General features: G+C 36.4%; 1 protein-coding gene across 17 annotated transcripts; it reads left to right on the top strand.

The window, feature by feature from the left end:
• The first annotated feature begins 21197 nt into the window (after positions 1 to 21197).
• LOC149558490 (LUC7 N terminus domain-containing protein) lies at positions 21198 to 68907 on the top strand. Of its 17 annotated transcripts, none has more exons than XM_089832715.1 (13): positions 21198 to 21469; positions 22969 to 23097; positions 44364 to 44492; positions 44598 to 44637; positions 65960 to 66035; positions 66146 to 66346; positions 66466 to 66678; positions 66812 to 67187; positions 67373 to 67658; positions 67768 to 67846; positions 68087 to 68150; positions 68293 to 68373; positions 68563 to 68907. In XM_089832715.1, exons 2-8 carry the CDS (start codon positions 23052 to 23054, stop codon positions 67184 to 67186), a joined length of 1080 nt encoding a protein of 359 aa, XP_089688841.1. In that variant the 5' UTR covers positions 21198 to 21469; positions 22969 to 23051; the 3' UTR covers position 67187; positions 67373 to 67658; positions 67768 to 67846; positions 68087 to 68150; positions 68293 to 68373; positions 68563 to 68907. The 17 variants fall into 17 exon arrangements, with proteins under 17 accessions (XP_089688841.1, XP_089688840.1, XP_089688834.1 ...); XM_089832714.1 differs by having other exon boundaries at positions 68234 to 68373; XM_089832708.1 differs by having other exon boundaries at positions 68004 to 68150.
• The last annotated feature ends 3182 nt before the right edge of the window (positions 68908 to 72089 follow it).

Here is a 72089-nt window from a genome sequence, read left to right as displayed (position 1 = left end):
GGCCACTTTCTTCAGAAGGGCACAAGTGGATAATCACCACCACTGATTATTTCACTAAGTGGGTCGAGGCAGTTCCCCTTGTTACGGCCACAGGAGTTCAGGTTTCCAAGTTTATATCGTATCATATCATATGTCACTTTGGCATCCCAACTAACATTTTCACAGACCACAGAGGTAATTTTGAAAACCTAAATATGGAAGAATTGTGCACTTCCCTTCACATCCATCACCGCTTTTCTAGCCCGTATTTCCCACAAGGTAACAGTCAGGCAAAGGCAACTAATAAAACCCTGCTCAGAATCCTCAAGAAAGTTGTCAATGACTCCGGCTGTGATTGGCATTTGCAAATTAATCCTGCCCTATGGGCATACTGCACTTCATTTTGTACAGCCACTGGCACAACTCCATACTCCTTGGTCTATGGTGCTGAAGCAGTCCTACCTATTGAGGTTGAACTCCCATCACTTTGCATTTCTCTCTAAGGACAGATATCTGATGAAGAATATAGAGTGGCTCAACTTACTCAACTTGATCTACTTGATGAAAAAAGGCAACAGGCCTACGACCACCTCATGGTCTATCAAAGTCGCCTCAAACGCGATTTCAACAGGAAAGTCCATCCGCGCAGTTTTCAGGAAGGTGACATGGTCCTTAAAGAGAATATGAAGGTTCAAGCTGACAGAAAAAAGAAAGTTCAAGTTCGAGCCCACATGGCTTGATCCTTATGTGGTCACATCATCTTTTGGCTCAAGAGCCTATTAGCTATCTACCCTTGAAGGTGAAGTCCTAAATGATCCTACCAACATTATTCACCTCAAGAAATTCTATGCCTAAGGACAGAATTTGCAAATCAAGGAAAGAAAAAAGGCACAAAAAAATTAAATAAAAATAAAGCGTCCAATGGTGAAAACTTGGCAATTCAAGCACCTTGGATAGGTCCCTGGTGAAAACCTAGCAAATAGGCACCAAGTGTACTACAACTCTTCCATTATCTATCACTGACACACACCCCTTTATCACCCCTCCATAATATATCACTCATCTCCCCCGCTTTTCCAAGGTGTTCCTTATTGTTATTCTCCATGCTTCGCAACATCATCCTCTAGCACTTTGTACTATGCAACACCCCTCCTCACTCCTATATTATAGCATCCCATGTATCATACTCGATGTATCCTACCGTTGTACTCTACTAGATGTACCCTATCAAGTGCTTTTTATCCTTGCACTTTACCATATGTAGCATATACAACCCATATAACATGTGTCTCATACCTTTGCACTAACCCTTGTCTCCCATGTACCATACCTATGTGAATGCAACAATATCCAGACCCCTGTACATAAATCACACTTTATATAATCCCACCTAAACAAGCCCATGTATCATAGCAACGCTATCTCCTCATCCTGAGCTTTCCCCCGTCATGCATATATTGACTACTGTGTTTTGCTATCATGAGTTCCCATGTCTTTAACTAGTCATACTTGTACATACTATCCAAGTCTTGTTACTACCTGTCAGTAGCTCATCAGTTGATCTCTTTGGCAAAAGGTTACTTTTTCACTTTGCAGAATCTTTTGTTGTATATTTTGGTTGATTGTTTCCATGTATCTTTTGTTGATTCCTCCTCAAGATTGCCATGATCATTTTATATCATGGTGTGTTTTGACTGGGGCAACTAAGGCAGTTGGTTTCGATCACAGTCTTTTGCTGCTTGAGAGTCAGTTTGATATTATCCTTGCATATTTCAAGCATGTTTTCATCTTTCGATAAAACATGATGCACTTGGGTAATCTTGTTTTCTTGTGGATCACTTAGCATCATTCCAACACTGATCTCTCTGAGACTCATGTGTGATGCTGGGGCAATCCTTGCATACCTATTTGAGTCGGTCCTATGGAATTTTAGAAAAAGGCCTTGACATTCTTAGTAACCTTGGCAGATCCCTAACAATCCTATATCAAATAAAGTGCTCACACTACATAGTGGTACTTCCTCACAAAGTGCCCCATGCTCAAGCTTCCCCTACGCCTCACTTTTAATTTTTTTAGAACCCCTGGTATCCTCCTCCTTGTCATCACCCCTCTCCCTTGAACTATCACTTTTTCCACCCTCAAAATCATTTGATTCAAAACCTTGAACATCAATTCTTATTCATTCTCATCATGATGTGATCCCTATCATAAGTTACTATCCTAGCTCTAAAATCTTTGCTATCCTCCTGACTGAAACTTTGTTGGTCACTCTTTTTCCAACATTATTCTCCTTAGTGTCAGTATCTCCTATGATCATTTTTCATATCATAAAACACTATCATAAGTTAAGCATTGGTTATCCTATTCCACCATCATTGTTTGTCTTGCATCTCCTAGACTCTAGTATATTGTATTATCATAGCTTGTATCCTTTTATCATATCTCGAAATATCATTGCATTCGATTTTTTATGTTATTCTCACATGCTTATCATAAATCTCAGGTGTATCTTTTAGTTTGTGTTCTTTTTAAACATATCATAAATTTATTGTTCTCTCTTTTAGTTTATTTAATCTTTAGCATTATAGTCATTCATTATTATATTAGGTTTTATTTTAGCATTGTAGTTCATCATTAAGTTGTACTTCATTTTTTGTATTTTCATCTTTTATTTTGTAATTCATTTTTTTAATCTTTCATCCATCTTTAATTTATGTTAACATATCCTAAATGTCATGACATTATATTCATTTTCCATATCATAAATCTATTGTTTATCCTTTAGTTGGTGATTCATTTTACATTTGTCACTTATTTTATAGTTTGTACTTATCATCATACAAATACTCTCCAAAGAAATCAATTCTCCGGGATCACATCACATCCATCATAAGCCACATCACATCATCAGGATCGTATCAAAACATATCACACTACATGACATCTGTCATACAACAAATCTCATCATCATCACATCTACAATATCATAAGGAAAATCATGTCATCAAGGATCACATCACATCTGTGATATCATAGATAAAAATCACATCACATCATTTCTGCACTATTGTAGCCAAATCACATCAAAATCATATTGTATCATATATACAATATCATCAAAAAATACATCCTGCATCGAAAACTATCAGCACAATCATAACATCATAACACATATCACATCTTGCATCACCAATCATTAGCAATATCATCAAAACATCACTGTCTATCCAACGCATATCAACCACTATACATAACATCACTAGTCCATAACACATATCTCACCAGAATCATCAAATCTATATATCAATGAAAGAATGAAAGAATAATAGTCCATCAGTGTACAATGTCCATATCATACAAACGGGTCTGAGCCTGCACAAAATCTCCATGTGTCTCAAAAAAGTCGATATATACAGAACTTAGTATCCCAAAAAGTCACCTACTCATTGATGGTCAACCCAACGTCCTTGCATCACCAGTCTCCTCCTTTGCCCCTCTCCCAGCCCCTAGTGCTGCTGGTGGTGGAGGTGGTGACCTCATCAGTCCTCCCCCTGTCCTAGAGCTCTTTGCCTCCTCTCTCATCCCCCATCGCTGGCTCGACCCTATCCTCTGGCTATGCCTTGTGCGTTGGGACCTGCTTGTACTCTCCCCCCAGTGCTCCATCCACTCTCCCCTCCTCCCTGCATCCCTGTGTGCGTACCTACTGTCCTTGACCAAGTCAACCGCTTGTAGTGCTCAATCTGTGATGCTGGCACTATGGCATGGTACCTCCCCCGGTAGAATCTAGCCCTCTCCCTCAAATCCTCCATCTCTACTCACAGTCTTCGCAGCTCATCCAAACCCCCTCCCACTACCACATGTGCTCGTAAGGTTACCACCTCCACCACCATCCTATCTCGCTCTTGTTGAAGGGTGTCTAGTCTCGCCTGCACCCTCTGCCGCTCCAAAGTCACAACATCCAACCTCCCCTCCACCCGACCCACCTCCATCTATAGCCTCTACACCTGTCTTGTCTGCCTGCCCCTGGGCTGTATCCCGCTCCTATCTAAACTATTCCCACTCTACCCGAAGGTGATCTCTCTCTAGTTGTGTATCACGGAGCAGTTGGCTCATCACTACGTGTGCCTGCTCTAGTGAGGCGTACTAGGCTGCCAATCTGTCATCTCCTCCCCTGGTAGAAAATCCCCTTACATCTCCCCTTGCTGCCCTTTATCGCCCTTGTGCCTCGTCTCCTCCTCTCTCTAGCTGGGCTCTCCTCTCCTCTACTCCTCTCTCTAGCTGGGCTCCCCTCTCCTCTGCTCTCCTTTCTGGCTGAGCTCTCCTCTCCTCCCCCCTCACCCTCCTCCTCTGTCGGACTGGCTCCTCCTCCTGTGCAATTGCTGCTGCCCGCTGCCGTAACCCTCCAGCCACATACCGCCCTTGTTGGGCTGCTCAGGCTAGCTCACCTGCCACCACCGCTGACCTCATACCTTGTGCTCTCCCTACTGGTCTCGATCGCACAAAAGTATCTCGGTACTCCTGTGTGGAGCCTGCATCTGTCGCTCCACCAAACCAATCCCACTGCTATGGCTCTAGCTCTAGCCATGCCCTCAATAAACCATCCCTCCGCAGGGCTGGCCCGTACATTGATATTGGCTCGCGTGTCACCCGCTGATACCAGTTCGGCTCCCCTAGCGCCGTTTGCTGCCATCCAAATTGTCGTAGCACCTTGTCTGGCATGTACTGCTCTACCACATACTCCCACCTCCTGAACACAAAATATGGGGAAATAGTGTATGGGAGTTGCTCTCCCTTCTCTACCCACGGTCACAGGCCCATGTATAGCCTCCATACCACTGTCACTATCTCATCCATGCACACTCTTTAGTAGTCTACTAAATCTGTGTGGTGGTATGTTAATGGCTCGGCCCAGCTGTATGCCACTAGCTCCTCTACCTACCTATCTTTGTGCCCCAGTGGCCTGAGCACTACAATATGCTCCCATGCCCATACCTGTAACAGTGTAGGGAACCCAATACTCCTCCCTTGTCGACCACCACCCTAGTACACTATCTGATGTAGGTTCCAGTATAGCTCGGCTAACATCAGAGAACCCCATGCCGCTAGGCATCCCACATCCACAATCTGCATCACTACTAGAATCAACACCAGTGTAACCCTTGTACCACCTGTATCTTGGGCAATGTACCCCGAAACCAGCCCTAACACATAAAGATAGATCTGCCTCTCCACTATCACGCGATCCAGATGCTCGTTTAGTGCAAACTGTCCCCTCCGGATCCTGTACTCCACTCTAGGCCCCACTAGTCTCTGTACGGTCACCTCTGCTATCATCTCTCTGGTCGCCATGACTGGCATCCCCCGCACTGGTAATCTAAATATGCGATGCACATCCTCCAGCGTTACCGTCATCTCCCTCGTCGGTAAGTGGAATGTCGCTATCTCACTGTGCCATTTCTTGCACAACGTTGTGACCATCGCCATGTAGGTTCAAGTATGGGGCAACCTCGCTAGGTAGCCTAGTCCGATCGCCTCGATCTGTGCCTAGTCGACCGGCATTAGCGTCTCTCTAGCGCGCAACACTGCTGCTCGCCGCTCGCATGATACTAATGCATCCAAGGACCACTACACACCACCACAACAAATCCAAACATCAATTTTCTATCTCCTTGCTTATCCTTCCACCTTCCCTTTCCTCAACCCTAGATTTTTCTACCTTTATTCTACACAACCCTCATTCCCGTAGAATAGCGTTCCCGCGAAGCCTACCCTCTCACGTTCCCACAGACCTATGTTCCAACAGGATCGCGATGTTGACTTTGGTATTATCCTTAACCTTTTACCCCGCTCCCGCTAGCACATTCTCGCGGTTGCTACAACTGTCGATCTGTTGATCCTTGGTCCCACGGGATCGCGTTCCTACACTGTGCCCATTTTCTCACTTTTTCGCTGTATAAAGACCTTAATCCGTAAGTACACATTCCCGCTACCTGAATCGCGTTCCTCTTGGCGGGGATGTGATCCCACCTAATCTACTCTATTCTCGCATAATTTCCCACTCCAAGATTGCTTTCTCGCAATAGACTGTTTGGCTCCCTGCATGCCTCCCACCCGACATTAATTTTGCAGGATCGCGATCCAATTGATCTCGCTCGAGTTCCCATCGGACCCGTGCCTATGGGATCGCGTTTCTACCTTCGCGGGGATGATCTACCAAATGCATACACAAAAATCACAAATAATTTTTAGACCCTACCGATTGATCGGGCGTCCCTCGTACTCATACTCGCCACACTATGTCCGCTCAGTGCTCTAGTCACCCAATATCCGCCATCGTAATCTTCGCTGCAGAGCTCCTAACCAACAATATCTCCTCCTCAATCTGACTACAACTGACCCCTTTTGGCCCCCTCTTAGCCACTTATAGCCCACCCAGGTGCCTTGGCTACCCCTCCCGGCCATCCAGCACTCTAGTTTTCCTAGCCCCTTTACTTTTTTTTCCTTTGCTTTCTCTTCTTTTATTTGTTTTTCCCTCTTTCGCGTCTCGCTTCCTACTATTTTGTCAAGACGTTGTCGTGTCGCTTTTTCTTTCCCCACTGCCTTCTTGAGGGGGCATCATGCAGTCCATTCTCTCCTCTTCTACTCAAAACTAGGGGAACTATGTTGTTTTAAAAAGTCTTCTTCATGTTGTTTATGTTTGAACTTTTTTGAAATAGTGTTGTTTCAACACCATGTCAAAGAGGGGCAAAATGTAGACACCTAAATCTAATTACATCAATAAGTAATCATATTTAATCATCTCTTAGGACATTATTGATTAAATATTTACTATTTAATTAATTAATCGTCATCCCCTAGTTAATTAATTAATTTAATTAACTATAGTCCAATTGATAAAATCAAATAATCACCCAAAATCAATTTATCAATTAAATCCCTCTTCCCCTATTAAATTGAATAAATCATTAAATCTATTCCATTTAATTCCATGCTCCCCATTTTATTGAATAAATCATTTAATAAAATATCTAAAATCCTAAGAGCCTCCCTAAATCCTATCCTAACCCTTAATCCAACCCATTTACACATACTAACCTCACTTAGCCACCTAACTAACCCATCCCATCAAATATAAATCACTCACCCTTAACTCCCCTTCTAAGCTAATCCTAAATCCTCTTCTAATCACATGCACAATCATAAACATGGGTTAAGACTTGCTAACCCAAGCTAAAGTCAACAAATATCTTTCCCTTACCCTCCAACATAAATGACCCTCAAATATCTCTTACACTCCTCTTAATGGCTCTTACATCCTCACTCATGACTCTTACATACTCAACCACCCTCATCAAGCCTTTGACCAACTCTTATCCTATCCTCTCACACTCATCCTCCTTGTGACAAGTGTCACCTCCCCATTGGTGCTAAACTAGCATAATCCTTGTGCTCCCTTTTGAGTGCATCCTGACCCTCCCTCACCATCTCATCATCTTGACATCTTGGCCCTCCATTCCTCCAACCCTTGGCCTATAAATTGAACCTCCTTTTTTCACTGAAATCATCCATCCTCCATGCAAAGTTATAATGCTATTTTGAGAGCTCATAAACTACCAAAATACCATTATAATGTTGGAATCACTCCATGACTCCATTGTTGAAACCTTGTCTCATTCACTCCATCCATCCATCTAAGCTTGAGCATAACTTGTGAGCATACATACCTTAAATCGAGGACAAATCTATTGCATCATTGTGTTATACCATTTGGAGCTTACCATTCTTGGTTTGCCTCCATTTGTGGTGATAACAAATCAGTCCTATCTTAAGTGTTTACTCATTTTAGTTTTGTTAATGCTTTCCTTAATAGCTAGTATTCATGTTACACTACTAAACTAGGTGATACACTTGGTACCCTTGTCACCACCCTTCATCCAATTCATCCCAGCTCTAGTCTTATGCCCTTTAATTTTATATTGCTAATATTTCCTTGACTAACATTTAATCTCAACTACCTTCTCTTCCAACGAAGAGTCAGAGACCTTAAGCTATAGTTCTTTTTCAGTGGAGTTCAACATGCTTTGTAACACTTGTTCCTCTTTGTTTCTATCAATGGCTTGTTTCTTACCAATTATCTAATATATCTTCCTCCAAGAATCCACTAAAACATTCCACCTATCTCTGGGTTGCATGTTTGGATTACAAAGCTTACAAAGACTGGTTACCATTATGATTGCCTCATCATTGTCTTCATTTTTTAGTAAGGAGGTATTGAGTTTAAAACTTGAAATTTTCTTTTTCCTCTTGTCTAAGAAATTGTCCATATGGATACTAGCATTGATTGGGTGGTGATCTAACATAGAAGAGGGAGTGACACACACAGGAGCATGCCCATTTTGCATATCAACATAAAATACTTGATCCTCTATGTACATTCTATCCAATTGATAGTAGACTCTTTGTTGCCTAGCTTGGTTGTTACACCATGTAAACCAAATATCATAAAAATATTTCTTCTTAAGAGCCAGAGGGTCAACAATCCTAAAAAATTCCTTTGAAAGTTAGACCATAAGAATTGTTCATTTCCTTTCCAACAATGATTATTCCCCCCCTCCCCCCCCCATCCTCTTATCTTCCTTGTATTCCACCATATTAAAGTCACCAACAAATATCCAATGTGCTTTGGGTAAATTATTAGATAACCATTCCCATAGAACAACCCACTCCCTATAATCATTACAAGCATATATATTGTAGATTCCAATTGAGATGTCATTGTTAGTTTGTGGTGATTGATCAGAAAAGTAATGTACATACTTCATAAATTCTTTGGGAAAAAAAATTTTGGGCCGTGACCGACGTGTGACTGATGTCGTGGTCAACATATGGCTGACATGTTATAACCCTAAAATGGTATAAAATACTTGTATAAAAGGGCTTAGGGATAGGTAATTTTTTATTATGTTATATTGTGATGCGAAATTGGTTCTTGTGGTGGTATTGAGTTGTAAGGGATTGCGGATTGTAATTAGGTTGTAATCACTGGATCGTAATAAGATCGGACTTGCTGTTTGGTGGACGTAGGCCAGGGATTGGGTGAACCATGTTAAATTTTGGTGCCTTGTGTTCTTTTCTGCGTGATCTATTATTTTCTGTTATTAGTTATATTTGCATGTAATTATTATTTCTGTCTGTGGTTTAATCCTAACAAGTGGTATTAGAGCGAGGTTGTTTTTTCAGTTATCCTCTGTAGCAAAGTCTCACAGTTGAGTGGGAGTCTCATAGTCAAGTGGGAGCAATGGCAGACGAGGGTAAGCTGAGGGTTGATAGATTTAATAGATAGAACTTCTAGTTATGGAAGATGCAAATGGAAGACTATCTTTATCAAAAGGATCTATGGAAGCCGTTAGAAGGCAAAGCCAAGAATCAAGGATCTATGTCAAATGATGAATGAGATCTTTTGGACAGAAAGACACTTGGAAGCATTCGATTATGCTTGGCACCATCGGTGACATTTAATATTACAAAAGTGAAGACGACAGAAGAGTTGATGAAAACCCTAGCAACACTATATGAAAAATCCTCCACTTCAAACAAGGTATTTCTCATGAAGTGTTTATGTAATATGAAAATGACAGAAGGTGGATCTGTTGCAGTTCATTTAAATGAGTTTAATACTATTACTAGTCAGTTATCTTCTGTGGGTATCAATTTTGATGAAGAAATTAGGGCTCTCTTGATTTTGTGTTCTTTGCCTAAAAGCTGAGATGGCTTGGTAATGGCTGTGAGTAATTTTGTTCATAGATCTAGTACCCTCAAATGTGAAGATATGATCGGTGTTGTTTTGAGTGAGGAAACTCGTAGGAAAACCTCAAGTGGATCTACATTAGGAAGTGCTTTGAATGCACAAAGCAGGGGTAGAACGACTGAGAGAGGAAATAACTCTAGCAATCGTGAGAAATCAAGAGGAAAGTCAAAGGGGAAGAGGTCTCAATCGAGAGGACCGAACGACTGTTGGTATTGTGGGAAACTAGGTCATAAAAAGAAAGATTGTTGGAATCAAAAGAAAAATGAAGGAGATAAATCAGATGGAGACAAGGAGGCAAATGTGGTAAGTAACAAATCCGAAAAGGATGCTTTGCTTCTATCTTTAGAAAATGTTGATGATTCATGGGTTTTAGATTCTGGTGCTTCATTTCATGCTACACCTCATACAGGTTATTTCATTGATTATGTCCAAGGGGATTTTGGGCTTGTTTATTTGGGGGATAATGAACCTTGTCAGATTGTTGGAAAGGGTAAAATTAAGATTAAGTTGCAGAATGGGAATCATTAGCTACTACATGAAGTAAGACATGTTCCAAGGTTGAGTAGGAATTTAATTTTAGTAAGGCAACTCAATGATGAGGGTTGTGTAGTTACTTTTAATGATAAAAATTGGAAGGTTTCAAAAGGTTCCCTTGCAGTAGAAAAAGGTGTGAAAGTAGGCACCTTATATCTTTGTACAGGTCATATTGTTCCTTCTAGTTTAATTGTTTCAGAGAAAAATGAATGTTCAAGAACAATTGCTGCAATTGAGCAGGGAGAACAAATAGTTGTTGTAGATTCTAATACAGTGTTGTGGCACAACAGACTTGGACACATGAGTGATAAAGGTATGAAAGTACTTCATTCCAAGAAAGTTTTACCAAGTTTGAAATGTGTTAATATGGATTTCTATGAAAGTTGCGTGTATGGAAAATAAAAGAAAGTGAGTTTTGTAAAGATTGGGAAGGAAAACAAAAAAGGGAAGTTGGTACTTGTGCATACAGATGTATGGGGACCGGCTCAGGTATCTTCCCTTAGAGACTCTCATTATTATGTTACATTTATCGATGACGCAACTAGAAAAGTATGGGTTTATTTCCTTAGACATAAATCTGATGTATTTCAAACTTTTAAGAAATGGAAATGCTTGGTTGAAAATGAGACTGGTAATAAATTAAAATGTCTCAAATCTAATAATGGTGGTGAGTATTGCAGTCATAAATTTGAAGATTATTGCTCCAATAATGGTATTCATGGATGGAAAGTTGTTCCAAGGACTCCACAGGAAAATGGAGTGGCTGAATGCATGAACAAGACTATAATGAGTGTGCAAGGAGAATGAGGTTGCATGTTGGGTTGCCCTTACACATGTGGGCGGAGGCTATCAATACTGCTATATATTTGATTAATAGAGGTTCCTCTACTCCTTTGGGCTGTGGTATTCTAGAGGAAGCATGGATTGGTAAGAAGGTGAGTTATTCTTTTTTCAAAACCTTCGGTTGTGAAGCATTTGCTCACATAGACTCTGAAAATAGAACCAGGCTAGAAGCTAAGTCAAAGAAATGTGTATCTGTTGGATATGGCATTAATGAATTTGGTTATAGGCTTTGGAATTTTGAAAATCAGAAAATTGTAAGAAGCAGGGATGTCATATTCAATGAGAATGTGTTGTACAAAGATCTATTGTAGCAACATGAGAAGAAAGAAGATGATTATGTAGTGTTGGACGATACTCTAAAAACTAATGTTCCAGCCATTCCTCATGATGTACAACAACCGCAACAACAAATACCACACACACTGGTGAACGTTAGATGATCAACAAGGCAAATTAGACCTCCACAAAGATTTTCTCTCTCTTTGTATTATATTTTACTTACTGATGCTGGTGAACCTGAAAGTTATGATGAAGCTATGCAGGTGGATACTAAGATTCAGTGGGAGTCTACAATGAAAGATGAAATGGACTCTTTGTTGAAGAATAAGACATGGGATTTGTGCAAGTTGCCTACAGGTAAAAAGGCTTTATAGAATAAGTGGGTTTACAGGTTAAAAGAAGAGGAAGGAGGTCAAAAAAGATTTAAAGCCAGGTTGGTTGTAAAAGGATTTGCACAGAAAAAGAGAATTGATTTTGATGAGATATTTTCTCCTGTTGTTAAGACGACTTCTATCCGTACTGTTTGAAGTCTTGTGGCTACTGTAGATTTTCATTTAGAGCAGCTGGATGTTAAAATAGCCTTCCTTCATGGTGATTTGGATGAAGAGATATATATGGCTCAGCCATAGAGATTTGCAGTCAAAGGTAAGGAGAACTTAGTGTGCAAATTGAAGAAAAGTTTGTATGGCTTGAAGCAAGCACCTTGGCAATGGTATCTAAAATTTGACAGTTTTATGCATGAGCATGGATATAATAGGTGTCATTCAGATTATTGTGTTTATTTTAAGAGGTTGGATGATGATAGCTACATTATTTTATGTTTATATGTTGATAATATGCTTGTAGCTGGGTCTAACATGGATCATATTAAGGGGCTAAAATGTCAATTAGCACATGCATTTTCTATGAAGGATTTGGGGGTAGCAAAAAAAATCCTTGGTATGAAGATTTGCAGAGATAGGAAAAATAAAACATTGATGCTATCTCAGGCTGATTATGTTGAGAAGGTGTTGCAATGTTTTTCTACAGAGAATGCTAAAGTTGTCAACACACCTTTACCTGGTCATTTGAAGTTGACTAAGGAGATGTGTCCTAAGACATAAGAAGAGGTGGATAAGATGTCCAAGGTACCCTATGCTTTAGCTATAGGAAGCTTGGTGTATGCTATGGTATGTACTAGGCCAGATATTGCACATGCAGTGGGAGTTGTTAGCAGGTATACGAGTCATCCAAGAATTGAGCATTGGAATCCAGTCAAATGGATTCTCAGATATTTGAGAGGCACATCCAATAAGTGTTTACACTTTGGAGGCTTTACTACTGATTTACAAGGCTATGTTGACTCAGATTTGGCAGGGGATATTGATACTAGGCAAAGTACTACAAGTTATGTCTTTACTATTGGTGGGGTAGTTGTGAGCTGGGTTTCTAGGTTACAGAAGATTAATGCTTTATCCATTACAGAGGTAGTGTATGTTGCTACTATAGAGGTAGCCAAGGAGATGACATGACTTCAGTTCTTCTTGGGAGAATTGGGACATCCTCAGAAGGATAATTATTTGTTCACAGATAGTTAGAGTGCCATTCATCTTGCAAAGAATTCAGCTCTACATTCAAAGACCAAACACATATAGTTGTGGTATCATTTCATTCAGTCAGTTTTGGAGGATGGACAATTAAAGCTGGAGAAGATACAAACAAATGAATCCAACAGATATGTTGACAAAGGTAGTAACAAGGGAGAAGCTGGCCTCCTCTTCAACTTCGATTGGTCTTCTAGACTAAACATGAATAAAAGAATAGCAGAGTCCAGGGTGGTTTGATCCAATGGGAGCCCCATGTGGTAGCGGTATTGCTATAGGATCAGTCTCCAAGTGGGAGATTATTGTTTAGCATGGAGCTTGATCAATCCCCAAGTGGGAGATTGTTAGTTTGTGGTGACTGATTAGGAAAGTACTTTACATACTTCATAAATTCTTTGGGGCAACACCCCAAAAAAATTTTGGGTCATGGCCGACGTTATGGCCGACATGTTATAACCCTAAAATGGCATAAAATACTTGTATAAAAGGGCTTAGGGTTAGGTAATTTTTCATTATGTTATGTTGTGATGCGAAATTGGTTCTTGCAGCGGTATTGAGATGTAAGGGATTACAAATTGTAGTTAGGTTGTAATCACTTGATCGTAATAAGATCAGACTTGTTGTTTGGTGGATGTGGCCTAGGGATTGGGCGAACCACGTTAAATCTTGGTGCCTTGTGTTCTTTTCTGTGTGATCTATTATTTTCTGTTATTGGTTATATTTGCATGTAATTGTTATTTATGTATGTGGTTTAATCCTAACAGTCATTATGTAGAAGAATGACCCACAAAGCTCTCTGACAAAGGGATGAGCCATTAGAGGTGATCTTGGCAGCCCACTTGGGTCCTACCATAATAACATTACCCCCTTTTCCTTTAGGGTGGCTAGAATAAAAACCAATAGACTGGTCCCATATAAATTTCAAAATGGTACAAGCCTGAAAACCCACAATCTTAATTTCTTGCAAGAAAATAATATCTTTAGCTTTAAGATTGTTACACCATTTTGTAACTATATATTTCCCATTAAACATCTCTAAACCTCTCACATTCCAATTGTGTATGTGCATCGTTTAGGTTGTTGTGATTTGTTATTATTATATAATTTGTTAAAACAATATGGAATTTCTTTACCCGATTCCCTGCTATCATTAGAAAGAGAGTGTATTTCAATCATTTTCCTTTTCTTCTTATCATTCTTATTGGTAACTTCAATAAATGGTTCCTCATTCAGAGATTCACTCCTATTATAGTTATTCTTATGGTCCACTATAGATTTTAGTGTCTTAGTTATAGTCTTATCTCTATTCAGAGGTTTAGTGGAAGTTTTCCTAATACTCTAAGCTCTTTCATTAGTAGTATTAAGAGAAAGTTGTTGAGCATTCAATTTGGGTGGGAGTAGAGATTTATATTTTTCCTTGGCCTTCCCATTATAATTATTAGGACATGGATGACAATCGGTTAGAGTATTGGGGTACTAGAACTCAAGGCTGGCATCACTTTAAAGTCGGCTTCAAATAGAGGGTGTACAAACTAAAACATTTTTCACTATCAATAATCTCCCCAACAGTATCACTAAGCAGGCCTCCATCATGATTTTCAATAGAATCTTTGTTCATACCTCGAACCTCATTTGAAGATGGGTTATTCACATTAGCATTATTAACCTTAGATTCGTGCATATTATAATCATTCTTGCTAGTCCAACCCAATTTATTACCTTCTTTAGGATTAGCTTTTAGCTTACAATCAAATTTAGGGTTTTGTTGGCTAGTAAGCCAAAAGGGAAACTTCTTAGACAAACCTTTCTTCTTCTAAGTCCATCAAAATGAACTTGAGAAATTCAATATTGGGGGCTAGAGCAAGCACAATCATAGCATTAAGATGCGACAATTTATACCTAGCATCCTCAACTTGTAACACAGAACCAAGAGGTTGAACAATTTGTGTTAGGATTAACCATAGACAAAAATAACAACTACATACAAATATAACCAATATCAGAAAATAATAAATCACACATAAGAGAGTGCAAAACACAAAGATTTAATGCGGTTCACCCAATCCCTAGGCCACTTCCACCAAATAGTGAGTCTAATATTATTATTATCTAGTGATTACAACCTGATTACAATCTGTAATCCCTTGCAGCTCAATATCACTGCAAGAAGCAATTATCACATCACACATTATGCAATCCCTAACCCTAAGCCATTTTATACAAGTATTTTTTGTCACTTTAGGGTAAAATTTAGTTACAACATATCAGCCCAAAAAATGCCAATAAAATAGCCCCCAAAAATTTATGGAGTACGTATAGTACTTCCCTAATCAGTCACCACAAACTAACAATCTCCCACTTGGGGACTGATTAGGCTCCACACCAGACAACAATCTCCCACTTGGAGACTAATCCTATAACAATGTCTCTACTCCATGAGGCTTCCACTGGACAAACCACCCTGGACTCAGATGTACCTTTATTCTATTCAGTTGAGAAGAGTAATCAAAGTTGATGAGGAGTTCAACTTCTCCTATGTCACTACCTTTGTAAACATATGTGTTGGATTGTCATGTGTATGTATCTTCTCCAACTTTAACTATCCATCATCCAAAATCGACCGAATGAAATGGTACCACAACTATATGTGTTTTGTTTTTGAATGCAAAGCATAATTCCTCACAAGATGAATGACACTCTGGCTATTTGTAAACAAATAATTATCCCTCCGTAGGTGTCTCAATCCTTCTAGGAAGAACTGAAGCTATATCATCTCCTTGGCTGCCTTTGTAGCAGCAATATACTTTGCCTCTACAGTGGATAAAGCATTCACCTTCTGTAACTGAGAAACCCAGCTCATTGTTGCCCCACCAATAGTAAATATATAACCTGTAGTACTTCTCCTGGTATCAATATCCCCTGCCAAATATGAGTTAACATAACCCTGTAAGTTAGTAGTAGAGCCCCCCAAAATGTAAAAACTTACTGGATGTTCCTCTCAAAATTATGAGAATCCATTTGACTGCATTCCAATGCTCAAGTCTAGGATGACTCGTATACCTGCTAACGACTCCCATTGCATGTGCAATATCTGGCCTAGTACATAACATGACATACATCAAATTTCCTACAGTTGAAGCATAGGGTACCTTGGACATTTTGTCCTTCTCTTCCTGCGTCTTGGGACACATCTCCTTAGTCAATTTTAAATGACCAGGAAAAGGTGTGCTAACAGCTTTAACATTCTCCATAGAGAAACGTTGCAACACCTTCACAATATAATCAGCTTGAGATAAAGTCAATATATATTTTTTGTTCCTGTCTTTGCAAATCTTCATACCAAGGATTTGTTTTGTTGCTCCCAAATCCTTCATAGAAAATGAATGTGCTAACTGTCATTTCAACCCCTTAATGTGATCCATGTTAGACCCCGCTACAAGCATATCATCGACATATAAACATAAAATAATGTAGTTGGCATAATCTAACCTCATAAAATAAACACAATGGTCAGAATGACACTGAGTATAATCATGCTCATGCATAAAATGTCAAATTTAAGATAATATTGTCGAGGTGCTTGCTTCGAGCCATATAAAATTTTCTTTAATACGTACACAAAGTTCTCCTTAACTTTGACCTCAATTTCCTATGGATGTGCCATATATATATATATCTCTTCATCCAAATCACCATGAAGAAAGACCGTTTTAACATCAAGCTACTCCAATTACAAATCTTTAGTAGCCACAATACTTAAGACAATACGAATAGAAGTCATTTTAACAACAGGAGAAAATATCTCATCAAAATCAATGCCCTATTTCTATGCAAATCCTTTTACAACTAACCCGACTTTAAATAATTTCTTACCTCCATCCTCTTCTTTCAACCTATAAACTCATTTATTCTATAAAGCCCTTTTACCTGCAAACAACTTACATAAATCCCAAGTCTTATTTTTCAGCAAGGAGTCCATTTCTTCTGTCATCACAAATTTCCACTAAATCTTAGTATCCACCTACACAGCTTTATCACAACATTCAGGTTGACCAACACCAATTAGTAAAATAGAGTACAAAGAGGGAGAAAACATTTTTGGAGCTCTACTTAGCCTTGTTGACAGTCTAACATTCACTGGCGTGTGTGGTATTTGTTGTTGCGGTTGTTGTAGAGCATGAGAGACCACTAGAATATCTTCCTTTTGAGTATCATCCAACACTACATGATCATTTATTTCTTCTCATGTTGCTGCAATAGATCTTTGTGCAATGCTTTCTCATTGAATATGACATCCCAACTTCTTACAATTTTGCGATTTTCAAAATCTCAAAGCTTATAAACAAATTCACAATGCCATATCCAACAAATACACATTTCTTTGACATAGCTTTTGGCTTGGCTCTATTTTCATAATCTATATATGCAAATGCTTCACAACCAAAGGTTTTGAGAAAATAATAACTCACCTTCTTACTAGTCCATGCTTCTTTTGGAATTCCATATCCCAAAGGAGTAGAGGGTCCTCTATTAATTAAATATACAACAATATTGATAGCCTCCACCCACATGTTTAAGGGCAAACCAACATGCAACCTTGTACTCCTTGCACGCTCCATTATTGTCATGTTCATGCATTCATCCACTCCATTTTCCTATGGAGTCCTTGAAATAGTTTTCTGTTTGCAAATATCATTAGTGGAGCAATAATCTTCAAATTCATATCTACAATACTCACCATCATTATAAGATCCAAGACATTTTAATTTCGTACCAGTCTCATTTTCAACCAAGCATTTCCATTTCTTAAAAGATTGAAATACATCAATTATTTGTCCAAGGAAATAAACCCATACTTTTCTAGTTGCATCATTAATAAATGTAACATAATAATGAAAGCCACCAAGGGAAGATACATGAGTTGGTCCCCATACATTTGTATGCACAAGCTCTAATTTCTCATTTTTCTTTTTCTTCCCACTCTTCACAAAACTCACTCTCTTTTGTTTTCCATACACACAACTTTCACTGAAATCCATCTTGACACATTTTAGACCTGGTAAAACTTTGTTTGAATGAAGTAATTTTATACCTTTCTCACTCATGTGCCCAAGTTTGTAGTGCCATAATGCAATATCAAATTATACAATAATTGTTTGTTCTCCCTGCTCAACTACAACAACTGTTTTTGAACATTCATTTTTCTCTGAAACAATTAAAGTAGAAGGAACAATATGACCTGTACAAAGATGTAAGGTGCCTACTTTCACACCTTTTTCTATTACAAGGGAACCTTTTAAAACTTCCAAATTTTTTATCATTAAAAGTAACTACGCAACCCTCATCACCGAGTTTTCCCACTAAAATTAAATTTCTACTCAGCCTTGGAATGTGTCTTACCTCATGTAGTAGCCAATGATTCCCATTTTGCAACTTAATCTTAACTTTCCCCTTTCCAACAATATGATAGGGTTCATTATCCTCCAAATAAACAAGCCCAAAATCCACTTGGACATAATCAATAAAATAACCTCTATGAGACGTAGCATGAAATGAAGCCTCAAAATCTAAAACTGAAGAATCATCAACACTTTCTAAAGAAAGAAGCAAAGCATCCCCTTCAGATTTGTTACTTACTACGTCTACCTCCTTGTTCACTTTTGGTTTATCTCCTTCATTGTTCTTTCAAGTCCAACAATCTTTCTTCTTATGCCCTTTTTTCTCACAGTACCAACAATCTCTTGGTCATCTGAATTGAGACCTCTTCCCCTTTGATTTTCTTCTTGATTTCCCATGATTTCCATAATTACTTCGTTTCTTAGTCATTTTGCCTCTACTTTGTGCATTCAAAACACTTCCTAGATGTAGATCCACTTGAGGTTTTCCTACAAGTTTCTCGCTCAAAATAACACGAATCACATCATCAAATTTTAGGGTATTAGATTCAGAAACATAATTACTCACAACCATTACCAAGCCATTCCAACTTTCAGGCAAAGAACACAAAATTAAGAGAGCCCTAATTTCATCGTCAAAATTAATATTTATAGAAGACAATTGAGTGGTAATTGTATTAAACTCATTTAAATGATCCGCAATAGATCCACCATCTGCCATCTTCATATTAAATAAACGCTTCATGAGAAATACCTTGTTTGAAGTGAAGGGCTTTTCATACAATTTTGCTAGGGTTTGCATCAAATCTTCTGTCATCTTCGCTTTTGTAATATTAAATGTCACCAATTGTGTCAGGCATAATCAAATACTTCCAAGTACCTTTTTGTCTAAAATATCCCAGTCCTCATCTGTCAAAGTTCCTTATTTCTTGGCTTTTCCTTCTAATGGCTGCTATAAATCCTTTTGATAAAGATAGTCCTTCATATACATTTTTCATAATTGAAAGTTTTGCCCATTAAACTTCTCAACCTTCAACTTACCCTCATCTGCCATCACTCTCACTGAACCGTGAGATTCTCACTCAACTACGAGACTTTCCTACAAAGGATAACTAAAAAGCAACCTTGTTTTGATACCACTTGTTAGGATTAACCATAGACATAAATAACAATTACATGCAAATATAACCAATATTAGAAAATAATAAATTGCACAGAAGAGAACAAAAGACACAAAGATTTAATGTGGTTCACCCAATTCCTGGGCTACATCCACTAAATAGTGAGTCCAATATTATTATTATTTAGTCATTACAACCTGATTACAATCTGTAATCCCTTACAACTCAATACCACCACAAGAAGCAATTATCGCACCACACATTATGAAATCCCTAACCCTAACCCATTTTATACAAGTATTTTGATCGCTTTAGGGTTAAAATTAGTTACAACATGTCAACCCAAAAAAAGCCTGATAAAATAGCCCCCCCCCAAAAAATGGAGTATGTACAGTACTTCCCTGATTAGTCACCATAAACTAGCAATTTGGGCAATGAAAGGCCAAAACTCTGGTTGGGGATTTTTAATTTCAATCCAATGAGGGGTGGAATGAGCCACAACTTATTCCATTTTTCCTTTAGCCGACCATTGAAAAGCTCTAAACAAAGATCTACCCACATTCTAGTGATTCTTTTTCAAAATCCTTTCCTTCATGCCATGAGTTTTAAAGAAAGCCACAAATAACCCTTTTTGAATCATTCTACAAAAACATATTTGAATTCCTAACTTCCTTCCCCAAATATTAACAATCCAGTCATCAAAGAATTTGCGAGAAGGTAAAGAATCTTTATCAATACAAACAAAGAAAATATCAATATCTTTTAACCTTGACTGCTCTTTTGTAATGGCTAACACCATATCTTCGTTAAGAGAGAGGGAGAGAGTTTTAAAGTCTTGGAGATCAGACTTACCATCTCCATTAGTTCTAGCAGTTGCTCCTTCGGATCTTCCCCTACCCAATCCACTTCCATCGGTTGCAAGTCCTTTTGAAACATTTTTTTTGGGAGAAAATGCCATTGAACGATGCCGATGGTGGACATTCAAGCCTGGATTGTTCAGATAAAATTGCCTTATACGAAGGCCTGACATCCCCACTATCATTAATCAGTATTTTCTTACCACGAATGTCGTAGCAATCATCTCTCAGATCCCCTTCATCAATATCCATCCCTGAGGCAGAATGATCATTATCCTTCAACCCTTTTGAGTTACACACAGGTGAACCAAGCTGGGAGTCGAGAGGACTCGACTCCTTATGCATGTTTTCTAAAAAACCTATCTAGCACTACACAAAAAGACACAAACACAAAAAAAGAGATGAAATAAGGAGAAGTACACACCAAAAAGCACTCCAAAACCAAGATAAAAGGCCAAGTCCATGTAAATGATTGGAGAGAAGCCATAGGGTCCTGCACAGGGTACGACTGCTAGCGATGAACTCATCGAAGCCGTACAATGGTAGAGCCCCTCAATTTTTTTTTCCTTCTATCTTAGATAGAATTTTTAAAATATATCTTTAGTAATTTATAGTTTACAAAAGTACCATAAGAAAAAAGTGTGAAAAACAAAGAGTATGAGACTAACTAGGTAGGTATTTATTAAAAAGGAATGGAAAAACACCAAATAGTTTGACAAAATAACATTGGTCATTTGTGATTTCAGCCGTACCTCTGCTATTTAACGATAAAAGCTAAACTGCTTTCCAAAAACCCTAGGATTAAGTTTGCATTTGGATCCTCCTCTCCTCCGCTAGTTAATTGTCGCAGACGAAACAGGGTGGATAAATCAGCGTTCCAGTTAAACCACGCAAATTTGGGCTCAAATAGATATCGTCTGATATTTGCAGGCTCTGGCCATCGAATCCTATGCAGACCGCTAGTTTTTTATAATTTTGGGGCGACTTAGAAAAAATTGCAAAGATTGTACAGATCCGCAAGGACTGTTTCACAATTTGTGTGTAGCCCGAGAGAGACTATTCGAACGATGTAAGTTTTTACTACCATTTCCATGCATCTACGAATCTTTATCAAATACGCAATATCGTCGATTAGGTCAATTGTTACCTCTCTTTTGCCGCTTTCTAAACAAAAATGTTTATGAAGAAAAAAAAAAAAATGTTCTCGTGCTTAGGGTTTAGTATTCGGTAGTGTTACAGCGGGACGAACTGTTGTCTTTAAGATTCAATCTCACGTTTCATTTTAGGAGTTCATTTTTATTCGAGAGTAGATTTTAACTATCTAGGATTTTGAGACTTAGCTAGATTTTCCGGCACAAAAGTCATCAATTCAAATAAAATTTAGGGTACATATTATATTGCTTCTGCTAAATATTGTAACACTGCAAGCGCCTATGTCATCAACAGGCGTAGAGGGTTTAGAATCTCGTCATGAATTCCGCTACTAATTAGTCATTTAACAAGTTTAGCTGATCATAGCAATGTCCTTCCTTACCACATAGCTTATCGAATCCTAGGATTGTTAGTAAAATCAATGACTAGATTAATTACCTCATTTTTTATTCAATGGATGGCTCGTTAAATAAATCCTTCATCTACGTTACTGAAGTCCCAAAATTATTCACAGAAAACAATGTATCTTTGATATTTACATCTTGTGTGCTTATCAATTTCTGGAAGCGTTTGATTAAGATAGTTAAAAGCTGATAAGATTATCACTCGGCATTAGATAGTTAAAAGCTGATAAGATTATCACTCGGCATTTGGTGGAAGACTAGTTAATATTGAAGAAAACCAATACATGGTTCTTGGGCTAAGCTCAGTTCTTGAGCTCAAAAAATAATGAAAATACTTGCTTAAATAATGAAATGCATAATTTTTTAAAATCAATTCCTAGAAGTGTTCATGAAAACCTGTAGAAAGTAGACATTACTTGTAAGTTTTTTCCTTGCAGTGTACTGTAAGGTTTTCAAGTTTACATTTGCATCAAATTGTACTCTTTATTCTTTAATTTTTCTATCCAATGTACAGTAATCCAGGTTGTGAAGTGTTTTTCCATTCAGTCTACAGTTATTCAGTTTTTTACGTTTACAGTTGTATGCAAATTTCGCTCTTTACCATTCTGAATATTTGGAAGGTAATTGGCATGAAACAGCCTTGTTTTTAGGTGAAGATATAAGGAAGTGTTTAATCTGAAGTCAGAATGAGAACAAAATGTAATTGAGTAAATAATAATTTTATACTCAGTCCTGGGTGTGGTTATAGCTTTCATGTCTGTATTCAACACATAAATATAAAGTCACGATTCTTACCAACTTGCCATTTGATCGTACCACCACAACTGTAATTGTACATGCTATCTTGGATGGGTGAAGTGTGTAAATTTAACTTGGGGTTTTTACTTTCAATATCTTATATTTCTTAAAAAATTGTAGGACCAGAGTATTGATACAGTTTGGCTGAATTTACATGTGAGACCTGGTCAGAAAGGGCTATTCTTTTGGTTACTTGATTCTTCCTTTGTTGCAGTAAGTAGATATTGCTAGGGAGCATAGCAACTCTCTTGGTGGCACTTACAATCAAGTTGAACTTTGCACCCTTGCACTTTCAAAATGGTGGAAGCGCAGAGGGCTCTGCTGGATGAGCTTATGGGTGCAGGTGAGTTGTTCATTTATGAATAGATTTCGATCTTTTTTCTTATTTAGTTATTCCTTTCTAAATGGAATCTTGTTAAATTATCTTAAGTAGAAAATTTCAAAGAGTACTAAGCTTATTCAAATTCAGATCATATGCATTCGCATACCCAGGCATGCAAAAAAATATAAAAAAGAAAAAGCCTTTTCAATTGCATATTAACCCTAGTTGCACGGACATGGATACAGATGCAAACATGGACATGATATCGGATATGAAATATGGCCATTTTAAAATACCCCCTATATGAATATGGCTGGATACAACATTTAAAAAATAAAATAAAAAAATAACATATATATTCAACACATTTTTCTAAGTTATTAGAGGATATTTTTGTTACTTTAAAAGCAATATAATTTCTAACTTAGTAGAGGAGATTTTCATTACCTTAAATGCAATATAAACACATAAATGCCACATAAAATTTATAAGTAAATTTAACACTTTACAATATGCAGAAAATTTAGAGTAGCATTGGAAGACCTCCCGAAAAAAATGGGCCATTGGAATAGAAAAATATTTCATTTGCCTTTCTTATCACACATGGGTACAATATTCAACGTGTATCGGAGATGTATTGAGGGCTGTGTCGGATATGTTTCTGTTGTGTGTTTTATGGCTGCATTTTGCTAGTATGAGGGACTTCAATTTTTACAAAGATTCCATAGTGTTGTATGCTTTGGGACAAGCACATTTCACCCTCTGCACAACATTTTCAAACTTCATTATATTCCTTGAGCATGTATTAGTTGCACCCAGCACATATTTCAGGTCATACAGTGAGTTTTATTGCTGGACTGAGATTTCATGATGCTTGCAGATTAGCGCATTTGAGCCATTCACACAGATTAGTGCATATGTATACTTTGCGCCTTGAGCACATTTCACCCTCTGCACAACATTTTCAAACTTCATTATATTCCTTGAGCATGTATTAGTTGCATACAGCACACATTTCAGGTCATACAGTGAATTTTATTGCTGGAGTGAGATTTCATGATGCTTGCAGATTAGTGCATTTGAGCCCATCACACAGATTTTATCTTCTCAATGGATATCCTTACCTGCTAAAACTTGCTCCCTGAGCGCATATGTGACAGTGACGGAATTTGTTTTGTAATGTTTTCCAGGCTAGTAGTGTATTTGTGCTCGTGCTGAATGAAGGCCCTTGAGTGCATATGGGGTGGGGTGGTATAGCAAATTTTAGACTCTGGATATTTCCCTCATCTTAGTAAATTTGCGCTATAGGAGACAGTACAACTTTGGAGAGGGGTTTTCTGGGAGCGCATATGTGACAGTGACGGAATTTGTTTTGTAATGTTTTCCAGGCTAGTAGTGTATTTGTGCTCGTGCTGAATGAAGGCCCTTGAGTGCATATGGGGTGGGGTGGTATAGCAAATTTTAGACTCTGGATATTTCCCTCATCTTAGTAAATTTGCGCTATAGGAGACAGTACAACTTTGGAGAGGGGTTTTCTGGAGCTTGAACACCAAGTATGATGACAAAATATCTTCTTTCGGAAGCTGGGCAATATTTCTTTTCTATGAAGGATTTGGTAACCTTGAACTGCATCCTTAGTGCTGCAACATTTGCGCTCATGTTTCCCTGACTGTTTATGGGCTTTTTTGCATTGGGGTGCGATTCTTTGCGTGTGGAGAGTTAGTGATTTGAGGTGAAATCACCCTTCATGAAGGTTCTTTTATATGCTCAAACAATTTTTTGGTATTGTGTTTCACACCACTAGGCACAAATACACAATGCAAGAAAGTTTTGCGCTTTCAAACTTAATGAATTCAGATTTGAACTTTGCTGGTGAACTTTATATTCCTGGAATGTTTTTTCTAAGCAATGGATGGGACATGCCATGGATCCAACGTAAGTTACCCTTGTTCACCCCTAGACCCTGCAAGACCAGCCTGTGTACAAACTGGTACCTGCTCCTGGTCCAGCTCGCCTGCTGGTCTGGGCAGGGTTCAATAATCAGGGTCTCAGTATGAACTTGCTGGCTGTCAGAATAGACCTAGGTGAGCCATGCCCACACAGGTCGAACCAAGCACAAGTTTTGATGAACTGGGACCTGTGGATGTCATTTAAGTGATTTTCTTTTGCATATTTTATAAAGTTTTAACATCCTTTGTTAAATACGTAGCAGCAGGAGAAGTGTTGTATTATATGATTCTCTCTCTCTCTCTCTCTATCTATCTATATATATATATATAATTGCTTGCATCTTAGAGAAATCATTTATACTTGTTATATCAAATTCTGATATGGATGATTACACACACACACACATATATATGTATGTATATATTATCGGTGCTATTGAATCTGACTTTATTGCTTTGTAACCCCTTTTGTTATCGGGGACTGTTACCATGCTTTTAGCACCCACGTTCTAAACTCCCAAGCTAACTCTGCAAAGTCGATTGGGGTTGGTTTTTAATTGCTGATGATAGATTATGAACTCTAACCTGTGAAGAAGATAGAGTTATGAAGATATGCTGAGGTGGAACCATCAAATTCAGAACTTCAATTTTTTGCTTCATTTTAAGATTGGGTCTGCAAAAGGCTGAATTGTTAATACATTCCAAGGTGCAGCATATCTGTGAAGTCGAACTTGAACTTGAACCAAAGGTTTCTACTTCAACTTCGTGTTCGAGTTTGCAGAGTCAAAATTTATGACAGCATTAAAATAACAGTAACAATGCGAGTGGCATAACTTTTAACTCCACCGTTGGATCTGATCAAATTTTGGATATGTTGTTCAAAATCAAGTTTTCTAAAGGTCCACCAAGGCAATCTTCAAAATTTGGCCAAAGTCAAAAGTTATGATGGACTGAATGCAGGTCTGTCAACACACCAGCAAATACAGATATGCCACAGTCAGAAAAAATAGTCATGTTGCGGGGCCCACAACTTTTAATCCGACTGTTGGATTGAGCTGAATTTTGGATATGTTTGAGGAAACCTAATTATCTAAATTCTCTCCAAGTCGTTTTGCAAGATTCTTGACGGATCAAAAGTTATGACTTTTTAAGTGCAGCAATATATTACCAGTGACAGTTACAAAATCATGATAGCAATCTGTAACTAGCATATGCCACTTGTCCAAGAATGCACATGGGATTCATTTTAAATTTGGTAAAAGATTTGTTATAATTTATGAAACTTTAAAGTGGCTCAGCTATTAAAATTCCGAAGGGGCAAGAAGAAGATTATTCTTGAGAATAATTAAACTGATTTTTCAAGAAATGGTTATGGAAACCAAAATCTAAAATGTTATTTATTGCAAGATTCAGATGTAGTAGGGGTTCTTCTCTTCACCAGGAGTTCTATAGCTACAGGAAAGGGAGAATACATTTTATGTGCAGTGATTGTAACAGGGAGGGGAATAGCAGTGTTATTTCTATTTTTCTGCAACTTGATTGCAATGACAGAGATAAAATAATATTGTTATTGCTTTGTCATGCATTTGAAATAAAAGAGAGTTTCATACATCAGATTCTAAAGTCTGAATATGGTTTTCTTGGATTGAAAATGATTTTACAGTCATTTCTTTCATGTTTTAGGTGCAGTTTTGCATTATCATTCATATTCAGCAAAATAAGATAATGCTTCTTTGTACTTTCCTTGTGATATGAGAAACTGGATAGGTAGTCCTGTGGCTATTTGTTCATTTTCTTTCTTCATTGTACAGCTTTGAAATCTTATAATTGTATTTATCCCATAGTGATGGGTAAATACTAGAAAGCCTTTATGTTAACCAGTTATTTAAATTTTTTGAATATCTTTCTAAGAGGGAGCTGTACCTCTCAATTCAGAGGAAAACTATCAATCTCATGATAGTATTTCCAATTGTTAGTGGCAATTGTTCTTCTATTTGGGCATCTTGAGTCATTCTTTGTATGTAATTTTGGAAGGACAAAACTATTTACTAACAGGGACCAAATCAGCTTGACACCCGAGTGATTATTGTTATCGGAGGTTGTTTACATTCACACTCACACACAGACACACGCACATATATGTATATATGATCAGTGTTGTTGAATCTGACTATTTTGCTTTGTAACCCCTTTTGTTATTGGGGACCAAATTAGCTTGATACCCGAGTGATTATTGTTATTGGGAGTTTGTTTGTTAAACATTGAATTAAGAAGTGCATGGTCCGTAGAGCCATGATTCTACGTGGCCATTGGTCATGTAAATTCATGTCCCTATGGGACATGCACCTCTTCTCTCCATTATATATTTCAGATTGCTGGTGTAATTTAATCACCAATAACAGGGGCAGTGCATTAGTCTTCCTCCAGCGATATTGAAGTAATAAGTTCTGGCAGCTTATACATGGCTACGTAAAGTCATGTCCCTACGTGACATGCACCTCTTCTCTCTATTACATGCACCTCTTCTCTCCATTACATGCACCTCTTCTCTCCATTATATATTTCAGATTGCTGGTGTAATCTAATCACCAATAACAGCGGCAGTGCATCAGTCTTCCTCCAGCTATATTGAAGTAATAAGTTCTAGCAGATTATACATTACATACATTACAGCTTGTGAACTACAGATATTACTATTCTCCAGTCATATATATTAGTGATTCAAATCAGATACAATATCATATATCAGTTTATCTATTAGAGGTCCTGAAAACAATTACATGGTATCAGAGCCATCTTGATAGAGAAACTCAATCTCAGAATTATTAATTTCAGAGTTAATAATATCAAATTCTTCAAATCAAAATGGTGAATCACGTAAGGTTAGAGGATAGACTTGAAGGAGCTTCCAATTTTATATCATGGAAAATTCGAGTTATGATTATACTACAAGAGATGGAATTAGAAGAATAAATTGAGTCAAATAAATTAATTCTAGAAAATGATCCAGAGAAAACAACATGGAAAAGGAACAACAACAAAGCCATGAAGATTATTATAGACTCTGTAAAGGATCACATTCTTCCTTCTATATCTATTCTCAAAACAACTTTTGAGACGTTTTCTACAATTAAGAATACTTTCGAAATTAACAACACTAGAAGATTGCTAACATTGAAGCAAGATCTTCTATATATCAAAATGAATAATGGAGATTCAATTACTTCTTATTTCTTAAGAATTTCTGAGTTGAAAGATCAACTTGCGACTATTGGAAGTTCAGTAGATGACAAAGAACTTAGCATTATAGCATTAAAAGGACTACCACTAACTTGGGAAACTTTTATCCGTGGTCTAAGCTCTCGACACGATCTTCCTAAATTTGAACTACTTAAAAATGAATGCACTCAAGAAGAATCAGGATTAGTCTCCAAAGGTATCAGCCTAAATCAAGAGGGAGACATTCAAGCTCTTCATGCTAATATCAACAATAAAGAAAAGAAAGGTAAATTCAAAAGAAATAGATTGGAATTCAACAAATCATATAAGAAACGAGATTGGTCAAAAGTACAATGTTTCAAATGTGAAAAATTTGGACACACTAATAACTTCTGTCCAGAACGAAAGAAAATTCAAGCAGTTCTAGCAGAAGTCAAAGAAGAAAAAGATGAAAACTACACATTTTATCTAGCACTATCAAGTGAATTAAACTCCAACAAGAATACTTGGATTATAGATAGTGGAGCATCACGTAATATCGCAAGCTTTAGAGATAAATTTGAAAGCTTCGAAGGGTAACCTTTGAAGAAGTAACCATTGGAGACAACTCTACACACCCAGTTAAAGGTATTGGGTCATGTTCAATTCAACTAAATCTAGGTATTACTCTCCAACTGAAGAATGTTTTATTTGTACCTGGTATAAAAAGAAATTTAGTCTCTATCTCCGGTCTTGCTAATCAAGGGTATCGAATCACCTTTCAAGAAGATAAAGTTCTATCTTGGCCAAAGAATTCGAATATCAAGAGAGCTATATTCATTGGATTTAGAGATGGAAGTCTATACAAACTATGTAATCAACAAAATATAGCTCTAAATCATGAAACATCAAACACAAATGAAATATGGCATAAAAGACTAGGTCACCTTCATTTTCGTGCTTTATCATCAATAGGAAAAATTGTAACAGGGTTACCTAGCCTCAAACCTGATCATTAAGGCATTTGCAAAGGATGTGCCCTAGGTAAAAACACGAAAAAAATCCTTTGCCAAAAGTGTACACAAATCACATTCAGTTCTTGAACTTATTCATATTGATCTATGTGGCTCTATGTGTGTACCTTCCCTAAATGGATGTCTCTATTATGTGATATTTATAGATGACTATTCTAGAAAAACTTGGATCTACTTCCTTAAACAAAAGGAATCAATTGAAGTATTATCTAAATTCAAAGTCCTAGTTGAAAATCAGTCCGGTCAGAAAATTAAAACCTTAAGATCGAACAATGGAGGTGAATACATCTCAGAAATCTTTAAAGATTTTTGCATTATTGTTGGGATTAAGAGGGAGTTTTCTGTACCATATAATCCCTAACAGAATGTAATGCAGAACGTAAAAACAGATCCATTATTGAAGTAGCCAGAGCTATGCTGCATGACCAAAATCTTCATACCTCTTTTTGGGTTGAAGCTTCTAATATTGCATTTTATATTCAAAATAGATTCCTCACTCAATATTGGAAAATAGAACCCTTGAAGAAGTATTTACAAACTTCAAACCAGACTTGAGCCATCTAAGAATATTTGGGTGTCCTGTTTATATTCATATCTAAAGAAAAAAAAGAACAAAATTATAACCATCTAGAAAGATGGGCATACTCATCGGATACAACGAATCAACCAAAGGTTATAGGATCTATGCCCGTGGTCAAAGAACCATTGAAGTCAGTAGAGATGTAAAATTTGAAGAAGACATTGCTTTTAATCTTTCAAAGACCATTGATGAATCATACGTAGAACCTACTACTAAACTAGATGAGAATCATTCAGTAGAGAATGAGAGGAAGAATGATGCTGAACATATTACACTTATTCTAAATTCAAATGATAGTGAAAATCCTAACAACAAAAAGAGATCACTTTGGGTTAGAAAAATGATAGAAGAAAATCATATAGACCCTGATGAAATAGTCAGAGAAAGTAAGAAAACAAGAAATCAATCATGCTATGTAGCACTACTCTTTGAACTCATCAAAACCTTTAAATGTTGAAGAAGCCTTATCAAACAAATCTTGGAAAGAAGCAATGATTGAAGAATATCAATCAATACTAAAAAATGATGTGTGGGATTTTGTACGCAAGCCAAAGAATAAATCAATGGTTTCTTCCAAATGACTATACAAAATCAAGCATGCACTTGATGAAAGCATTGAAAAATACAAAGCCAAATTTGTAGCCCGCAGATTCTTACAGAGGGAAGGAATTGATTATGCAGAAACATTCACTCCAGTTGCCCAGTACACATCTGTTAGAACCATCATAGTAATTGCAGCCTCTAAAGGATGGAAGATTCATCAAATGGATGTCAAAACAACATTCCTAAATGGTGAAATTGAAGAAGTATATATTGAGCAACTGGAAGGATTCGTCACTCATAACAAAAACTCTCATGTGTGCAAATTAAAGAAAACACTATATGGCTTTAGACAAGCACCCAGGGCATGTTATGAAAGAATAAACAACTATCTCACAAAATTAGGTTATTCCAAGAATGAAGCTAATCCTAACATATACTTTAAAATAAATGGAGATGATATGATTATTCTTGTATTATATGTTGATGACTTGCTTATAACAGGTGAAGAACATCTCATAGCTAAATGCAAATAGGATCTAGCAACAAAATTTGATATGAAAGACCTAGGACTTTTTCATTACTTCCTAGGGCTAGAAGTCTGTCAAAGGAGGACCACATTTCCTTAAATCAAGGAAAATACACTATTGATATTTTGACTAAGTTTGGAATGATGGATTGTAAACTAGTTACTACTCCTATGGAAGCTAACTTACATAAACTGAGGAATGACGGATTTGAGTCTGAACCTACAGAATCTATTTACTATAGGTAGATCATCGGATCACTAATGTACTTGGTTAATGCTCGTCTTGATATTTGTTATGCAACTAATACATTAAGTCAATTCATGTGTGAACCAAAGAAGATACATCTTATGATAACTAAGCACATCTTACGATACCTAAGAGGTTCAATTGGCATGCGACTCAAATATGATCAAGTTGAAATCAATCTTCATGGATATTCAGATTTGACTAGGCTGACAACTCTATTGAATGTAAAAGTACTACAAGATGTTTCAATCTTGGATTTGCAATGATATCTTGGTTTAGCAGAAAACAATCTTAAGTTGCCTTAAGCTCCACTAAAGCAGAATATATAGCCTTGTCCATGAGAGCTAGAAAGGCTATATGGATGCGGAAGTTGCTAGTTGGGTTGTTCAAGAAACCTTTGAAGCCAACTATCATTCATTGTGATAATCAAAGTTGTATCAAGCTTTTAGCAAGTCCAGTTTTTCACAATCGATCTTAAGCATATTGAGATACCTTATCATTATATTAGGGATATGATAGATCGAGGTGTTATCAAACTAGAGTAGATAAATGCAAATGAGCAAACAACAAATGTTCTTGCCAAACCGCTTGCCAAGGTCAAATTGGAATACTTCAGAGGAAAACTTGGTATGATCAAATTGTAATTTTGAATATTGAATTTAAGTTTCAATTTTATATGAGTTTATGCTTCTATATGGTTGCATCAAATATGTAATAAAAGATGACGATCTTTTTTTGACATATATATTGAGAAGGTAATCATTGTGAGGTGACGATCTTACAAATGATAGGCTTGTTATCATGATAGTTTATGTTTCGGATATGCCTGAAGTCATTGATAACGAAAGTATTATGATCACTCTAGGTTGTTGATCCGGAATGCCGGAGATCATAATATATGTTATGATGGTGTTCATAACATTGTGGTTATAGTTATGTGACTAGTCACTATTTTTAGAGTGTTGAAGTCAGATAATCTGTTGATTATATGATTATCATTAATCTTGATAACTTGTTGAGACCTGATTGTTATTTCACTTCTCCCTTACAAAGAGGGAGTGTTTAAATATGTAGCAGAAGGAGAAGTGTTGTATTATATGACTCTCTCTCTCTCTCTCTCTCTCTCTCTCTCTCTCTCTCTCTCTCTCTCTATATATATATATATATATATATGTACGAGATTGCTTGCATCTTGAAGAAATCATTTATACTTGTTATATCAAATTCTGATATGGACGATTACACACACACACACACATATATGATCGTTGTTATTGAATTTGACTTTATTGCTTTGTAACCCCTTTTGTTATCAGGGACCAAATTAGCTTGACACCGGAGTGATTATTGTTATCGGGAGTTTGTTTGTTAAACATTGAATTAAGAAGTGCACGGCCCGTAGAGCCATGACTGTATGTGGCCATTGGCCACATAAAGTCATGTCCCTATGGGACATGCACCTCTTCTCTCCAATATATATTTCAGATATCTGGTGTAATCTAATCACCAATAACAGCGACAGTGCATTAGTCTTCCTCCAGCGATATTGAAGTAAAAAGTTCTAGTTGTAATCTAATCACCAATAACAACGGCAGTGCATTAGTGTTCCTCCAGCGATATTGAAGTAAAAAGTTCTAGTTGTAATCTAATCACCAATAACAGCTGCAGTACATTAGTGTTCCTCCAGCGATATTGAAGTAAAAAGTTCTAGCAGATTATACATTACATACATTACAGCTTGTGAACTACAGATATTACTAATCTCCAGTCATATATATTAGTGATTCAAATCAGATACAATATCATATATCAGTACATTACAGCTTGTGAACTACAGATATTACTGATCTCCAGTCATATATATTAGTGATTCAAATCAGATACAATATCATATATCAGTTTATCTATCAGAGGTCCTGAAAACAATTGTTAGTGTAGTTTTTTATTTTTCCTATTTTGTTAGGTTTTTCCTACACTTTTAATAATCTCGCTTAGGTTAATAAAACATGTCTTATTAGGTGAATGGTTGTGAGGTGTCACCTTCTTACATGTGAGCATCCATTAGCTATCTTCGGAAGATACTTTGCTATTTTTAGTCTGATAGATGGTTGCTCCTCATTGGTTGGTGTTGCCACCTCCTCTCTCTTCCTAGCCTATATAAGCATGCTACCTGACTCGTAGTTGCATCTCTTGTTTTTGCATCCTCTTAATGCTATTTTGCTTCCAACATTTGCATTACTCTCTTGGAGACTAACTCTATGATGCTATTTTGATTTTGTATCATTTGCATTCATAGTTTAAATATTTATTCGTTGCACTAGTTTTTTGGGTTATTAATCTTATCAGATTCTAACATGGTATCAGAGCTTTTCTATGTGCAAGAGTAGATTTTAGTTTCCTTATTTGAGAGATTCGGGAGGGGGGCTAATAAACTTTATTGTAGTTTTTTGAAAAACGAAATATGCTCTTCTCTTGCATCTTTGGATGATCTTGAGAATCAGAAAAGTATTGACAAAAATGATTTTTTTCTGGGGTTTCAATCTCAAATCTGACAACCAACTTGCATATTTGGAATTTTCAATCAGTTTTGCAGATTCTAGCATGCCATTGATGGACCTGGGAAGCTGATTTAGCATTTGCATGTCATATTTTGGTTGCTGGGGTCGTTTTTTGATTTTTGGAGCTGTTTTTTTACTGGTAAAGGCGTCTGATTTACACTGCTGCAACATCTTCTGTACAGCAGCAAGAAAAACACTTTCTGGGTTTTGTTCGCAGCCTCGAAAAACCATTTGGGTATCTTTTAGATTTTGCATGCAAGCTGTATATTTTGCAGAATCGAGCATGAAAAGCTACAACCATACTCCTCTCCATTGGCAATCACAGATTTGAACGCAGTTTTCAAATGCCTCGTTCTTGCTCATACGACTTTCGATTTTGATGATTCTTGTTATGAACTTGGCTATTTTTTTGTGCTTTATCCACTAGTGGAGTTGTTTTTTGATTTTCATGCATTAATTTTTCAGAAATTGCAGATTCTCGGCTGTGACTGTGCATAGTTCTCGTTTTGGAAACTTTGGAGGATCATAACTTTCTCATACGACCTCGTATCGAGGCGATTCTTTTTTTGAAAGTGCATGATTTTTTGAGTAGATCACAATGGTGCTATTTGTTTCCTTGATTATTGTGCTTAAATTTTACTTTCAACATATGCTCTTCATGAGGGTTTGTAATGCATTGAAATCAAGACCACTAAGTATTTCTTTCTAGTGGTAGTTGTAAACGCACTAAAATAAAGTGCCAAATCATATTTCTTTGGGGGGGTTCTTTGATTGAGTAAAAAGGGGGGGGCGTTGTCGTGGCTGGGTTCTCTTCTTTTTAGCATTTCTTCTCTACATTTCTTCATCATGGATCAAACAAATATGCCCATCCTAATTCCATACAACTACTTTGAGTGGAAATCACGCATGACAATTCACTTAAGGAAAGCTGGATTAAATAGGATAACTATGAGACTTGAAACTGAACCTGCTAAAGATGAAGATAAGCCTAAGTGGTTTAACAAATGTGATGAGGCATATGGAACATTGTGTTTGTCTGTTTTTCCTGACTTGCTATTTCACATTGAGTCTTCGGATACACCAAATGAAGTATGGACAAAGCTAGAAACACTATTTGACACACAAAATTCAATGAGGGGTCATATGTTGGAAAATGAATTAATTAGTTTGAGTCCAGGCAATTTCAACACAATCCAAGATTTCTTCACCAAATTGAAATCACTAAGGCTGCAGTTAAAACAATGTGGAATTGAAAATAATGATGAACAACTGATTCTTAGTATTCTCTCGAAGCTAAGTTCAGAATATTCTGTGTTTGTCTCTACCTTTTATGCTACTAAGGGTGCACTTGGTACTCAATTCACCATGCCATCTTTAGAGGATTTTGCTGTCAATCTCACTCGAGAACAGGACAAGCTAATCTAGATGGGCACTCTTAAGTCCTCTAAGTCACATGCCTTGGCTGCCAACCAAGGCACAAAAGAACAACAAGGACAAAGTAGTAACAACAATAGTAAGGACAAGAAACAAAAGAATAGCGAGGAGAAGAAGGATCAGATATCGATTTCTTCAAAAGCAACTATTGATACACCATCTTTCAAGGGCGATAAGCCTAAGAAAGAAAAGGTCAAATGTGTCTATTGTGAAAGACCTGGTCATGATGAACATAAATGTTTGTAGAAACAACTTGATCACTTGACATACATTCTTGAGAAGAACAATATTAGTGTTCTTGAGTCTATCAAACAAAGTTCTAATGAAGGGTCTAACAAGGAAAAAGAAAACAGCAAGGGGAAAGGAAAGGGCAAGGCCCTTTTTGCAGTTGCTTCCTCACCATCCACTTGGGTTCTTGATTCGGGTGCTTCACACCACATGGCTTCATCTAAGGAAGAACTTGCATCCTTGGAGCCGTGTACTATGCCTTCTATTTTGATGGGTGATAACACTCCTATTGAGGTGTGTGAGAGAGGGTCTGATGATGTGGGTGATGGCACATTCCATGATGTTCCTTGTGTACCCTCATTGTCAACTAATCTCCTATCGGTATACAAGATCACTCACACAAGTTTAGGCAAGCGGGTTGAGTTCACTCCTAGTTCAGTGGAGATACATGAGTTGCACAATGATTCTACAGTTGCAGTTGGGAGAGTAGATCATCAGTCACGACTCTATATGTTTTCTCACTTTGTTCTTGATCCTCCTTTGACTGTTTCACTCACTCACTCTAATGATGTGAGTAGATTATGGCATGAGCGGTTTGGCCATCTTAACTTCCACTACTTGCATCAGCTTAACCAGCAGAGCATGGTCACAAGGTTGCCTTCTACTTTGACATTGGAGTCACTTGGAATACATGATAGATCTTCTAATGGGTCAGATTCATTTGAGCAATCTTCTACCTCCACTTTTGATGCAGAGAGTGATTCAGAGGACTCACCTCCTTCCTCTCTTAGTCATCATTCACAGGTTGATGATTCTTCTCTAGATTCTCCATCTTCTGGTCCACTTTGGGCTAGATAGACCTTGTAGTTTGCAGGTGATTGGGTTGGGGATCCATCAGACACCAAGCAGACTCATTCACAATTCTAGGATGCTTTGCATATCTCCATTGCTACTGCCTCAAATCCACAGTCCTTTCATGAGGCTTTTGCTATTTCTGAGTGGGATACAGCTATGCAGGAAGAGTATAGTTCCTTGATGAGGAACCACACTTGGGATCTTGTCCCTTTTTCTAAGGGAAGAAAACTTGTTCGATTTAAGTGGATCTACCGGACAAAATTTGTAAGCTTTGCTGGGGGTGCGGGATGCTTCATCTTTTGGGGGGGCCTCTTCCTCTCACTTGGAGTTCTAATTTTCTTTGGGGAGTCTCTTTTTTCTCTCTTTTGGGGGAATCTTATGTACATGGGTACCTCATCAGGCCTAACTTGCCGGGACCCATTTCTACATCCACCTAAGCTTCGCTTATGGGGGGGGGGTGTTAGTGTAGTTTTTTATTTTTCCTATTTTGCTAGGTTTTTCCTACACTTTTAATAATCTCGCTTAGATTAATAAAGCATGTCTTATTAGGTGAATGGTTGTGAGGTGTCACCTTCCTACATGTGAGCACCCATTAGCTATCTTCGGAAGATACTTTGCTATCTTTAGTCTGATAGATGGTTGCTCCTCATTGGTTGGTGTTGCCACCTCCTCCCTCCTCCTAGCCTATATAAGCATGCTCCCTGACTTGTATTTGCATCTCTTGTTTTTGCATCCTCTTAATGCTATTTTGCTTCCAGCATTTGCATTACTCTCTTGGAGACTAACTCTATGATGCTATTTTGATTTTGTATCATTTGCATTCATAGTTTAGATATTTATTCTTTGCACTAGTTTTCTGGATTATTAATCTTATCAGATTCTAACAACAATTACATTCTTAACCTTAAGTTTTGATGCTTTTTAATTGATTATTTGAACTTGAAAGAGTGATACTTGAACTTGCTGTTATGATTTAATTTTAAATGTTTTAGATCTTTGATGTTGAACTTGATGTATATGATGGTATGATTACAGCTCGTGATGCTATGATTACAAGTTTTAAAGTTTATGGTGTTCTTGTTGTTTAAATCATATGATTATATGATATTATGTGACATTCTAATCTTAACTCATGCTTTGAGGCCTCGTAAATAATGTATATATACAATTTTCACATGTTTTTCTATGAACCCAAATTGAACCTAAACCACTTTTCAAAATTTTGCCATACTTTGATGTTGAACTCAATGTATATGATGGTGTGATCACGATTCATGATGCTATGATTACAATTTTTAAAGTTTATGGTGATCTTGTTGTTTAAATCGTATGATATTATGATACTATGTGACATTCTAATCTTAACTCATGCTTTGAGGCCTTGTAAATTATATATATAACTTTTACATGTTTTGTATGAACCCAAATGAACCCAAACCCCTTTTGAAAATTTTGCTGTACCGGCAAACCAGTCCTTCAAATAGGAGCTTAGAACTGAATGCAAACCGGTAAGTTAGGACCTAGAGCTTCCAAAAACAATTCCTACCTTCTTGTTTTTAGCACAGTTGTTCTATATGCACCATGGGGAGGAACTTTTAGACTTGAAGCCTTTCCTTTGAAGTCTATGACTCTATTTTAGTTCTGCTGGGCAGATTGGAAGATTCTGGCAATTAGAATGAATTTGATGCCTTTCCTTCAAAGTCTATGAATCTATTGTAGTGCTGCTTTGGGCATATTGGAAGAGTTTGGCAATTAGAACGAATCTCCTGATCTTATGGAATCTGTTTCTGCAAGCACACATCAGGCTTCGTTGTGTATTTTTCAATTGTCAAATATCTCCATGGCTTCCTTGACTGCGGTTAATTCATCCCCAGGAGAAGTTTTGTTTCATGAGCGCATTCTAGCATATGCGGTGAAACTTTTGTCTTGGGCATGAATTTATGACCGTGACCTTTTCCAAGTTTACACACATATGAAGATCAGTCAAGGAGTTTTTCTTGCTTAGTCATTTTTTGCTCTCTTTACATTTCTGAACATTCTCAGCCATAGTCATTTCTGATCATTTGTTTGCCATAGATGCCTTTTGGCTTTTTCAAAGGGCTTTAACTCAGCCTTAGTGATTGCTGATTACAATGCAAATCTAAAACCATATAAGACAAAGAGCTACCCCTCACTTTGGACTTAGCCAAATTCAATACTTCTCAATTGGACCATGAGGAACTTAGGACATTGACAATAAAACCACCAAGTAAACAATGCTATAAAGGCCAAGCAAATCAAGTAGGGGAATCCTCATACACAATGGGTTGATGTGTTAAAATATCACAACATTCGGCGTCTCCACGACTTAAATATTTTTACATTTAAGGATAAAAACTCAGTTTGAACCCAGAATACTTGTTAAATCATTCTTATGCCATCACGGAGAGAGAATCACACTCAAAAGGGGAGCAAAATCATATATTGGAACAAGACACCTTTTTCTGTTATACTGAAGTCTTCAAATGAATTAATTCTTGCTTAGAATAAAATACTAGGGGTACTCTATTCTCTCTTGAAGAAAATCCTCTAATGTGCTAAACAAACAAACTGTCTGAACTCACGACTCCAAGGTTCCAAATGCGTGTGATTTTTTTGTTCAGGATGCTCTTGTGGTAATATGATTTGATGAAAACCTCTAAGGGGGACTTATTCTAGCTATTCAAGTCGCTTTTTTCCAAGTTTTGATGATGAAGTTTCTTTATTTATATTTTTTTGGATTTTCTGGGTTTACAACTTAAAAAGATGTTTCAGTGAAAACTTAAAACCCTAAAAAACAAAAAATTGGGGGCCCCCATATGCAATGACATAATGTGTGATAAGGTCTTTACATGATGGTCCTGGGTTAAAAAAGTCCAGGAGACGTGTCCCCATGGAGCATAGGTCATAGCCTGTCATCATTGCTGCCCTTTGAAAGAGTCACTTCCTTATTTTCTTTCCATTCTTTTCGTCTTCCACTTTCCTATACTTCCATCTGCATTCCTTCCTCCATATCCCTTTTCAAATGAAATTCTTTTCTCCGTTTCATAACTCAAGTTTGAGGGAATCTCAAGTTTACTTTTCATGCCTTTTGACCACTCATTAAATTTAACTACATTCTGCTTATGTTATATTTTGATTTTATTCATTTATGTTCTGAATTTAATTTTTAAATTTTAATTTTTGTATTTTAATATTACAATATTATATTATTAAATCATATTTTAAAAAGGGGACATCATACACTGTACCTGTATCTATATCTCTACATGTGTTAATGCAACACTGATTGTGGGACAACTACAAACTCAGGAAAGACAGATTGAACATTGTAGAAATGAGGGAAGTAGTGTCAGACGTAGGAGAAAATTGCCCTCTTCTTATAAGGTGGTCAATAAAGGCTAAATTCTTTTATTAAGATTACTATATTACAGTTGTCCTATTGTCCTTCACATCCTTTATTTTAAGCCTTTTAGTGAAAGTGCCAACTCAATACAAGTTTTCTCCAGAGTTTGATGCTGAAAAAATGTCTGTGATGCCAGCTGGCTTCTAAGTGTTTTTTTGAGAAAGAGAAGCATGATATAAATTATAAAGGCACGTACCCTTCTTAAAAGGGAAATTTCATGCCCTAGGATTCTCCCTACACTTTCTGCTTCCTTCGTAATGTTTTTTTTTTATAATCAGAAATAGGATAAACAGAAAACAAAAAACTAATGAACAAAAAACACAACATTTTACCCTGAGAAAACCCTCCAACTAATGGGAAAAACCCATCCACAAGAAATAACACTTTTTTGATGAAAAATAAAAGTCAGATTTTACAATGCACATCAAAACTGACTCTGCAGATGTAAATATGACAACCACTACTTATTCACAAACCATAAGCTTTAAGATGCTTAAAACAATAAACTTAGCAAATATATAATCTCTTGAAGCAATGGCAATGCATGCGATGCCAATACAAGAAACTCTTCCTTCTCTCTTCATGGTCTGCCATTACAAGGATAATGACCCTTCATTATCTTTAAGTTAGGTGCCTCTTCAATATCTTCATTGTCTTTCCATTGTCTTTTCATTCAATAACTTCAATGTAGAATACAGAATGACTATATCAAGATTGGGAGAAAGATATCTCTCGAGCTATATCTCCAACACTTCCTCTTAGCTAGGGACATATCTCTTTGGATATCCATGTTATGGAATCTCTCAGCATGACAACCAGAATGGCTACACCCATTTGTGAAAAAGATTTTTATCATGGAATCTCTCAAAGTGATAACATCATGGAATCACTCAATATAATGTCCACCATGGCTACTCCCGTATATGGAAAGTAAGCTATGCACAAGCTAATATCGTGGAGTTGCTCAATGTGACGTCGTTATGGATTCTCTCAATATGACGTCCTCCATGGCTACTCCCATGTGCGGAAAGAAGCATATGCACAAATGGCCATCTTGGAATCACTCAACGTGATGTCTTCATGGAATCTCTCAGCATGACGTCCACCATGGCTACTCCCATGTGTGAAAAGAAGAGAGTTTTCACCATATATTTATCAATCTCAGAGAAATATGTATTACAAGGGCTTTCATCTCATATTTCTCTCTCACAGAGATTTGTACTCTATAGGGGCTTTAACCTCATATTTTTCTCTCACAATGAAATATAGATTACAAAGGCTTTCACATCATATTTCTCTCTCACAGAGAAATATACACTACAAGGGATTTCACCTCATATTTCTCTCTCAAAGAGAAACATAATTGCAACAGATATTCACGATGATGTGACTCCCTCTCAAACTGCAAGCTCTTGCATCAACCTCCTGACCTCCTTGTTCATGATTGCCTGCTAGAGTCCAGGACTGTCCTCAAACCCATCGCAGATCACCCTATTCTAAATAAGTTTGCAGAGCTACCAAAAACAGATTGCCTGTGCAATTCTGTTCTCTGTAGTTTGAAGAGTTCCCCTCCCCCTTTTACCACCCCTTTTAAGGACTTTAGCACCCAGTCCTGCAACATTGCAATCCACTTAGCTGACATCTTCCCTTCCTCACATAACTACCTCTTGGTCCCATTCTCAAAGATTGCAAAGAAATTCTCTGGAAGTGAACAGCCCTCTTTTTATTTTAACTCAACTTGTGCCTTGAATTCTTGGATTTGAACTCCTGCTGAATGTCACAACCTAATTAGTAGAAACTGATCACAAATAAATATGAATAGGTTCTTCTTTGAGAGATGTCTTCAGTTATGTGCCACCAACTCAGCCCTATGACAGCAAGCGTGTCTTCATTCTTCAGCCTGCATGACTCTTACAGGATGCATCAAGCTCATGCTCCCTTTAATGCAATCTCTCATCATCCTTATTAATGCATGTATAAGCATGAATAAATAACTACATAAGGATTCATGAACATTATTCAAGGTTACGAAATACTTGCCTCTTTATTGTCTAAGCTTTCCCACCACTCCACATCTTTCTGATCAAAAGCTTAAACCCCAATTAATAGCAGGAGTAATTACTCTCCCCCTTTCAAACCCCTATCTATATTAGCCTGTAACATTCATTGCCAGCCACAGACAGAGCCTAATAACATACACAGATTCTTTGAACCCCTTATGATATTGAAGAATGCCGTAATTGGCCCCCTGTCAGATAGTCTCTCTGTATGAGCTTCCGTGCCCACGAATTCATTGTCCTTGGAAGAATTTGTCGATTCTATTTCTCAGAAGCTCCATTAGCTTACAAACATAGAATATGCTAAAACATTAGAAACTTAATGTTCAGTAGGCAGGTTTTTCCAATTTGCAAATAAAACTAAACTAGATTTTTCCAAATGCTCCCTATAATGAGAGGCACAAATAAATACTTAACCAAAAAATTATTAGAGTCAGTGCATTAAGAGTGTAATATTATAATGGTTCCGACTTCTAAGGGTCAATGTAATTTTCCAAATATCTTCAAAAAATATTGCAACAAACATAAATGTAAACTCCCCTTTTTATCAGCAGCAGCCAACAAAAAATGTATATCCAAAATACGGTCATGCCTTTTGGCTTTGATATCATTTTTAACTGGCACAAAATACTTGGACTAAAATGACCCTTATTTCTCAATAGAAATAGATGCAACTTCTTAATATTCTGATATAGCCGTCCCAAAATTCATTCAGGCAACTAAACTGGCAGGTGATACCATGTTGGTTTTTTAATAATCAGAAATAAGATAAACATCAAACCAAAAAATAATGAACTCAAGATGTAACATTTTATCTTGGGAAAGCTCTCCAACTTGCGGGAGAAAAACTCAGCCAACAGAAATAACACCTATTGATGAAAAATAGAAGTCTGGTTTTAAAATGCACATCAAATCTGAGTCTGCAGATGTAAATATGATAACCATCACTTTCTCACAGATCATAACCGATATATGTAAGTCAATAAAAATAAAAAACATAGCAAATATATAATATCTTGAAGTGATGGCAATGCATGCAATGCCAATACAAGAAACTCTTCCTTGTCTGCTGTTAAGACTCCTCACAGTCTGGCTGTTACCATGCTGATGACTGTTCATAAGTCTGCCATTACAAGGATAACGACTCTTCATTATCCTGAAGCAACATGTCTCTTCAATATCTTCATTGTCTGTCCATTCAATTCCTTCATCGTATAATATGGAAAAGACTATCTCAAAATTGGGAGAAAGATATATCCCAAACCTAATCTCCAACAGCTAAGAGAACCTTAGAATACGGAAACAACCATCTCAGAATTGGGAGAAAGATATCTCCCGAAGCTATACGTCCAATAGCTAAGTCTTTCCATCACTGATTATATTATTCAGGGATGCCCTATTCCTTATGTGAACAATGTGCCCCCTATCTCGACAAAGGGACTATTGTCTGACATAAAAGAGGTCAACTTGGACAGTTGTTCTGGCATTGGTAGATTACTTTGATATGGGAGAAAGATCTCACATAAGACCATGGGTACCCCTGTTAATTTTATCATATTGTCAATGCTCTGCCAAATTATATGAGCCTTGAACCAAAAAACTCACTATCAATTGACTTAGTTTCATTAATTAGATTATCTAGATTCTATATCTTGTTAATAGCTAGCCTTAAAATCTACCATGCACCATATGCTTTGTGTAGATATTTTGTCCAGATTCTGAGGTCAATGATCTACTAATACACGGGCTCTCCAAATTGATTGTAGTATATATCCTTTGCACAATTGGCATAGAGTTAAAACTTAAATCTAAAAGCCCTATCAAAGCCCCATCATTGTTTAATTCAAGCCATTGACACAAGTACTTCCCTTCTCATTGACATTCCTGCCTTCACACGTTCTTCTATTAGAACAAGTTAAACAAAATGTAGAATTAAAATACTAAGGACTCTTCGATTCTGGTTATTTGCTTCCATCATTATGATTATTACTTTGGATTTGAAAGTTGAAGAATATGCGGGTAAAAATGCTTGAAATATGCACTCTTCCATAAAGTTCAGATTTGCATGTATGTTTTGTTGATGTTTGTAGCTGCAGGAGATATCCCAATTACTTGCATGATGCTCTTTCATATACATGTGTTCGAAAATATGAAAACACATGCAACATACGAAGAGACATGCGTTTGGAAATATGAAGAGACTTGCATTTGGAAAATGAAGAGTCTTTCTGTCATTATATGAAGAGTCTCAATTCAAGATATATATATGATTGCTTTGTGATGATTAAGTGTTGAGTTAGAAGCATTGTACTTACCTCTATATTTTAATAAAAGAGAGATTTTTTGGTGTGGCTGGCATTTTCCCCTCAAGTTGGAGGGTTTTCGCAGGATAAATTGTTGTGTCGCAGTGTTCTTTATTTTATTTACTGCTACCTACTGTTATTTCTAGGCAAACCATTAACATGTTTGCGTACCAGTTAGAAACTAGAGTGTATTGAACGCATTGATAGTTGTGAAAAGGTAATATTTTCTTTAAAAAATGCTTGTACTGTTGTTGCATCTTAATTCGCTTCCCTTGAATTGCAAATAGGACAGTGTATGTATTCTAGTGTCTAGAAATAATGTGTTATACTGAAAACAAGCTGTTTTTGTAGCTCGAAATCTGACTGAAGAGGAGAAGAAGGGTTATAGAGAAGTTCGGTGGGATGACAGGGAGGTTTGTGGTTTTTATATGGTTCGATTTTGTCCACATGATTTATTTGTGAATACAAAGAGTGACCTAGGTATGTAATCCTCATCTTTTTTCTATTTGTAAATTTTCCATTTTTTATGTTGATCCATATCTTCCTGGTCAGTTTCTAAAATTATTTATTGATTTCTTGGTTCAGGCCCTTGCCCTAGACTTCATGATTTAAAACTGAAAGAGAGGTAACTAGCCTGGTCTATCTATTGAGTACTTCCAAAGCAACAATAATGAGATCTTAGCTTTGTAGAATTCTGATAAATTGATAATATGTTTCATGTCCCTTTTCCTTTTGCTTGTTTACAGGAAATTTATATATATTTGGAAATTTAAGTGTTCTTTTCAAGTATTGTATATTTACATTCCTTTGGCAAGTTTTACACTCATAATGTGTTAAACTTATAGTCAGGATGAGGTGTGGCAAATATGTTACAAAATATTATTTTTCTATATTTTTATATGAACTTATACTTACCTTGATTGATTGTTGTGTTTAATAACAAGACTATATACATTTTTTAAAATCTTCCACCTGGTGACATTTAATTGTAATATTATTAAGGCATCGTGATTTTTTATCTTGCCCAAATAAGTTTTTCCATGCTTCATATGTGTTGGTGTAGGATGGAACATAATATGAATCACAAGCGTGCATATATAGGATCTCTGGAGATCTGGATCATGCCGATTTAGCCCGTTTGAGGTAACTGTTAAACCATCAGGTCCTTAAAACAGGGGGGGATGAAATGTGATTCCTGTCTAGCAAATCTAATTCAAGTGGACAATTTCTTTTTCTGTCCCTGGCCAGTAACCCAGCATCAGGTTGTTTAGATTGCAAGCCATTATATTTACCACCTCTCACATTATTTGATTATTACCCTGCTTAGTAAACTTAGTGTTAAGCAACGAAGGGACTAATCACGGCATACATCTTGACAATGAAGGCAGTGCCAACTCTCGACTTAAAAATTGTCTTTAAACTATTTTCTAATATGATGGCAATCTGCTTCCACACTGATGATTAAACCAATCAATAGGCGATGCCGAAGTGTTATGATAGATGAATGTAAAATAAGATGAGGTGACATCTAGTGGGAGTCATACTTGCTTTTAAAATTCGAATTTGCTCTATCCTTAAGGCAAATCAATCAATAGGCAATGCCAAAGTGTTATGATAGATAAATGTAAAATAAGATGAGGCAACATATAGTGGGAGTCATACTTGCTTTTAAAATTCAAATTTGCTCTATCCATAAGGCGGTTATTGGCTAAGAATCAACTGTAGAAACGTTTTTGTCATTTAGTGCTACTTTAAGACATGACGACTTACAAGGGAAAAAGCCAATTTGTTCTTCGCAGAAATTGTGTGTTTATCCTTGACACATAATAGTCCATAGTCACTCAAGACATTTAACTGTGTTTTCTTATAATAAGAAGGTCCTCCATTAATGTCAAGTGATTTTCCATTTATGCTTTTTGATGTATAATCACCTGTAGAATATCATTACCCATCTTGTAGAAGATTCACCTTTCCAGTAATATAGCTACAATGAAAAATTGTCCCCGAAGCTACAAAGTATTTGGGGTTCTTGGCATTATATAATACTATGTTGTGTATGAAGGTTTTGGTGCACTTATTGATACGAACTTTTTAAAAATATCTTACAAGGCATGGTTTGGTGTAATTATATCATTCAGTGTGTTCAGTTGTTATGCAACAACAGTAGTGTAGTTTGTCTTGAGAAATGATTTTGTTTGTTTCTAACAGCTGACTTTTTTTTTCAACTACATCATGCAAAAGTCAACTCAGTTGCATGATATGCAGAAGAATTAAGCTATCATTAAGTATAGGCTAAGAGTGAAGGTTTCTAAATTCACTAGAGTTTCAAAATACAATGTAATTTGTATGTTAGATATAATCACTTAGTAAGTTGGAATAAGCTGTAAACTGAGGATTAAGATTCAAGCTTGCGAAAATTCCGAAGTGACTTTATTTATTGTGTCAGATCATTAATATCTTCCTTTCTGTTGGTGATGATACAAGGAAAATGCTGAAATCTGGACTAGCTAGAATATTTGCTTTTCATAACCCTATCAGTGATGGTCCCAATTGTGCATATTGTATGGTGATTTTGTTCAAGATTAATTTGGCATATACCTCTTCTTATCTTTATTTATGCAAAGTTTAGATTTTCATTGTCATCAGTGTTGTCGTCTGAATGGCTGTTGTCTCAGGAATTGGTGATTGTTTGGGCAAATGCATGATGTTATGTATTTGCAATAAGTTCTGCATCCATAATAGTGCCCCTTTATTTCTCTCGGGGCATGATGAAATTAACCATGAAATTACAAAGTTGATACAAAAGAAATACATGATGAGCTATCTCTGTTTTTAATACTATCGATTTTGATTAGCTTTCATTGTTTACCTATATGGAATGAAATGAAATTGTTTAAAATTTGATAAAACATCAAAACACTTCTTTCCCTTTATTTTTCTTTGCAGATCTGTGTTTGGAGTATTTGTTCAATGAAAAGTTGGCTATGCCTTGAATAAATGTGTCAAAATTTGAATTACCACTAACAGTTAACACTTTAGTAAAGTTGTATCTGCACTTGATACTGATAGTTGAATTATGGCTGTTCCATACCATTATTATTATTATTTGTATTATGTTATGATATTATCAATAATTTGTATAAAGATATATGCCACATACAACTATTGAACATTTGTCATTTTAAACCAGAACAAGCAAGCTCTATTAGTATAATTTTGTGAATGGCCTTAGTATCCACTAAACAAACAATTTGACAAGATAATTAGACATCTACTTTTTCCTACTTGACCATTAGATATGACATATAAGCTGCTATTTCTAAAGCATATTTGGGAAATTTACCAAGGAACTCTTAAATAGATTAATTGAATTTAATTTTTATACTAATCATTTTAATTATTGTTTGCAAGTAGGAATCGAGGGCAGTGCATCATCTGTCAGTACCTCCTGAACCACACAAGAGCCACACAACTGTATATGATATTTAATATTTGTGATTTTATGAATACTATACATTAAGACATTAATGATATGATTACTGAACATTTATTATTCCCAAGCAAAAGTCTATAGTAGTTTGATAGATAAGCATGCTCATTGTGTCCGTATCTCCTCTACTGTCATCTAACAATTCAATAAGTACAAATTGCTGTTCTCTCAACAAACCAACTGATGTGACATTGAGATGCTATTTGATTAGCATGTGCCAAGAAATTGCCATGAGATCACTTCTACGGTTAATTGATTATTATTGTTGTTGTTCCCAACTAGAAGAGTAGATTGTCATTGATAAATGCTTTGCTAAACCATACAATGACAATGACCTGATGTATATGATATCCAATTTTATGATTGCGTTCTGATATTATAGACAACCTTTGTAAAGATGTACATCTCTTATTTGTTATTTGTGAACCTGAACTGAAAACCTGTAATTTAGTAAATTAGCACAGGCACCTCCTTGGTATCTCCTCTACTCCCAACTCACAATTCAGTAAGATAGCCATAAAAGCTAAATCCCAAATTGAGCAACAAGATATAACATACAACTTGCTACTGTTAACCTCAAGATATTTACACACTCGGGCATTATAGTTTTGTTGGTCCCACTCCCAACTACAAGAAAAGTAGATCACATGATCTGCCATTACATGCGCCACATCAACCCAATTTAGCAAGGAAGGAAGTTTAAGTAAATAAAGAATACACAAATATTAGAAAGAATAACGCTAATACTAACCTGTGCATTTGAGTTCACATTGCGTATTGCAAAAAAGAGAAGTACAGGAGGGTATCTGGCAAATGAAAGATAGGGATGTAATATTTGAAAATTCTTATCTGGATGGTTGCTTGGCTGTAATTGATTGGGGATGATGAATATCCTCTTACTTCATCTTCTATATAAACTGCTAAAGTTGTGTCTTCTTCTGGTCTCTTACTGCCTCTGGTGACTTTGATGGTAACTATGTTCACAATGTATCTGACAGGTCTTTTTGGTATGACATGTTCAGGCTTATCTAAAGGATTGCTTGAACTCCGGTTTAATACATATTGGAACTTTCTAGTAGCAGGGAAAATGACACTATAACTAAACTGCATTAAGCATCGAAGAAGATATTCAGTTGGAAGTTGATAGAGAGATTATCTTGTTTGCAGTGTTGTTAGCTGGATTTTGATATGTGAACATCCTAAAGTGTTTGATGGCCTGTATACCTGCAAATGTGTAATACTAATAGATTCGACATGTTTTTGAGGAAGAGCTGGTCTTGTGATTGAATGTACATGTTTTTTCCTGATTGTGGGAGTGGTGTAATTATCAAGTGAGAAGCATGTTCTTTCTTGATTTAGATTTAGATTTAGATTTCATTTGTCTGGTGTAACGCTTCTTGGGCTAACTCAATAACTTATCTTAGAAAGGGCATTGATCTATTTCAAACTGTCTTGTTACTCATTATAGGTATGCTCTTAGTACAAAAAGTATAAAATTCCATGTATTCACTGTTTTCCCTTTGATGGATATGGTTCTGAGTGGTAAGGTCTAAGTGGTACACTGTGGTAGATGCATCTTTCTATGTTTGATTTGGCAAGGGGAGTAGACAATCCCAAACTATTAAATTCCTAGAATCCTCATCTTAATTTCAATTTTATACTTGAGGTTAAGGTCGACAAAGCTTGACTCATCCTGTAACAGTGATAATATAGATTTTTTAATTTTAGTATTCCACTCTATCCATTGCACTTCTGGGTTGGGAGCAGTGGGATGGCAGGGTACACATCCATAGAAAGAGAGAGGGAGAGAGAGCAGTGTGTTGACAGGGATGACTAATAGGTGGAAGGCCTTGGCTTGAGAAAAGTCCCGAACAGAGAGAGAGAGAGAGAGAGAGAGAGAGAGAGAGAGAGAGAGAGAGAGAGAGAGAGAGCAGTGTGTTGACAGGGACAACTCATAGATGGAAGTCCTTGGTTTCAGAAAAGTCTCCAACTGAGAGAGAGAGGGGGGGGAGTCGGCTTCAAAAAAGTTTTGTTGGGATGCGTTGCTGATGACTTGGTATGCTGTGTTGCAAGTTTGAAGTCGACCTGATCTGGTTTGTGCACAAGTCTAGTTGAGCTGTGCAGACTTAATAGGACTTGGTGGAGGATCTGGAACTGGGCTAAGTCAGATCAGCTTAGTATGGAATCTTAAGTTGGATGTTTGATTATGTTAAAAATTTAAGTGTTATCCAAATGGAATGAAGAGATCTGAATTGGGTTGGGAAAGGATTTGTCTAACCCGGGAGTTCGGAGTTGCAGGCATCAAGGATGTCACCTAAGTTAGGTGGGGGAAGATGTAGTGGCCTTCGAGATGAGACCTGAGCTAGAATGAGGCCTAGCACATAATAAAAGACTTTAATGCCATATCAGAAGTCTTCAAAAAAGTTTTGTTGGGATGCGTTGCTGATGACTTGGTATGCTCTGTTGCAAGTTTGAAGTCAACCTGATTTGGTTTCTGCACAAGTCTAGTTGAGCCATGCAGACTTCAATAGGACTTGGTGGAGGATCTGGAACTGGGCTAAGCCAGATCAGCTAGGTATGAAATCTTAGGTCGGATGTTTGATTATGTTACAAAATTAAGTGTCATCCAAATGGAATGAAGAGATCTGAATTGGGTTGGTAAAGGATTTGTCTAACCCGGGAGTTTGGAGTCGCAGGCGTCAAGGACATCGCCTAGGTTAGGTGGGGGAAGATGTAGTGGCCATCGAGATGAGACCTGAGCTGGAATGAGGCCTAGCACATAATAACAGACTTTAATGCCATATCAGAAGTCTTCAAGTTTGGGACTTTTTTGAACAATGAAATAAAAAATCAAAATTATTGTTGTTAAGTATTTATATCATTAGCTAATGAGTCTGAATCATAATAAATTGATTGCTGTTATACCATTGCTGCTGCTGACACAATTAACTTTATGGCTGTTGTACTGCTATCATGATATATCAATTTATGGTGTCATAACTTGTCTTATATTGCTGTCATGATATATAACAGTTATTCTTTAATGTTATGATTGATTTCTTTTATAAAAACTATAGAAGTATGCTTTGTCATTGCATGTCTCATCAGCGGCAAATGTCCCCATGTTTTTTTGCAACTCATTTAAAAAACTTTCAAAGGTTTGATTTCTGGGGATGTCACTGCTGTTTCCTCCTATATGAAATGCTGTTAGGGATAAGGTTCTGAAGACTGGGGATGCATCCCATGCAACACAGGTATTTCAGCATTGCTGTGGATCTAGTCATAAGTATGAATACATTCTAGAAATTTTTTTTTGGTTCAACTATAGTAACCAAATGCTAGTTTATACTTTCTAGGGACAGAAACCATTTATGAGTTGCCTTGCTTATCAATGGGTAGGCTAATTTTCATTTTACAGGGAGATGAAATGGTCTTTGACAACAACTCTTTGTTATTAAAGCTAACCTTTATGGAAGGCTTTGATATATGGGTGAGTAGTGGAAATGAACTTTGGATTTGACTTTGTTCATCAGAAGATCTTTAGGAAGTAATGTAGATCTAGGAAAATATGTAAACGGTCAATCAGAATGGGTCGGGGAAGGATCAGTTGTGGCAAAAGATAAAAAAAGATAAATGTACCATCAATATAGCTGTAACATCCACCTGCTGTCTTGAATACAACTCCACTTCCATAATCCCTCCCTCCTACCAAAGTCTGACATGAAACAAACGGCATAAAAATCTAAGAATCATGTTACCAAATCTAAGTATGATGTACACAAAGACTTAAAGTCCTCAAATAATTTGAAGTTGTCATCCAAAGAACTTGCCACCCCTACATTAGATAGTTTGTCCACCAATGAGTTAGCCTCTCTAAACACATAAGTTATCCTATAGTTATACTCCTTTACTTCCTCTAGCAAAATTCTGATGTGCATCATATGTCTGTTAAAATACCATGTATCCAATTCACCTTTGATGATGCCATAACCACAATTTGGGAATCACCATTTAAATGGAGCTTGCTAAAACCCATCTTGATAAGTAGGAGATATTTTCCACAGCAAGTCAAAACCCATCTTGCTAAATCCCATCTTGATTACCATCTGAATCGCTTCCACCATAGCCAAGCATTCTGCTGTGTTGTTAGTACCATCTTCTATGTGTTTAGCACTAAGGGCTGCAATACTTCCAGTATCAACTCAAGCCACACAACCCACCCCTGAAGGACCCGGGTCCCCTCTTGAGGTCCCATCGATATTAATCTTAATCCACCCGAGATCTGGTGGACACCATATGCCCTTCCCCATATCATCCGAATGAGGATAAATCCTCTGAGGCCCATCAAGAAGCCAATATGATATTTAATTTAGATATTAATCTTTTTCTTCAATGTTATATTTACGTATTATATTTCTATATATTTAATGTAGATATTAAATCTTTTTATTAAATGTTGTTTTCATTTAAGAATATAAAAGAGGTTAAAGTTTCTATATAAATACAATTACTAAGTGTACCTTCGTGGATGTTCTAAGACTCGCCACGAGTCGGGTGAGTCGTCCAAGTCAGCGAGTCGAGTTACCTTGGCCGGGTCAAAATGACCTGTTATCCTCACTCGGCGGATCTACTGGGATGACTCGCCCGATTCGGCTAACTTGGCTGGTTGACTCGCCTAGCTGACTTGGCTGACTCATCTGACTTGTCTGATTTTTAATTTTTGTTTTCAAAATTTTCTTGAGACATCTAAAATTTACCTTTGTACTTATGTAATCGATGTATGTGATTAAAGTACCTTCTATTTCATGATGTTATTGCTTCTTTAAGCTTTATTCAGTAATGGGTGCATGGAATTTCTTTAAATCCTAAAAAATCTCTAAATGTCAAGGGTTTTGTCACTTTGCCGAGTCACTGCCGAGTCTGAGCTGGGTCACGAGTCGAGTTACTCTTGCCGAGTCTGGGCCGGGTCTGAGTCTCGTTACTTTGTTCTAAACTTTAGAAAATTTTCACCTACTAAATGAGTGTTTTTGAACTTTTAAAGTTTGCTCATCATGTATTATTGGCATCAATCTTGTGCTGGGCACAGGTTCTGTGCGAATTCTTTCTGGTTGTGCTGTTGATTGCATCGACTTTATAAAATTATAATTAAGTTGCCTGGTTATTGGTATTAGAATTTGCTCGTTTCTAGTATATGCTAGGTTTGGTTTGCCTTGGGCATGTCTACACAAGACATTTCTAAAAAATATATATAAGATACAGAAAATAAGTGGAAATAATCAGTGTCAATTTAATTTATACTAATTTTTTTGAAAAATAAAACACTAGTGAAAATTGATAATCCAAAATATGTCATGACATCTGATAAATCACGTGAGTTTATATTATTTGTTCTAAATTGGAAATAAGTAATGCTGAAGGATAGCAGCTGAGTTAGGTTTACTTAATTGTTAATTTCTGGGTTGTGCTTTTTATTTGTTTTTATTATTTTTAATTTTGGAAAAAAATTGTTAATGACTCTCTATTAGATAATTGATTATGACTCAGATTTGGTCTTATAAGATGAACTTTGGGTGCACCTGGAAAAATACTAGTACCACAATGAAGGAGGTGTTACCTGTTTAATGTACACTGCACCTACATAAAAATGATATATTGATATTTATTTTTTATTAATCTGGAGGCTTATGTCCATGTGTAGTTGATTCACTTTATGAAATGTTATTCTGTCCCAACACTTTAAATGCTGAGATGCCAAAATTCATTGATTCCTTTTTTTCTTGTTAGTTGTGGAGAATAAAGTTTCAATCTTGATTTATTTTTATATAGTAAACAAGGTAAGTGAGCTTATTACTTTTATTGTTTTCTGCCATATTGCATTGGTTAAAATTGCTCATTAAAGTGTGCATACTGTTTATTACTCTTGAATCTGTATTTTAACTTTAAAGGGCGTCTGATTTCAAATTGTCAGATATGCATTTTGTTTTTATAATAGCCATAATAAAAAAGAAAAAATGATTGCTGTAAACGAAGCTAATGGCCCAACAGTAACTCTTCCATGTCTGACATTCAAATAAACACAGGTGATTCCAACCATATTTTCTCAGATTGGGTTATGATCGGGTTATTTATAGCAGAACAATACTTTTTAATTACTGAACCTTTAAAGAGAATTGGATTAGAAACCACTATATAAATTGAGTAGTCTGAGAAAAGTTACATAATAAAATCTAGAGGGAGTCGGTATATGTGTGTGTGTTAAATTTATGATCTCTCTAATACTCTTTATCCGTTATAGTGGTAATTGCTTGATTTTATCCAAAGAATGAATGTGTGTATCTAGGATTTTTGAGGATTAATTTGAAAACAAACTAGACTTAGTATTACATAATACTAAATAGACTATCAACTAAATAAATATTTAAGTATTATTCAAATACCCACCTTAATGGTCAATCTGTCAACTACACCATGTTGTCCTCTAAATTATACAAACTTGTCCCGTCCTAGAGACTTCGTGTGAGTGCCCACAGTCTGATCCTAAGTTGAAACATACTGCAACTGTTTTGATTCATCTTTAACAAGCTTGCAGATGTGGTGACAGTGAAGCTCAACATCCTTTGTCCGCTCACAGAAGACATAATTTTCGGCAAGTTTGAGCACCCCTTGACTGTTACGAAAGAGGTAAAGGACTTGCTTGAGGCATGTGCACATCAGAAAGCATTCTTCGTAGCCGAACTGCCTGACAAGTTGCTTTAACAATTTTCTGATATTCAGCTTCAGTTGAGGAGAGAGCTACTGCCCACTGTTTCTTGCTAGTCCATGTAACCTTACCTGTACCCAGAGTCCAGACTGAAGACATACCTGGACGTAGACTTCCTGTTATCAAGACAAGCTGCCCATTTTGACTCTGAAAGTAATAAGTCTTGGATAATTGCTTCTTCTGTATAGAATCTCAATGTTGGAAGTCCCCTTCACATATCACAGCACATGCTTTACTGCAACCCATTGTTCGGCTTCAGGGGCTATCATAAAGCAAGAGACTTAACTAACAAAAAAGCCAAGGTTAGGTCTGGTGGCAGTGTGATAGATGAGACTGCCCACTATATGTGAATGTGGAATCATCCACAAGAGGTGAAACTGATTTGGTAGATAATTTCAGCCCTTTCTCCATAGTAGTGGATGCAGGTTTGCAACTTTCCATCCTAAATTTGTCTAGTAAATTCCTGGCATACTTTGATTGAGATAGAAAAATACTATCATCTCTCCGCTAAAGCTCAACGCCTAAGAAGTATTGTAGAACTCCCAATTTCGTCATGTCAAAGGACTGTCACAGACTTTGTTTGATGTGCTCATAAATAGTACTGAACTACCAGTAATAATAATGTCATAAATATATATGACAAATAGGAATAAATGCTCTCTTTGTGTGAGAACCCTCTAGCAAGTAGCTGAGCTCTTTATTTATCAAGGGTTCCATCAACCTTGTACTCAACTGGATACACCCTTTGTAGCCAATGGGCTTCTTCCTGGATGAAAGATCAGAAAGAACCCAAGTTTTGTTCTTCAGAAGAGTGCAGGTTCTGTTTACATAGCTTGTTTCCACCAATTATTGCCTTCCCCTCTAAATAGCATTAAGTGTCCTAAACACTGAATATTGGTTATAAGGGCGAAGTTTATTACATTTTGCAGTTTGCTCTTGTTTCTAGATGATCTACATTCAATGAGCACATCATCATGAAGATCACCCGTGGTCTTGTGCCACCATTTTGACCCAACAGTAGATAGGTTCAATATTTGATTTAAGAGCAACAATTGGACCTGAATTGGCTGGAACAGGCTCATCAAGATGTAGATCAACAGGTTCATGAGGAAAGTTGGGTGGTGACTCTGCAGTTTCTCTGCTCAACCACACTTTTCTGTAAGTAGTGTTGGGTGTTGTAAGTTGATGCTTGAAATCATGATGTGCACAAAAGCTGGAGAAATCAGAAGAACAAAATTTGCCCCCATTGTCTCTCCTGTGAGTAACTATATGTTGACTAGACTCTTTTTCTACCAATACCTTAAATTTCTGAAACATACTAAACGCTTTGGCTAATGGACTTCTGACTTCACACTTTTTGAGGCACAAAAAATGAGCTAAACATGAGGCTGAAATTCTGACTGCACGTAACCCATGACATGGATTACAATGCATAGCAAAAGAGGCAGAATGATGGCACACCTTTGAAGGCGGACAAATAAAAACCCTAGGTCACCAAAAGCAGATTGTTAACTGGGGTTTGAAAAACCCTAGTTGCTTGAAAACAGCAAAAAAATGCCCAGGCAATCAAAAGAAATCACACAATTTTGAGTAGAAATTGGAAAAATCCAAGTCATGTGGACTTGTAAAGGCACAGAAAAATAGCAAAGAACACCTTTGGCTTTAGGCAAATTTTCCACTTAGATCTGTTGGTTCCTGGGAAAAAAAACCACAGCAGAGGCGATGTAAACATGTAGATGCGAGGAGCATGGGCTTCTTTATGGATTAAAAAATACTTGTGGGCGCCAAAAGAGACATAAGAAATCAGACCATCAGAATTTGCAATAAAATCAGGAGAATTGCATTCACACAATCCTCTGAAACATAGTAACACAGACGTCTTTTATTGCTTGGAAGAAAAGACACCCCATTATGAGCAAGAGTTGAAACAGTGAGTGCGTATATGCAGATTAAAATCACTGCAAAGACAAACCCGAGCCGAGGGCCAGAAAAAGCAATCAATCCCTTCAAGATATGCAAATATGCAGATCAAAACAAAATGAAGTCCCTTCATGATTTTCCATGAAGATTTGAGCCAAAGAAAAGAACTATTGAACCCTTTTGTTCATTCTTAAAGCACGGATAGAGTAAAAACATTGAAAAATTTCACTTAGGAAATTTCAGAACTATATTTTAAATTTTTTTTTAATTTGGTCTCTGATACCATGTTATGATGGTAATAGCTTGATTTTATTCAAAGAGTGAAATGAACATATATAGCCAATTACATTGACAATGTTTCCTAAAGAACCAAATGATAACTGAACACTGATTTGGAAACTATCTAACTAAACTTAATATTACTTTATTCACCGTCAACTAAATAAATATGTAAATATTATTCTAATAATTACTTGTTGCTTTAATGAAAAATTTGGTTTCATTGTGTAAGTTTTTTTTTGCTTTTTTGGCAACAATAATTACATATCAATACGCCATAAACAATTTCCTTCTTTAAACGAAACTAGTCATTTAACAACAATTATTTTTATGTTTTAAATAAACATCGGTTAGGCCAACTGTGCTTTCTAGTCTTGGATGGTGATTAGTTTCAATTACAGTGGAACCACAAGTACTGAACAGTAAAGTAGAATATGATTAGAAGCTACCATGTTAACTGAAAATTCAAAGTAAAGTTTTGCATCAAAGGCACAAAAAAGTAGTGTGTATATATGTGCATATACGTTTAGTTAATATCCTATACGTAATTTGAGCTAGATGCCACAATTAAGGGGTATACGTTATGTCAAGTTGATCTATGAATTGCACCTGGTCCCATCAATTTTGGTATGGTACACCCAAACTTGGATCTGTAGTTTACCCAATCCAACATTCTACATCTGTAAATTTTAAGACTGTAACAGGTGTGTATTGGGGATTCTAACAGAGACTACCCTTTAAAAACCCTGATGATTTACCAATTGACCTCAGTCAAATGTTAGGTTAACAATTAGCTAGAGTTCATAGATTTCTAAATGTTAGGTCAACCATATGCTAGAGTTCATAGAGAAGATGAGAAAGTCTTGGTTCCTTAATATTATTATGCTCAACCATGTAAGTTCATTCTTTTCGGTAAGTTTGATCCCTTCTTAAGGTATCTCAATAATTGATTCAAGGTGACCAGTCATATCTTTTATCGGCACTCGGCCTGAATCCCTTGTGCATGATTAGTAGTTAAATTATTTAGCATTAATTTTTGTTTATTTTCATCGTTGGCATGTTAGTAGTAAAACTAAAAATCCTTTTTGGGAATAAATTGGTTAACAAAGATATCAAGAATTCTTCAATTAAACACAGGAAAAGAGAAAAAATTATTCTTTATTTTTTTGTTCTGTTAAATATCCTAGGCAGAGGTAAAGTGAAAGTAAATTGAAGTTTGTACCATATAAGGAAAACTTGGGCTTGATAGCCCAAACTTTTACCCAGACTTGGGACTTTACAAAAACTCTGTTAAATAATAAAAACAGATAATGCATGGGAGAATGTATAATTCAATGTTAAGCATAGCAGAACTAGTCAGAGTTGGTATAGACATGGCAAACCAAACGTATGTATGGAATCCAGATTTTCTGATTGGGAGATTTCAAAATATATGGAAAACAAATCTTTTGTTATTCAATGCCAAATATAGGAAAAATCTTTGCTTTGCCTTCCATTGCAGTTCAAATCAATTTTAATGTTTTTCTTTTTTAAAGTAGGACAATGGTTTGGGTGGCAGTCCCAAATTTTAGAGGCTGGGGCATAGGTGCCAATGGGTTCATACTGATTCTGAATTTGGATTGAAATTATCAAATTGAAGGTGTCAGTTAGTGAGATAGATGGAAAAAGTTTTAGGAAAATAGAAATTAGATTTAGAAAGCATTCAAAGCCGTACTTTGAAGTTACAGTTGGAAAATATTGAGGGTTTTAGGGCTAGAGTTATAAGAGATTTAGCTTTTTACACATTATTAGTGAAGCATACAAATTAAATCCTTAACCCTTGTACTTGCTAATAAAACAAACAGTAAGCCTAACATTATATCTTTTTTTTAAACGTTTAGACCTAACATCCCCTGGTCCGTCCTGAAAAAAAAAAAAAAATCTAGGGTTGAGGGCAAGTTTGTACTTGAGTAACAAAACAGCACTTACTATAATTCAAAATCTTGAAATATATAATCAGAACTAAGTTCAGGGTTAGGATGAGGGCTACTTTTCTAAGAGCTAAAATCGTAAAGATAAAACCCAAAACTCTGGAAAAACTTCAAGGTCGGGAGTTAGCTGCTGGCAAGTGGTGATTAATTGCTGATCCTATTAAAATGCCAGCGATTAGAAGTTTACCTTGGAATGGTCAGCTTTTCCAGCTCTATTTGGAATTATTTGGTCTTTAAAACTTTTGGGACGTTACGTTCTTTTCACTAGGAAAATGAAATGCAAGGATTAAATGTGGATGGTCTAGTTTCTCTATATTTAATTTTTCAATATTGACTACTAGTTGTTTGATTGCATACATATTTTTAGCTTATCAGATTTGTAACTAACAAGTTTGTCGGTTTAGCTGAAATATAGTTCTCATGATATCTGAAGTAGCAGTGCAACACAAAGAATTGAAAAGTTTTAATCTATGTGAGAATGGAAAATGTACATTTATATATTGTTTGCTTGCCAGGCTGGGCAGCCGGCTCACAATTGACATCATTAGGCCAGAGTCTGTTTATGTTTGATGACCACTCCAACATGTAGGATGGAATACTTAGCATCCTAGGGTAGAACACAAAATATTGAATCCTCTCTTGAATAAGGGAGCTTAGATGCTGGTAATCACTTGGGGACTTACATGGGGAGAACACAAAATATTGAATCCTCTTTTGAATAAGGGAGCTTAGATGCTGGTAATCACTTGGGGACTTACGTTAGTTCTTTTGTGGAGGATTTGTCAACTTCAATGTGAATTGTATAACAATTGAACTTTTCAAAGTTAATCCTAACTATGATTTCCAATAAAGTGCAAATAGATCAGGTTTTGGAGTTTTAAACTACTAATACATCCACTCTTGAATGTTGATATGGTGAGACCAAACCAGTCCTTGCTCCACAAAGTCAACTACTCATAGGAGGGTGAAATCTTCTGAGGGTGCAAGTATGATTTTCAAACCACTTTTGCTTATCAAAATCATAAATAATGCAAATCAATCAAGTTCAAATAACTGAAGTGAAGTGCTTGCAATTAGGGCCTAGACTAACCTCAAACTGTTACTTGGAATCAACTAGTGGCAAAAGGTATGGGTTTCACCATGCTTTCAACAAAAATATCTTTCAGTAAGCTATTCAATTATCTTGCTTCAATTATTTTAAACATCTGATTAGCTTAAGAAAATTAAATCTAAGCATTTAAGAAACCATGGTGCACTCCAATATCAGCAACAAACTTGCAATTACTTCGGTAGTATTTAGGCAACAATTTTTCCAGTTCTCCCCTTCACAAAGGATTTGAGCAAGCCTCTCCAAATGCAATGTATGACCTACATTATTTGAGGTCAATGACCAAGATGACACCAACCCAACCCTAATGTAGCTCTCAGATACAAGCATTAAATACTTATCTAATTATAATAAGGCACCAACTTATGGGCCAATGAGAAAATTACATAGCTTTGATGGACCGATGAGATAATTGGCTAGGTAGAGATATTAGGTGACCTCCTTATGTATTCTTGAAGTGATCGGATTGGATTGGATAAAATTTGTCATGTGAAATTGGAATATTGGTTGAGATGAGTGGGTGCCACCTCGACCTGCTTATCTTTTAAACTCTAAGTTACCCATTCGGGTTCGGGGATGGATTTGGGTTTGAGTTCGGGTTTGTGGGTTAAGGTGACCTTTTTTTCGCATTTGGGTTTGTGGGTGTGTGTCTATATATATGTGTGTGTCTATATGTATATATATGCATTATATATTTAGAAAATAAGAGAAACATGCATAATTCTTAACTTAGTCATTTGATAGTATGAATATATATCCTTGATCAATGCCAATTGTCAAAGATAAACATTAAATACCTGTTCATTAATCTATGTTCATGATTGAAAAGAAAATCATACATTTAATTACTAAATTGCAAAATGAAATTTCAAAACATAGAGTGGTTCATCAAATAATAATGTTTGAAACATAATGATAAATGGCAAGTGCTTAATAGTTTATCAATGATCATAGTATCAAATGCCCTTCAAGAGTTAAATGGGTCATCAAGCAATGAGGGATCAATGGCTTCATCCTTGACTGCAACTATATCTAGATCCTCGTCATTGGAACAAACAATCTCTACAACCTTCCTTAAAACTTGCAAAATGGGCACACCAAAATGAGGGAGCAAATTATAGATTAGTTGACTGAAATGTTTTTTACTAGGTTCCTTTTAGGTTTACATAAAAAAAATATAAATAACAAACATTATTTTAAGTTTTATTTCATTTTTTGGACCCTACCGCTGTGGTTCCTCCTAGGTTCTCTTGGGTTCGTGCCGACAAGGACTTGGACGGACCCACCGTTCAAAATCCGGACCGCCTAGACCGGCAACGAATGTGGACATGAATCCAGATCCGCATGAACTTGGACCCGAATTCGAGCTGTAGGGTGCGAATTTGGTTACAGAGTAAATTAAATTTCATCAATTTCCTTTCTCCACTATCATAAAAGAAGTCTATGCATCTCTAACAATATCTCTTGATACTCAACATTTTAAAGCCTTCAATTGACTGTGATGGCTCATATTCCCAAATTGCTTTACCTTCATGGATTTTCTCCACTTTTTGAAGTTCTTTACGGGTAATTAATTTAACTTATCTTTTTCCTTGATCTTGTAGAAGTGATGGAGTGCTTCATGAAATTGGATCATTCTAACCATAGTGTAAAAATTTTTAACGGTAGTATCTCGACCGACCCAAAATTTTTGGAAAACTTGGAATCGGCAAAAATTTGGCGAAAAATTCAGCAATAAATCAACACTTTTATTGAACATTTGAAAATATACAATTTCTTAAAATTTCTAAAAATATACAATTTGTAGAATGTATAATAATTTGAGATATCCACCATATATCAATCAAAGCTTTTAGTTAAACAGTAATTCATAGTAAGTAGAACTAAGTAGATTAACATAGTGCTAGAATCATATACCAAAAACAAGTAGAACATCTGAATATAAATAAGTTCAATACATATAGAAGTCAAACTCCTTGAAATTACTACTTTTGAATACATATTAAGTTCAAGTTTCAGTATCAATGAAAACTAAGACTAGCAATCATAAATTGCGTCTATGAGTAAAACTCAAAAAAAATCGTTGCTACTAGGTGGGTGATGTTGAAGTAGAACCTCATCCAACATGTTACACAAATTTTAGAAATACCATTTAAAAAAAATGAGGGATCAATGGCTTCAGCCCTGGCTGCAACTATATCTAGATCCTCATCATTGGAACCCAAATCGGCTCCACTAGTCTCAAATGCTGCTATATCATTTTCCTCTTCAACATGATAGATTAGATAAGTGAAATGTTTTTTTATTAGGTTTCTTTTAGGGTTACATTAAATATATATTTAAAAAATACTCTTTAAAGTTGATTTATTTCACATTTTGTACCCTACTGTCCCAGGTCTTCATGGGTTCGCTGCGAGTTCGCTATAGTAGGGACCTTGGTGAACCCACAGTCCGAAAGAAGGACTCACAGTGAACCTGGATGCGAATCCGGACTTACTTGGACCCAAAATTGGGCAGCAGGGGATGAATCTAGTAACATACAAACAAACACATAAAACATATCAACACCGAAAATTGGGATATAAAAAGAAAGAGCCATATATATTTAAGCATATAGAGAGCCTTTGAAAATGATAAAAGGCATTGAAAGTCATAAAATGAAGATTGAAAAAGGAACAAGGGCTATAGCGACATTGGGGGAAATATAATAAAATAGCAAATAACATCCTAAGAAACAAGATCTCTGCAAGGAGTAAAATAAAATATAAGCAACGAAGGGAGGATGTGAGATAGGACAAGGATAGCTGATAACCTCAAAGATTGTAGATCAAGTGCCACCACCCTAGAGTGCTGCATCACCAATTCAATACATAAAATAATATAAGTGTGGGAAAAGATTGGATTAAATCGAGTTTTAGTGGTGATGGGAGCAATAAATAAATAAAGTTATAAGGAACTTATAAGAGGATGGAGAGATTAAGTTTTGAAAACTTTATAGTCATCTGATAGAAGATGAAAATATATCAAGCAGATTTATTAATAGTTTCGTAATCTAGTATGTGGATTAGAGTCTTGATGAGGAGGAACTCTCTTACATGAGCTTAAAAGTATGTTCTGATTATGATATCTTGAGAACTACCTTTGTTCATATCATCCTTTGACTACAAGAGATAAGTATGTTTTGATTATGATATCTTGATAACTACCTTTGTTTATATTTTTTGTAGTTAATCTCTTATTTGTATCCTGTATATACTATAAGAGCATTATTCTGGTATCATCCTTTGACTACAAGAGATAAGTATTTTCTGATTATGATATCTTGAGAACTACCTTCGTTTATATTTTTTGTAGTTAATCTCTTTATTTATATCCTATATAGACTATAAGAGCTATTTGCCTTGGTCTTTTTCTTTCTCTTTGGGGATGTTCTTGTAGGAAAAAGAAGATTGATACTCGATATAGAGGGAGTCTGACAATTAATTAGATGTAACTTTGGACAAGGAGCTCAAAAGATTGAGCTTAGAAGTTTGAGGTGAAAGCCCTTGGTTCCACCCGCTACGCCGAGACATGGTGGATTACATGTGAGTTACTTCATTCCTTTGTGGTTACTATAGTAAGATGATGATTTTACAATAGTCTAACCTTCTCTCATGATGGATATCATATGGTTGATGAGGTGAAAGCCCTTGGTTCCACCCTCTATGCTGGGGCATGGTGGATGTCATGTGAGTTACTACATGACCTTGTGGTTACTATAGTAAGATGATGTTCTTACAATAGTCTAACCTTCTATTACGATGAATATCATATGGTTGATGTCTAAGCAGGTCATGATAAATTATATCTTACAGGGTGGATCAATTTCCTTAAATAGACCATTTATAATGTTCTTATGGCAAGTATCATTGAGGATACATGTGAACATGCCTTATGGACATTTTGAGTACTTGGTGGATGACGTTCTTACAATAGTCTAACCTTCTATTATGATGAATATCATATGGTTGATGTCCAAGTAGGGCATGATAAATTAAATCTTACATGGTGGATTAATTTCCTTAAATAGACCACTTATAATGTTACCTATGGCAAGTATCATAAGTATCATTGAGGATACATGTGAACATACCTTATGGACATTTTGAGTACTTGGTGAATATCATGCAACTTGATATTCTGAGGCCATTACTCCTGATATCATGATATGGTATCTGATGGTATATATCTTCAGATCAACGATACTGCTTAACAGACCATTCTTGATATTGTGCTTAGCTAAGAGGGAGTGTAGATGTTTTGTAGCTTAGATGGATAAATCGCATGAGACTAAACTGAAGATATATAAGTAGGAGATAATTTCCACAGCAAGTCAAATTGTGATATTGCTATCAAGATTTAATCGTGTGATTTTGAGTCAAACTCATTGACCCATGTTTCATGAGTAGTGATTCATCATGAATCCATCTCATGAGAATAAATGGAACACTTAGCACTCATTGGATCTAGGTGATGCTCACAGGGGTGAAGCATCGAGACTTCCCGAGAGGTCACCCATCCCAATACTACTCCAGCTTGAGCGCGCTTACTATGGAGTTTCCTGCATGGTTAAACCTAAAGCTTGCAACCCCATTTGCAAAACCTTCACCAAGTGTTGTGCCTTATGAACCATTCATTAGAAAACCCCTTAAGCTCATCAATCGATAAGGAGATAATTTCTACAACAATTCAAATTGTGATATTGCTATCAGGATTTAATTGTGTGATTTTGAGTCAAACTCATTGACCCATGTTTCATGAGTAGTGATTCAACATGAATCCATCTCTCATGAGAATAAATGGAACACTTAGCACTCATTGGATCTAGGTGATGCTCATAGGGGTGAAGCACCAAGACTTCCCAAGAGGTCACCCATCCCAGTACTACTCCATCTTGAGTGTGCTTAACTATGGAGTTTCCTCCATGGTTAAAGCCAAAGCTTGCAACCCTATTTGCAAAACACTTCACCAAGTGTTGTGCCTTATGAACCAGTCATTAGAAAGCCCCTTATGCTCATCAATTGATAAGTAGGAGATAATTTCCACAAGAAGTGAAATTGTGATATTGCTATTAGGATTTAACTGTGTGATTTTGAGTCAAACTCATTGACCCATCTTTCATGAGTAGTGATTGACCATTCACTTTCCTATCTCCTAGGGTGCTTTGGATTAGAAATTGCTTGCGTGTTTCACAAAGTTGGAACACTGTCAATGTGAAATCAAGACAACTCTTAGCCATTGTTTGAACATTTTCATTAACATGTCTCTTGTTGCCTCATCCTGAATATAAATGCAAGAGAGATAGCCACATTTGAAAAACACATAAAAAAAGGCAGTGCTATTACATTTGCAACGATCTTATCTTTGCAATATTCAAGTTGGCTTCATCAATTGTTTATCCAAAATACCATTGACCATTCACTTTCCTATCTCCTAGGGTGCTTTGGATTAGAAATTGCCTGCGTGTTTCACAAAGTTGGAACACTGTCAATGTGAAATCAAGACAACTCTTAGCCATTGTTTGAACATTTTCATTACTTTTTAGATCCAAGCGTTGACAGGGTTTGGAACTGTGCAAGTGCACATCAGAATTTTGACTAGGAGTGGGATCCAGACTTGACCACTTTTAACTTGCCTCATGATTCAAATGACGATAAGCCATGACCTAAGCCTGAGACCTTGCCTAGACATTGCCAACCATGTGGCCTAAATACTTATTGCCAAATCTAAACTAAACTAACCAACTACTCTATTGCCAAGCCAAAAGAGGGGGTTCCTCATTTGCAATGGGTTGACAGTGTGGAAAGGTCACAAAATGTCCCAGGTTCAAGCCTTATCAGGTTTAGAGCCCAAATTACCACTACAAAAAATATTGAATTGATTGTGTAACATGATTGCCATTTTTCTTGGAAAAGGACTAGAAACTGTTCTCATTCCGTTTCTCTGTTTGTTAGAACCATGATGCAGAAGAAAACAATTTGCAGTTTTCTTCTATGCTAGTAGGATTTGGAAGATGCAGACCTAAGCCTTAGCTGTTGCTTAATAAATTAATAAAGAAATCTGAGTGGCAAGTGGATATAGGTTGACTATTGTGAGGAAAAACTATACACATGGTTCAGTTATAATTATAAATGGATTTTGTTCTTTCACTATCAAGGTATGCAAAAGTTAAATCTTATATTTATATAATTTGAAAATGATAATTATATATTCAATTTTATTTCTTCAAAATGCTTACTGGGTCACCAGATTGTGGAAGATAAAACTATAATGGAAGCCATCTTTAAATGCGGATATGTTTTTCAAATTCCTATATTGTGTTTACTGTATGCACCATTTCTTGTTTGCTGCTTACTAGTGTTTGATGGATCTTTGAAACAGTTTTGAGAAGTCTTCGAGGCATGATCTATATGTTCCTAGATTTGAAGCAGAACTTGCACAGTTTTGTGAGAAGCTGGTCAGTTCAAAGTATTTCATGAACAGAAAGTGTTCATTTCACTAAATCAAGAAAATGAAGTTTCTATTGTTGTCTTTCTTCAAATGATTTTAGGGTTTTTTAATCTCCAGGTTCAAGATTTAGACCGTAAAGTACGTAGAGGTCGTGAACGTTTAGCCCAAGATGTAGACGTTTCATCTGTTATGCCATTCTCGACAGAGAAATCAGAACAATTAGCAACAATAGAGGAAAAGATAAGGAAACTGCTGGAACAGGTTGAAAATCTTGGAGAGGAAGGAAAAGTTGATGAAGCACAAGCATTAATGAGGAAGGTACCACTAATGATATTTTAATGTCTGGGTTAGGTGTAGTTATAGATTTGATGGTGGAGATGATTTATATTGTGTTATATTTTAAGTTTGAACTGACTGATTTTATTATTTTGTTCTAGGTTGATATATTGAATGTGGAAAAAACAGTTGTTACACAACAAGCATCAAGTGAGAGAGGACTAATACTGTCACAGGAAAAAAAGATGGCACTTTGTGAAATCTGTGGCTCCTTTTTAGTGGCAAATGATGCTGCTGAGAGAACCCAATCTCATGTAACTGGGAAGCAGCACATAGGCTATGGCATGGTTCGCGATTTTATTACAGAATTTAAGGTGACTTTTTCAATCTCTAATGTTTTAGCTATGTTTCTGATGATAATTTTTTTATTTTTCAACAATGCTCAGCAATTATAAAGTTAGATGACTATTTTCATATCTCTGATATATGTGAACACTTGGTTCTCAGGCTAAAAAAGAAAAAACCAGAGAAGCTGAGAGGCTTGTAAAAGAGAAAGAAGCAGAAGAAAAGAGGAAAGAGGAGAAGAAGGAAATGGAAAGAACAAAAGATAATGATTGGGATAGAGAAGGAAGTAGAGGAAGAGATGATAGGGATCGGTACAGGGAAAGGGATCGTGAGAGGGACAGAATAAGGGAACATCGAGAAAGATCAAGAGACTGGGATAGGAATCCCCTCAGGCCAGGCCTTGGTGGAAGAGAAAGGGAAAGGGAGAGAGATCGGGACAGAAGCAGAGATAGGGAACGGTTAAGGGACCGAGGCCATGTAAGAAGTAGATCTCGATCTCCTTACAAACATGCCTCGCCTGGTAGACATTTTCGATAAGGTATTCGAATTCCAAATTGTTTAGTTTAGTTACAAGCTTTTCTCTTCCATGGCTACAGAAGATCAAGTTATGCATGGAGGTGACTATACTTTCTGTTATGTGAGCTTGTATTATCTGAATAGCCTTAAGTGTAAGGTCAATATTAGTCTGTACTGTCTTTAAGAATTACCTGTTTCATTATGCAGAGTGCAGCATTTGGCTTACCCTCTTTTTAAAGACATCCCTCTTTATCAAAAGCTAAGGGTTGCGTGTTATTTCAACTTATACATACATTTAATTCAACCTCAGTATTTTAATGAGATGTTCGTCAGGTATAAGTTTCCAAGTGAAAATTGACAAACACAATATGCCATTATTACTATTGTTTTGCTGTAGACTACAGAGGAATTGCTTGGTGCTTCTGCAATTAATTAGTTTAAAGTTAAACTCTATATTAGAAGTAACAGAAAGATGGCGCTTCAAACTTATTGGGTAACACACTTAACCTTTTCTGCTTCTAAAATGTTGGTGTTTTCTTCCCTTCAAATGAATAAGGCTTAAGATGCGCAGAATGGCTAAACCAGTGAGATGGTTTTCACAGGCTTGACAATGCTCTGTATCTGATAGATGTGTGTTTAATCTTTTGATACCTGAATGAGGAAGTTTCAACTTTTCAGAAGGTAATCTTTGGTTCCTTCAAATTTTTTATTTGTGTCTCACAAGGCCAGCCCGTTCGTCCAAAGGCATGCTTGCTTGCAATAAATTTCACTATCCTTTGCATTCTTCTTACATTTTTAGTGAGGAGTTTGCCTTCTATTGGCTTTCATGTGCGTCTAGTCTTCCGATGATTTGGAGTGGTGACATTTCCCTTTGAATTGACACACCATTGTTGATGTCGTGTTGCTGGTCAAAATCTAAAGCATGTGAGGCTGCTGGAGAATTCATTCTTCCTGCTAAGTTGTCAATCATCGCTGTCCTTGAAAGGTAGGCATCTTCTCTTTCTCTTTGAGTAAAAGAATATAATATGCTACAATGGGAATGGAACATTGAATATGGAATTTTTTTAGGAAGGATATATGGTATCATGCACAGATGGTGTGGATGACACTTGACCCATCATTTACAGTGCAGCTTGCGAGATTGAAGTTTTAAAATTTAAATGCTCCTTTAGGTTTGTTCAGCATGCACCTTACCATTCCATTTTCAGGTAACTGGGAATCAGTAAGTTTATTGTTATTTGGAGGGTTCCTAATGGTAAACGGTTGTGCCATGAATAGTGAACATGCTTATAACGTATATCATGATAGTTGTTCATTGGTAAGGCTGTGAATATATTTTGGTAAATGGAAATTAATGGATATAGTTTTGACGAGGAGAATGAACTCTTTGATATCAGTGGAGACTCTGATTTTCTTGCTGGAAAAAAATTGCTCTCTATCAAACGTTGACCTTGGAAGAAATTTTGTTAATCTGTTTGCCTTATGGGAAAGAGCTTCTCCCAGAGGGTTTGTTAGCCCTGTACAGTGCATGTAAGTATCACTGATAGACATGAGAGAAGCATATCAAGATCAAGGAATTATGAAATTTACGCTTGATGTGTATGTATGATAACCATCTACATTCTTATAGGGAATTAATTAGATGTATTGTAGATTTTGAGCATATTACAGAATGATTCTACAGCAGCATAGAGGGGCCCTGGAGCACAATTATAAAATTCATTTGAAATGGAATTGTAGCATATAGACGTTGGTTTGTTTTCTTTGGTTGATAACTTTTGATTGATAAGTTTAATGAATGAATTTATGAGTTTGTTTTCTAAATAGTAAAAAATTGAAAATTTTAATGGTTGAATTTTGTATTTTAAAAAATGAATAGATGAAAAATTGCAATATACTTGTTTTTATTGTGAGCAGGAACCCATGTGATAAAATTGCATACAATAAGGACATGCATATCATCTGTTCATACAGTAGAATGTATATGTCCAAACGAGCATGTGCTTATATAATCCATAGAACTATTGAGAGTTTTTTTGTGCATTTTGGGCCTATGGAAATTCTGCATTCCTAGTTTGGACCAATACAATTGGACATTAGCTTTGATCAGAGTGAACGACATTCTGCTTCCTTGGAGGAAGGTGATGCCCATGTTTTAACTAATTTTTATTCATTGGAGGGCTTCCTCCTAACTTCTAGAAAGGAAGAACAACTAAATAGAGTTGTAGAAACAACGAAGCAGGCAAATATGAATGGGACTCCAAAAGAAACATTTATCTTTCGTCTGTTTAATAATTCATATGGCCTCCAGATGACAGGGAATGCGAAGCCTGTCTTGTCTGCACTCACAATCATTTCTAGCTGGGAAGGGTTATTGTATTGAACACCCATAAAGAGTCGTGCTTCTTTTAATTTAATGTCCTGATGAATAGTACTCCATATATGGCGTTTTTCCTTAGGTCTCCTCCAAAGTGTCTTTGCCTTATTTATCTTATTTTTCTGCAATTGAAGGATCTTTCTGTTTCCTATAATGAACTGTTAAATTACTAGATGGACTCATGACAGTTGATGTTGATTGTAATTAAAATGTATAACACGGACTGTATTAGGGCACTCCTTGAGATTCTTAGAATTATCTTGACTAGTTTAGCTTTTTATTGGGATTTTCTTGGAAGTCTTCTTTGCACATGGTTTTCATTGGTGTTTTGAAGTTAGATTTGTCTTTTCTCCCTATTTTTGTTTAACCGTCTACTCCAAAATCAAAGAGACTAGGCATAAGAGCACAGCTCTTCTACCACAATATATTGGAGCTATTTTTTCGAAGTATTTCACCATTTGTTATATTATTGATACTAAAATTCCTAATCTCCTGTAAGTTTAGGTCAATAGTTTATTAATTCCGTAAGGATGTTTTGAGTGAATTAACAATCAAAGTATGTTTGTGGAAACTTTAACACAAGTGAAATATGGTTAACACTGATGTATTGAACCATATATTATAGTAATTAATAGTGTCCTTTCTTTTCAAAACTGACACAATGCATAGAGATTTCAGTGAACAAAGTAATAGATTGGTAACAGAGTGATCTCTAGAACTGAATTTGGGTGTTATAAATCTATATTGAGGCAGATTTAAGTTTCGAGAAAGTTGTTATGGTGGTGATTTCAGTTGGTCGGGGGATGTGGCTACTTTTTTCTTGGCTGGTAGCCGTTTTCACTTTATTAGCAAGATTTTATTTCCGGTTGTGTAAGATCTCTGAACTTACCTTGAAACTTTAGGTCAAATTCATTTTCGTGCTGTATATACCTCTCATTTGGGGTGGATTGTTGTGCCTCCATCGGTGTGTGGGGGTGGGTGCCCATCCTTGCTATGCGGGTAAAGTGGTGCATACTTGACTGGATAGGGGACATGGCCTCTAAATGCAGACTGGGTTGTGGATTGCTTGTAGAGTTTGACTGTTCAACCCTCACCTCCCCTGAACCATTATATTAGTTGAACGGAGTGCCATAGAATTTTAGGGGAATAGTAGGGAGGCACCATAGAATAGAGAGCCCTATTTATAGATCATTCTTGTGCATGCATAGGGATAAATATAAGGTTAATTGTTAGTGCTAGGCCCCCTACTATTTGGCTGGTAGGGTGTGTGGGAGGAGACTGAGAACCCTACCCATACTATTGGAAGGGGTAAGGGCTTTCGTATTATTCTATGGTGGGACCCTCTACTAGAATCCCATGTTATGTCTATAATATGAACCCCCCTACTACTCTAGCATGCTAGGTCTAAAATCTGGCAACTCTATAAGTCAAAAGATGGGTAAAAAAAATGACACGCGATATGGAATTGTGTATGACATGTGGAGGAAGCCCTTGACAACCTAGGATGGATAACCACTGGAGATACCCTCTATATCGTCCATACTAACTATGACGAGGATGTTAAGGCACAATAACTATAAGGAGAAACTTGGTACTATAAGAGTGGGCCCCTGGACTTGATCAATTGCTTCTTTTTGAAAAACCCACAAGCCATATAGAAGAGGAGCTCTATCTTTGTTCTAGTAGGCTTTGCCCTCGTAAATGATGCCTCCACCATTGATAGTTCTAAGTAAACCTCAATTGGCTAAACGACTACTCATTATTTACACATTTACTTTGATTTTACCAATGCACAGGGATGGAGAGGCATCTCTATAAGGGCTTGGTTATGTGGCCAAGCATACCTATGAATAACTATTATCATAAGGGGCATTTCAATTTCAGTTGGGACACTTTAAATGAATGAAATAGGGAGAGCTTAAATTGATGAACTTATATGCTTAGTAGTGTCAATGATATAATCAACTACTGGGAGTTAAACTAGATGCACTATTAACTCCTAAGTGATACCTATTTTGTTTTTGGCTTGAAACAAGTATCATGAGCAAGCAATCTCATACTGTTAGTGATCCAAGTAGAATAAGATTGACATTGTTTTTGAGAAAAACTCTATGTGCTCAGTCAATATGATCAAGCCTCGTCAATTCTGAGTTCTACATGGTAGATCAAATGAATAAATTATTGCAAAATCAATTTGATGTAACTTGCTTGTTGGCTAGTATCCACGATGGATTGATTAATGAGAAGTTTAAGATCGTAATTTGACTTCTTGTGGAAATTATCTCCTACATATCAGTTTTAGATGTGTCACTATTTGCTTTGTAATGCCTTTCTTTTTGGCACAAAACAAGTACCAATCCAGTGGAAATTATTAATCACATTGATAATGATCTCAATACAAGCAAATTTAAGAATGAGGTTGATACCAATTTCAAGAGAGACTACACACTATATTATCAAAGCCTCTTCTACTCTAGAGGGTAGTTTTTAAATGAACGGATTATCATATCATCATAAGTTCAAATAGATACGACTTTTTGCCTACTA

The sequence above is a fragment of the Cupressus sempervirens genome, chromosome 5 (assembly GCF_028749045.1).
Source record: "Cupressus sempervirens isolate cs-2001-9-10 chromosome 5, ASM2874904v1, whole genome shotgun sequence".
Taxonomy (NCBI): Eukaryota; Viridiplantae; Streptophyta; class Pinopsida; order Cupressales; family Cupressaceae; genus Cupressus; species Cupressus sempervirens.
This window is presented reverse-complemented; position numbering and strand designations above follow the sequence as displayed.

Excerpts from the sequence above, each read along its gene's own strand:
- LOC149558490 (XM_089832716.1), top strand. The coding sequence starts at position 23,052 with ATGGTGGAAGCGCAGAGGGCTCTGCTGGATGAGCTTATGGGTGCAG. Across the intron at positions 23,098-44,363 it reads GGATGAGCTTATGGGTGCAG|CTCGAAATCTGACTGAAGAG; the intron begins GTGAGTTGTTCA and ends CTGTTTTTGTAG. Across the intron at positions 44,638-65,959 it reads GATTTAAAACTGAAAGAGAG|TTTTGAGAAGTCTTCGAGGC; the intron begins GTAACTAGCCTG and ends TCTTTGAAACAG.